This window comes from Alosa sapidissima, chromosome 3 (assembly GCF_018492685.1).
Source record: "Alosa sapidissima isolate fAloSap1 chromosome 3, fAloSap1.pri, whole genome shotgun sequence".
NCBI lineage: Eukaryota > Metazoa > Chordata > Actinopteri > Clupeiformes > Clupeidae > Alosa > Alosa sapidissima.
The window spans coordinates 29,959,179-30,015,942 of record NC_055959.1 but is presented as its reverse complement, the minus strand read 5'-3'; the positions used below and the strand labels follow the sequence as shown (position 1 = coordinate 30,015,942).

Here is a 56,764-nt window from a genome sequence, read left to right as displayed (position 1 = left end):
GGCAAGTACTTGCATGTGCAATGCTACAATTGTACAAAGCAACATGGTCTTGTATTCTCATGTTTACCCTTGACCCAGTCTGACAGCTGAGGAGGAGGCCTGCTGTGTGCCGAATCTACAGGCATGGAGAAGTGAGATCCTAACGTGGTCAGCTCCAACTGATCTGATTTAATTAGTCAGGAGGGCAGAGCTGTGAGATGCTGCTAGGAGTAAAGATGGTTCCTAGAGAGTTTTCTTGTTGCATCTTCATCACAACAAGTGTGCCAGTGGCGTGTTTGAGCTGCTAAAAAATATAAAAGTCAGATGTTTTCTCCTATGCCATTTGATAAGGCCCATAAAAAAAAAACTCATCCTCAAAACTCATACCTAAAACTCATCCTCATAATAAATCAATCACCTTGAAAACGGAAAAAAGGCTCCCAGCATTAAAATAAATAAAACATGCGTAGAAACACTAGCATGGGGGAGAATTGTGTTTTGAATGCCAGGCCAACACCAGGTGGAGCATTTTTTTGTAACCCATGTGTAACATTCATTTGAGTGAAAGTGTGGTTTGTTTCCATATTACATTTATTGATCCATTTGGTTGATCCTATAGCATTATCTGCTTCGTATAGGTTTTTTTGGACCAAAGCATGTTGTCATTGTTCATGCATCATCTGGGCCCGCTTCAAGACAATTCACCACAGTCCATCTACTTCATCTGCTAACCAAATCTGAGCCAATTAACCTCCTGCTTCAAAATCAACTTGAAAGCTTTTCCATTAACTTTTTTCCCCTTGCAAATATTGAGTCAATGATTGTTTTTAAAATCTCGCCCATATTCTCAGCAGTCACAAAGTGCTTGTACTCAAACTTTTAAACAGCATCTAATAATTTGTTTCCCTGAGCCTGGCAATGTAAAATGTTATGCTATTTATATGATAATAGATTTTGAAGGACATGTTTCACAGTGAAAGGGTCACTGAAATAAAATCAACACTCTTGTTTTGTCAACTATATTTTTGTACTGAAGCATGAGCCCATTGTCACGTAGACATTTATGTCATTTGAGAATTCTTTTGGTTACGTGAAATTTGTTCACTGTTACATATAGTATTTTTAGCAACAAAGACCAAGAGGATGACTACAGAGATAAGCAGTCATCGGGTCATGCGGTGAACTGAAAATCAATAATGTATTTGATTTCCATTCTGTCGTACGACGTCCAAGCTTAAGCAAGAGAGTCAGATGATGAGCTGTTGACATTTAAATGCATAATGGGACTACTGTGAGACTCCTGTTAGATAAACATTGGACTGCACATTATTTTCCCATCAGATGGCTTCCCATGCTGCTGTGAATTCTTCATTCATTTACCTCGTGGTAACCGGACAGGATTGTTGAAATTATGTTCAGACATGATTTTATGTTCAAAAATCAAATAACATTTGATAAAACAGTCAAAGATAAATGACCAATACAAAAAAAATGCAGTGCGAGACTGCCCCCTGCTGAAAGTATTAGAGAAATGACACAACCACAGCAGGCGTCTGGTCTGGAGGTATGTAGCCCTCGTAGAACCTATAGCTTGTTGCCTTGCCTTGTAGTGACAATTTTACAGATCTGCAATAAATAGTTTTACAATTTAAGTTTAAATACATGTAATGAGTGCCAGACGATATGCCAATGCCTATATCTCAGGGTACAGTACAGTAGGTCAGTACTGGACATCGGCCAAATATCTTCCTGGTAGGTCTTTTTATCACATAATTGTAGCCTATGACTTTTCAATCAACGAATGGTAGATTTCTTTGACTATTAGTCTACAAGAGTACCTACAGTGTAACGGTCCCTCTTCATGTTTTTTTAATTAGACCATTTAGTGGCCTACTATTGGCAATCCGGAACAATCATACAGCAAGTTTGTTTCATGAATGTAAGGTGGAACATACGTTTGTGGAAACTGATAATGAAGTTGTAGTTTTAGAATGATGTAGCCTAAATCTCATTGATAGCACAAGGAAACAAACACTATTTTTCTAAAATGATATGCCTAAGAGCTCTATAGTGTTTTACCAACATTAATGCCATTTTAAACATGATAAACGGGCCATTCATTATTGCAGAATTGAGCACAATAGATATGGTGATTTGAGCACTATCAGAACCCCCCCTCCCCCAACATCATTGGTAGCACAAGGGATTTAGGTAGTATCAAACTTAGAAACAGATGAATGAACTTCATGATGTGCAACAGGTTTACTCTAGCCTATATGCAGGGGTCTCCAACGGTGCCCGCGGGATGACTATGAAGTGCCTGCAGCACACTTTCTAAAAATAGCCAAGTCGCCTGCAGGTCACGCTCTAAAACCATTGTGACATTTTTAATAGATATTTAGTAGGGCTGTCAATCGATAAAAAAAAATAATCTAATTAATTACATACTCTGTGATTAATTAATCTAAATTAATCACATATATAATATTTGCTGTGAAAGTATTTTTAAATATTTAAATTCAAATGAATCATTGAATAATCAGCATTAGTGACATTAGTGACTCTTTTATTATTATTTTAATAATGGCCATAATAATCTATGATATGACCTAATATGCTGAGGAAATAAATTCAAAAGTGCTTCGGGAAGAAGTTTTTTTTTCATATACAAGCTATTTCAGGCCACAGATATAACCTAGGGGACACAATGAAAATAAATTAACACTTCCCTCAATGTCAACACTATTTCTTTGCATTGATGTGCGACACCATCAGGCCGTTTTTTAAAAGTAAATGTTCCAATCAATGATCCAGGCAGCACATTTTCTTCTCTCTCCTTCTTTTTACAGTCTAATGGTTAATGACTACAATGGCTCGGGGTCAAAGGTCATACGGAATCGATTAATCTGCGTTATTTTTTTTTTTATCAGTTATTTTTTCTCAAATTAATTAATTAAAATTAATCAGTTATTTTGACAGCCCTAATATTTAGTAAAAAGTAGACCATACATCTGTAACATTAACTTGATATCGGTAATACCTTACAAATTGTAGCTGGGTTCAATTTTAGCCTTTAAACAATAACGTAGGCGGTGCACATACACGCTGCTTGCACGCATAGACAGTAAAAGAAAAAAAGCTTTGCAATAGAAACATATCTTTGAGCAATAGAAATATATATTTTCAAAAGTTCTGGTTATGTTTGTCCCATACGGTTCGTGCATGATTGTTCAAGGACTGAAAAACAATTGCTTTAGCTCACAGGCCCTTGCCTTGATATATTTTTTTCTTAGTTTTTTTATATTACCTGGCCTACTCTCTGATATGTCCATATTTATTTTATGCTGGTGTCTAGACTTTATTCTGGCACTGTTGGACTTACTCATTTGCACCATCACCATGACACTCACTCACACAGAGCACCTTACCTTACCTTACTATGCACAGAGAATCACAGGCTCAGTCCCTGCCTCAGTCATTGCAAGCGCCTCTTGATTATTCACCCACTATGTGGATACTGGTTTTAAAATTGATTTAGATTAGAAGTAGAAGTGTTATTAGAAGTTATTTAGTATAATTTGTAGTATAGTATTTTGGGGGCCAAGCAGTGAAGCTGCAAAGCCGCCAAACAGGAAGTGAAGTAATATCTCAGCAAAGCTTTCACGTATCAAAACCAAACTCAATACATGGGGTCAGGACCCAATAAGAAGGATGCTCAATAAATATGATGAGTTTCACCTATAGGTGGCGCTATAATAAGCAAAATTATGTTTTGGCCTGTAACGGGTGATGTGTTTGGAATTAAAACCTACTAGTGGTGTCTGTTAATACTGTGGGAGGTCCTAAATCCGACAGATGTGAATTTGTGACGTCAACATAATTGATCCGGCTGCCATATTGGATTTAATCAAAAACCCTTAAAAGTTTTCACAGGTCACAAAGTTTATCCGATTGTCACGAAACTTGACGCAGATGATCGTCATACCATGATTCACAAATGTATTGCTTTTTGGACCTATATTCAAAACCCGTTTCCTGTGACGACCAATCAAGTTTGTCGGCAAAGCCGCCAAACAGGAAGTGAAGTGATATCTCAGCAAGGCTTTCACTTATCAAAACCAAACTCGGTACATGGACTCAGGAGCCAATTAGGAGGACGCCCAAGAAATTTGGTACATTTTGACCACTGTGTGGTGCTATAATCACAGGAAGTATAGTCATATTTCAGCAACGCTTTGACATAAAAAAAAAACAAAGTCAGTACATGGGGTCAGGACCCAGTAAGGAGGAGGCTCAATAAATTTAATGACCTCTGACCACTAGGGGGCGCTATAATCACAGGAAGTGGGCTCATATTTCAGCAATGCTTTCACGTATCGAAACCAAACTTAGTATATGGACTTGGGACCTTATTGGGGGCCAAGATGTGCTACCCTAGATGTGCGCCTTGTTGGTGCCCCCCCCCCCCCCCCAATTCCAATCCTCCCCCACCTTTCTTATGCAGCCCTTGCCACTTAATCTACTAAACCCCTCTTCTACTGCACTTTTTAACCCCCCCACTTTGCACAAATAGGCTGACACCAGACATAATTTCACTGCATTTCTTACTTCCAGTAACTATATGCATGTGACAATAAACTTCCTTGTATCCTTGTATCCTTATTCTGAGGACACAAAATAAATTTGGTGACTTTCAACCACTAGGGCGGCGCTAGAGTAACAGAAGTTTAGGTCATATCTCAGCAATGCTTTCATCAGCAATGCTTTCACGTATCAAAACCAAACTTGGTTCATGGACTCAAGACCACATCCTGAGGACACACAATAATGTTAGCAACCTTTCACCACTAGGGGTGCTATAATTTGCAAAACTTCGACACCAAATTTGGTACATAGACTCGGGACCACATCCTGAAGATGCTCAATATATTTAGTGACCTTTGAACACTAGGGGCGCTATAATTATCAACACTTTCTTGTATTGACACCAAACTTGGTATGTGGTCTCATGACTACAACCTGAGGACACACAATAAATTTGGTGATGTTTGAGGTATGCGCATGTATATACACGGAGGTTTGTCTGTGTATATGTGTGTGGTGGGTCGGATGGGAGGTTAATTGGGTGTGTGTATAATGTAGCAACATTGTGTTGCCATGACAACTCCTGCTCAACTGCTTGGCCCCATCATTGCTGCTTGCAGCTATATTTGGTATATTCTTTATCTCCTACTGTCCTTATTGCTTAGTTGTGTTTTTTTTTTTTAATATTATATACTTTGAATTACTTTTTCTGCTGTTAGTGAATGTGTGTGTGATGTCTGTATGCTACTGAGACCTTGAATTTCCCCTTGGGGATCAATAAAGTATCTATCTATCTATCTATCTATCTATCTATCTATCTATCTATCTATCTATCTATCTATAAATCTATCTATCTATCCTTTCTCCTCCGTAGCCTTCTGGTGTAGCAATAGTGCTGAAAATCTTGTGGCTTGCATGCCATGCAATAGGACTGTGCATTACCTGGCAAAAAACAAAACCTTTTTTGTCTTAATCATGGAGAGATTTCAGATGTGTAATAACTATAAAAGGCGTCTTCATAGGTTGGGGTGGTGTTGGTGATTGCTATTGAAATGTTACAACCGAATTGTCCACTGACATCAGAACTTAAACAGCCTCTGAATTCTTAATGGTGGGTAATGTAATTCCCATTCTTATGGATGAAATAAATGTGACTTGACTTGACTTAATGCAAAAAATTGTAACCTAAATTATTAATTGCACTAAACAATTACAAACTGATCAAAAATGTTGGTAGTTTTGCATATTGATATTGAAGTATTGAAGAATCAGATGAAAATACAGTTGCTTAATATAGAAAGGCTTATAGGCTTACATAATATTGACAATTAAAAAAATCGCATAGGCCTATTAATTAGGAGGATTACCCTTGCAAAAAAGGGGAGGGTCTGTTTTTTTTTCAAAAGCCCATATGATTTCGAGTCCTTCAGGTAGCCCTCATTCCCAAAAAGGTTGGAGACCCCTGCTCTAATGAGTCATTGTTTGAATCAAATTGCATGCATGATGCAAACATAAAATCTTACATACTTTTATGTTTGCATCATATAAATACTTATAATACACTGAGACACTCAGGCACTGACTTACATGTAAAGAGCAAACCATCCATTGCGATATAAGGTTCAGCCTCCATTTAAAATAACACACTTCAAGAGAAACAAACACTATTTTCTAAAATGATAGAGCTCATTACCCCCCCCCCCCCCCCCCCCCCCCAACACACACACACACACACACACACACACACACACATACCCCCAATAGCCCCGTTGGCTATAGCGCCTACATCTGGCAGTTCCGGAGTGCTTTACAGCTAATAGGAGGGAGGGGGCTAGTCAAAATAAACTTCCAGCTATCGGGAGAGAAAAGAAAGGATACGCGGCTGGCTCCCGAAAACTTTTCCTAGGACCAGTTAGGAGTTAAGCGCCAACATTTTGTATGTATTTACATGTTTAATGATTTATCAGATTACGCATTGATGGCACTACTTACGAATGGAACCTGACAGGAACGCATGCTGATATCGGTTCCACTGTCTGTGTCAACCGCCTTTGTTAGATAGACGAGCTTTTAACTGTCTTCATCACTTTAGTTGCATTGCTGGAATACAAATGTTGGCTTTATAAAGATGAGATGGTTCTTATTTAGCTATATAGCTATTCAGTTAGTTGTTTATTCAGCCAAACCAACTTGTCAGTTATAATTTTACTTTTTCGTGTTTTAGTTTACTTAAGAGGCATGCTTCTCGAAATGTATTGAAGGAACCTCCAACTCCAAACTCCAAACCTCTCGCATATTCCGAAAACGTCTTATGCAAAGTGATCTACGAGATTACATTGGTGGTTCACATAATTAGAAACGATGGCTGGCGTGGTGCGCACCCTTAGCCGGTGTTTGCTCCCAGCCGAAGCCAGCCGTGAGAGAAGTAACAGCAAAGAGAGAACTCGGGACACTAGAGATCCAAATCAAGAACGAGAGGCAAAGAGACGCAGTCGAGAAATTGATGCTATGCTCGCCCGTGAGAGACGGTCAATCCGCCGGCTGGTGAAGATTCTGCTCCTTGGAGCCGGGGAAAGTGGGAAATCCACGTTCTTGAAGCAGATGAGGATTATCCATGGGAAGGAGTTCGACCAGAAAGCACTGCTGGAGTTCAGGGATACTATCTTTGAAAACATCATTAAGGTATTTTTTTTTAATATATAAATGGCAACAGCTAAATGTTCTTTACTGTTAAAAAGAACATGTCATCACAAAGTAGGCTATATAGGCTACCATGCCATGGTGCTGATACACATCCATAATGCACTAACTTGTTTATTTGGCCCTAGAGGCAGACTTTTCATTTTATGTCATGCTGTATGATCACTGGCACAACACAGAACACCAAATATTCTACACATCAACTACTTCTTTACCTGTCTGCTCAAGATCAGAAAGACAAACAGAGTGGAGTTGGAGCTGGACGCAAACTTTGAAAGTTCAGAACTTGTTCAGTTCACCAGTAGCCTATTAGTTCTCTAGTATTAAGAGTCACAGGCTTATGACAGGTCAGGTCTTTATACAAGGATGGTTAATAACTTAATTTGAAAAAGCTACAGCAGCACCTCATTCACAATTAGCCTTATAATGTTGGACATTTACTTGGAGATTTAAATTACTGGATTAAAATGGATTGAGCACATTGTAGTGGCCTACATTTCTGCCAGACAAGTTAAATAATTAGCCTAATCGCTTGTCATCAATTACCAGAAGGTGTTAGTGGGGTGTTTTTGAGGTTGCCGGTTGCAACTTTAACACAGACCTGTTCAGCTATATGGTGAGGCTTAAATCTGTTGTTTCTATTCAGCCTATTATGACTGTGAAGTTATCCAGTTGGAATCCCATTGCTTTGGGAATTCCATCGCCATTCATTTTAAACAGCTCTGGAATTCCATTGAGATTTCCTGTGCTTGTCTTAAACAGGTCTGACCGATGCTGTCAGTGGTTATCCTCACCTATTCTTATGGTAATAACCATGTAGTTGTAAAGCTGAATACAGTAACAGAAACAAAGCAGTCAGAAAAAAGTACTGCAGCTCTTCCACAGGATAGTTGATGTAGGCTGAAAGTCTAGTAACATTAGGACCAATATAACAACCAATGTCCATTTAGACGTTGTCTCACACATTGGGCCCTACTTTAAATGTTGGGCAAAGTGTAAAGTCTATCAACATGCAAGGAGTATAGCTATCATGTGCAATGTTTGCAGTTAAGGTCTTGTCCATAGTGTCAAATCAGCATAGCAATTGAGTTTGCTCAGTTATTAAATTAGCTTTAGATAAACATAAGACCTTGCCCATCATTTAAATTGGGGCACTCTGTGTTTTAAGAATTTGATTACTGTCTAATGATGTTGTATCTTTAATGAGTACATGACAATTAGTTTGAAACATCCAAAACTCTCTCCGTACTCAGCACAGGAGCAGTGTGTCAACCCTTTTCACCAGAAAGTGGCCTCACACTAGTCCTCTGGTTTTGTCTGTGTGTTCGCTGAACACAAAGCATGTGAGTGAAGTCAGCCATGTGAGTGAGCAGCCGGTTTTTACCTAGTAAGCTGGCCAATTCCGCCAGGTCCGCTGCGTCAGTCAGTCAGTCGCTCAGTCACTCAGTCACGGCAGTGGTTGTTTTACTCAGTCTGAGCATTTTCCGTGGGATGGCTCACAATGAGCGGCTGAGCTATGGGATTATTGCTGGGTCATTTCCCTGTGAACAGGTCTATTTTAGATGCCTTTGTATTGAACACCACTGACTCACAGCCTGTAATTAACAGGAAGCTTGAGAGGGGTGGGGGGTGGGGGGGGGGGGGGTAGGGGGGGCGGAGGATTTGTGTGAGAAAGAAGTGCCCCTCTACGCACCAGTAATCCCTAACGATTGACAGCGGCCCTGTGCTTGCTGCGCTAGATTGAGGACAGGCTTCGGAAGAATTCATATCATCTCCCTTTTAATGATGAAGGAAACTCACAGAGAGATCAATCTTCACTTCAGCAGTGCCAGTGTTTGTCCCTGGCTGCCCAGCCCCCCCCCCCCCCCCGCCTGTCTTAGCCCTCTGCTCTGAATCTAGAATCCCAGGGTACCATAATACTCAAGAACTTGACCTGACCTCATGTGGTCAGTGTTTTCCAGTGCCTCCATTCTGTCTACTTTGGACGCTTCTCCATCGCAAGTCCCGTCTCGGAGGGCTGGTTTTCCACTCCATCTATTTTATCACTTTTTTGAGGAGGATGGCCCCTCTTTGTTCCGCTGGATGCTGCTTGGGCCCAGTCCTGGAGGGACGACTGGCTGTCTCGATTGACCAACAGCTCCATACACCAACTCAAGTCAGAAGGGCAGTTGACAGGAAATAACCATGCTTTGGTGTTATTCCCTTGGCATCATGGGAGGGGGGGGGTGTGTCATACTGTGTCTGTTGTGCATGCATGGGCTACATGCCTGCCCTCGGATAAGCAAGTGGATTTATTTTATGTTCACGTCCCTGGAAGGACAAAGCACATGTCTCAGCAGCATACACAATGCACACAGATAGGCAACACAGTCTGTGAGGTGAACCAATCGTACACTGTTATTACGTCAATCAGCACTTTGTTATCTTGTGTATGGTGGAAAAAATCGGAGAAAAGGTCTCCTTGGATAATTGTTATCTTCACCACAGCATGATGGTGTGACGAATGGGAGTAGCTTTATCAAAAGTTTTGATTTTCTTGCTGAAGGACATATCCCTACATTGGAGAGCAAGAGTCTAATACATTGAAAAGCAAGAGCCATTCCAGTAAGAAAGAAAACCTCTCACTAATGAGAGATTTATTTGATTCTCTTTTTCATCTTAAAAAAATGTAACAACACACTCAAAGACTCAGAGACCTGGATGCTGAATTCCCAACAATAGTATTATTAGATGATTGAATTGTTGAACAAGATTATTGAATGAAAGAATAGGATGGCACTCCAAATTGACTTTCAAACTTTTCAGTCGCCATAGTTTGGAGTGCTGTACCATTCCTTGTTTAAGTAAGCCTTCACGATTCCCACAACTTCAAACCACCAAACCTTCACCCCAACCCATGCCACCACAGCGCCCTGCACCATTCCCACGGCTCCAGGCTCCAGGCTCTCATCACCCTGTCTGGGCCTGGGCCCTGCGCTGTCCCGGCCTCTTCCTGAGCAGCAGGTCTGAGACAGCCGAGACCCCTGCGTGAGCATGACTCCTAGCATCCATGCAGATGCAGACACGCAAGCTAGACCACCACTCAAAGGTGCGCTTTGTTTAGGGTCGGGTCCCGATTGCGATCAGATATCCCGACTGTGAGCCTGCGAGTATAAAGATGGGATTGTGAGGCGGCTTCTTTCTGGATGCGATCCCGAGAGAGCCAGCCTTCTTGTCTACTACCGCTGCTCAGCCCCATCCCACAGAGCTAGACGAGGCGAGGGCTACGGGAGGGGTGGTGTGGAGCGCAGCTAACGACACATTCACTATTTCCTTTTCCCGTGTTTTACGTCTTATGAGCTTGATGACCAAACATGTTAATGCTCTGTGTGGAAATGTGGTGCATAAACAGCATCCATGTCTCTGTGAATACTGGGTATGTGGGGAGACTGTTCTTGTTTGGATGCTCTTTGGTTTTTGCACAAGTGTTGTTTTTTTTTATGCACTAGCTGCTAGCACTCATGTCTGACTCGTGTACACAGGAGGGCCCTGCTGCTGTATGCTGAGCCTAAACACGCCATGTGTATCCTGCAATGTGTGTATTGGCAGTGATTGCATGTTTCAGCAGTGCTGTGCCATTCGAAAGTAAACATAAAACAGCAGCGAAGGAAGTAGAAGGTGCCAAGTTTGACTACATTGGCGGTAGTTTGGAGGCAGTACAAACATGATTTAACAACTCGCTCGACCAACCAGAGTCTCATTCTTTACAAATCCAAAGAACTGTCGGAGGACAGGACTCGGGGAAATGAAATACCGTCTGTGTGTGAGAGGGAAGACACCGAACAAGCTTGGAGTAATCTGGCCTTGGGCTGCCAAAATGAGAAACACACACACACACACACACACACACACACACACTCACACACACACACACACACACACACACACACACACACACACACACACACACACACACACACACACACACACACACACACTCACTCACACTTTCTGTCATGAAAGTAAACATATGGCCTATAGCTGATGACCACCATCTTCAGGTGTGTGAGTGTGAGTGTGTGTGTGTGTGTGTGTGTAGGGTTGAGGGGGTTGTGTCTGCTGTGAGAGGGAGAATATTTTTCTATGACCTTTTATAGTCGAGCGTGCCAGTCAGTCAAGAGTTTAGAGTCTGGGCTGACTTGGCTCTGAAAGAGGAACTGCGTGGTATTTGGGATGTGTGGGACCACTTGCCCCAAAGGAAATCACTGCTCCTGATTCAACTTGAATAGTATGCATGCAATATTTCAACCCTATTCTGTCTTTGACTGTAGAAGTCGCGTAGTCCAAATCTCCATAATGGCTATCCTATATCTCAAAACTCCTTAAAGTTTATGCAAGAACTACTAGGCTTTCTGGTTTGTGCTGTCTAGCTCACCATAATCAATGTTATTGTCCCTAAGGAAGTCTGCAATCTGTCTTCAGATGGAGCATTAGATCTGACATGGCGTGACCTGTCTTTCAACTTGCACACGCAGCTCCAGTCACCTGTCATTAACCTCTTCAGGGAAACAGATAAAGGCCTGGCTACGGGAAGTTCAGGCACTTGTGCCATTTACGACCTTTGAAACCCCCTAGAGCAACAAACATGGACACATGCAGAGCATTGCCCCAGTCCTACTGAGCCAGTTCTCTGGCTGTTAGCAGGCGAGGTGGTATTTGTCACCTGACTGGGTGGGACTGCTGAGGGGAGCTGATGTGATGTGCGTGAGGTGAGGGAATGGGCAGCTTGCTCCGCCACAGTGACCCCTCCTTGACTTGGCCTATCTCAGAGCTTATTAGGTCTGCACTCAGAGTGCCTCCCTCCCAGACACTCACTCCTCTCAAAACAGACAGACAGACACACACACACACACACACACACACACACACACACACACACACACACACACACACACACACATTCCTCACAACCTCACATTGTGGTCGTTAGGTTCTGTTATCTCTCTGATTGCTGACTGCCTTATCAGTTCGGCTTGCCCAACTTACAGTTTGCTAAGATACATCTTGTCTGAGCAAACTGCTTAGACACATTTCCTGCAACAATTTATTATTTTCGCAAAACTACACGTACAGAACTCAAAACGACACTCATCTGAGAACCATAGGTCAAAACACACTGTCATAACAACATTATAATAAAAATAGATCTTTGCAATGTCACACTGATAATGAGTATTACACACATTCATAAATGTTTTGTCTCCAGCAAGCAAACACATGCTCTTTGAGAGATCTATACAAAGAGGTAAAGAAAAGAGATGAATACAGCATAGCATACACAAGTGAAACTACTCAGCATCATCCTTAATACTATAACTACTCTCTGGTCTGACTCTATCAGGATCACAAGTTATAACTCTAGTCCTCTCTGAACTTATTCAGAAAAACAGGATGTTTGCCTTTGCCAGATACCACTGGAAGTTTGCCCTGGTGTGCACTATCTATCCTGAGAACAGATCATCAAATGCACTGACAAATGGGGTATATGATTGAAGAAATTGATTTGTGAATATTGGATGGTGAACTGAACCAGATGCAAACCAAAGCAGTGAATACAGAAACATCCACAAATATGATGTATCGAGTGCTCTTAATTTCTGTTTTCAGTTTGGCATTATTGATAATGACCAAATTGAATACTGAAAAGCAGTTACTTGCTTATCAACAGAAGTAGTTCCTCCCAAAGATTCTAGAACAGAGCTCTGTTCTAGAATCTTTGGTTCCTCCTTACCCCCCAGAGGCAGTGGCAAGGGTTTAGGTTCTCCAGCATGGAAAATATGTACTCAATGAGTTCAGATGCTGATGACCTGGGATTATTGCACAGATTGCATGTGTTTACTGAATGAGCAATGCATTTTAGGCTACTCATGGCAAAAAGTGTGTACAGTGTGTGCAAAAGTGCATATGATTTAAGAACTGAGGCAAAGCTAGTTTTTGCGTGGTATCAGTAATCTTGTAATCTTTGAACTGCTTTTACTGTAATGTCATTGTATCATTCATTGCATCCCTATGGTGGAATGGATTTAGTATTTTGTGCAAATATTTTAGAGCGGAGTGCCAAAAAGTGTAGGGACAGAATTGTGTGTATGGTGTATAGAATTGTGTGTATAGTGTATAGTGTATAGACTTGTGTGTATAGAGTAGAATACTCTACATGTGTATATTTACAGTTGGGGTTTATACCATATGGGCATGTATGTCTACTTTGCCCTACAAAGGCAAAAGACCAAACTCACCAGAGTGTGAAACTGAGAAAAATGATTTTAAAGTTGTTGTCTAGCCAAATGTGTTATAGGTAGGACACTGGAAATCTGGGTATTACTTGTTTAAATGAAGATAAGTCTGTACATAAACAATCTTGGGCTCAAACTTGACCTTTAAACTTATTTGGAAGTGACTGTACTTTGCCTTTGTATTATCTGCCAACAATCTTGCGTTCTGCTACTTCTCAAACATTGCCGGTACCCACATAATTAATCGACAAGGCGTAGGCATATAGGAGAGGATATCTCGCAGGGTTCAGAAGTAGCTCACCAGTCACCAGACAATTTAAAAAATAAATAGCCACCCGACATCCAATCAAAAAATAGCATTTGTTGTATCCAGGTAAATTTGTTTATTTAGATTTGATATTTTCTGAACGAAATTACTTGCCTGATCAAAATGATCAAAATTTCTGGGGCAGCCGTGGCCCACTGGTTAGCACTCTGGACCGGAGGGTTGCCGGTTCGAGCCCCGACCAGTAGGCACGGCTGAAGTTCTCTTGAGCAAGGCACCTAACCCCTCACTGCTCCCCGAGCGCCGCCGTTGAAGCAGGCAGCTCACTGCGCCGGGATTAGTGTGTGCTTCACCTCACTGTGTGCTGTTTGTGCTTCACTAATTCACCGATTGGGTTAAATGCAGAGACCAAATTTCCCTCACAGGATCAAAAAAGTATATATACTTATACTTATGATAACGAGAAGAGACTGATGAGGGAATATAGGCCTAACCAAATTTGTGCTAAATTCGTGCATATTGCATTATGCATACAGTTCTGCGCCCATCTCCACACACATTTTTCTCGCTGGAATATCTCACAAACTCTTGACTGAACATATGACAAACCATATATCAAAATAAACAGCCGACCTTACGAAGATGTAAAGCATTCCGCTATACAATAAATGGTTCCAGAGTGATCAGGTTTAGAAATTACAGCACATTTCTACATGGTCTTTGGTCTGCAATTCGAATGTAATAGCAACCCAAAATAATGAACTTGTTGTCCTTATCAAAGAATCAAAAGTTGGTCTCGGCATGCACAGATAAATTGTGGTACATGGCATCTGCACATATATGCAAGAGTAGGTTACTTAAAGCTTAAAGTCACAAATGCAGAGGAGTATTAGGCACATTCTTCATCCAATGGTTCAGTGACAAGACTTAAGTGAAAAAAGCAATTCATAGCCTAATTAATAAGGTTACTTTACTTTACTTTTCATGTCTAATGGGGTTCAATTTATGTTTTACACAGCAGTATATGCAAGCAATTCAATTCCCTCCCCCCCCCCAGCATTTTGAAATTCAGAAAGTGGTTATGCACACATGCATATAATAAGCACTTTTTAGTTGTTGTTGCGTGCATGGCAGGGCATGGGGATTATATGAGTGGGCTGCTGAACTCTGCCACTAATTACGAAAGTCAAACCACAGCACTTCTGCTCTGCAAGATGTTGATGAGAGAAAGTGGGGTGTGGGGTGGGCAAGGGGTGCCGAGTCACATGTCTACAGGCTGCAGGAAGTGGTTGTGTAGGGGGGACAGAGCAGTCATTTTCAAGCCCGTCTTTCCCATGTGATGCATTAGAGCGATCCTCAGCGACTGGGGCCCATGTTGGGGTAGTGGTGGTGGCGGGGTTAAGATGGAGGCTCCAGAGCCGGCTGCTGGCTGAAGGACGAGGGGTTGTTTAGCTGATTTAGCTGTGGTTGAGTGGTGGTGAGAGACACCCAGACCCAGGCCCCGGCTGCTTACTCATCATAACCACACCGCGAGTATGAGCCTCTTAAGCTCTCTCATACTGACTCCTCACTTATGTGTCCAGCCTCTCTCTCTCTTTCTTTCACTCTTTCTCTCTCTCCCCCTCTCTCTCTCTCTCTCAATTCAATTCACTTCAAGTAAGCTTTATTAGCATGACAAATATTTTTGCATGGCCAAAACCGAACATTTAAACAACATAGAGAATGCTTGGAGTACAAATATAAGGCAAATACATATGCATTCAAGATAATCAGCAAGACATACAGTATGCATCTCAAGACATCAAGACATATGCATCTCTCTCTCTCTCTCTCTCTCTCTCTCTCTCTCTCTCTGTCTTTCTATCTTACTCTGTTTCTTTGTCTTTCTAACTGTCTCAACTCTGCCCGTGTTTGTCTGTTGGGGAAAATCCCTAACTGGCCATAATACCAGCACAAAGCCTCATTGATATGTCACTCATTGTCAAAGAGTTGAAGGCTAAAGGAAAAAGAAACGTATTGAACTAGAAGTGGGAGATACAGTTGTAAAAATAAGCAGTCGGGGTTGTTTTTTCCCCCCATCAGTGTTTCTGAGAAGTGCATTGCGCTCTCCACTCACACTGAGGTGAGGTTTTGGTGGTTTTCGGAGCTATTTTTGGGCCTGTGCCATTGCCTGGGGAGAGATTGGAAGGCCCATATCTGACCTCTAAGCTGTGATAGCGTGGCTAGCTCTCTCACTCTTTCTCTTTCTGTCTCTCTCTCTCTCTCTCTCTTTCTCTCTCTCTTTCTCTCTCTCTCTCTCTTTTTCTGCCTTCTGTTGAAGTTGCCCGGGAGAGCCTGTCCTTCCCCAGATACTGACTGGCAGAAGTAGGTGAGAGGTCAAAGATTCATGCGTGGGGTCTAGGGCAGACGGGCCCAAACATAGAAATGGAGGCGAGCAAGGGAGACAGAAAGAAAAGAAAGCGAGAGATAGAAAGAAAGAGAGAGAGAGGTAAATAAAGACAGTAAACAATAAAGGAAACAAAATGTAAACACTTACACAGAGTAAACAAGACAAAAGAGACAATGGCAAAGTATAAATGATGTTTTACTAAAAAAAACATTACAAAGACAACCAGAAAGAGAGAGAGAGAGAGAGTAACAAAGAGAGAGAGAGAACAAGGGAAACCAGAGAACAAGGTTGAAAGAGACAACAGAGTAACAGGGTGGGTGTAAAATAAGAGCTCACAGGGGTGGCGGTGTCCCACAGGAAGGTGGCCTGTCTTGCGCCTGACAGTGTTGGAAGTGCGCTGGCGATAAAGAGCATTTTTGCGGCGTCAGTGGGGGAGGCTTGCGGCTGTTTATTTTAGTGCTGAGCTGTTGGCTGACCAGGAAGAGCCACGGCGGGTGAGCCAGCGTGTGGACGGAGACAACGCTCGGACCCGTCGGGACCCTACCGCACTCATTTCCTGTTGCAAAACCTCCCTGGCTTTTACACGTTTCACAGCATCCCTGTTCCTCAAGTTATTAGAGTGATCTCTCCCATATGCTTCAGCCGCACGTGAGTTTCCCATAACCCCTCGGGTTCTGGCCTGCTACTGCCATCCCAGCTCGCACGTGACATGGCGCAGACAGGTACTCAGTGGCACGCTGGCTGGCCAGTGGCCACTGAGATGGACAGCTTTAATAAACAGTGTGGGGGCAGAATCCCACCAGAATCCCATGTTGCTCGTAATCACTATACCAGGCCAGCCAGCTAGTGGCACAGACTCACCGTGTGAGTAACACCAGTGTTGATTCACATGCCGTTTAGAAGAAGGAACAGAAGCCTCCTTCTGGGATGCCTTCTGAGCGCAGGATGTTATTTTAGTGCGCCAAATTGAATAGTGGGTGTCCTGTTTGTTCCAAGGGGTAAGAAGAAGCATCGTCTGTGGTCAGTCCTGCAATTACAATTAAGCCGGCTTAGCTGCTTATATTTGTGCTGCTTTGAAGAGGGAAATAAATAGGAACAAAGTCATCCAACCCCTTATGATATTTCCATTGTGTGTCTGGCACGTGGTGCCTAAGAAGTGGGAGATCTAGTGTATATACTCAGTCCCACCCACACCGGAGCTTGGCTAGTACACTCTCTGTTATAGTTGGAAATGAAAAGGTCCAATAAGAACTTGTGGTCGGCCTGAATTTACAGTCCTCCCGGGAGTTCCGAGCAGCTCTTCTTTTTGGCTTCCCCTGGAAGGCTTTTTGTCATGGCTCTGTTTATAGACCAGACAGTGCTGCCTACATCAGCTTGCCAGAGATGTTATTATTTGTGACAGGGATATGGCGGAGCCCTCTGTGAGGCAGCAGAGAGATGTACATTAAGGAGAGCGACTCTGCATGATTTAGTTCTTTCAGCTCGGCTACATTTTAGGTCACCGACTCTTCTGCCAAATGGAGTGACACTTAATCACAACCGATGAGTAGGAAGAACCAAGTAGCACTTCTAGTGATACGTTTGCTTGGTGTAATTTTTTCTCCATCTCTCTGTTTTTGCTACTCAAAATGAAATGTATCCCTAGGAAACTGGTCTCCAAACTGAATCCGTAAGCCAGATTCAGAGCGGATGACCTGAGCATTGGGTCACACACACCTTGGACAGAGAACCTTCACTGCTAATGGAGTCTGTAAATGATAGTGGAGGGGGGGGGGGGGGGGTGTTGCAGGGAGCTAAAAAGCCTCTGTGTGTGTGTGTTTGCACATCTGACCTGCTGGAGGTGTGACTGAGGGTGCAGACAGGAGTAATGGATGATGACTCTATATCTCTTTCCACTGTCTGTTCTAGCTTTTCTAGTTTCTTTTGTCTGGTAAATCTCTCTCTCTTTGTTGCATTTGTTCTAGTTTGTCTTTCTGTCTCTCTTTAATCTAATCCATTAATTTTTGTTCCCTAAATCTTCTCTATTTGCCTCTGTCCCCTCTCTCTCTCTCTCTCTCTCTCACTCTGTCCATCCTCTCTCTCTTTCTCTCTCTGGTCCAGGGGATGAGGGTGCTGGTGGACGCCCGTGACAAGCTGGGTGTGACCTGGCAGAACTCGGAGAATGAGAAGCACGGCATGTTCGTCATGGCTTTTGAGAACAAGGCCGGGCTGCCCGTGGAGCCCTGCACCTTCCAGCTGTACGTGCCCGCTCTGCAGGCCTTGTGGGGGGACACGGGGATACAGGAGGCCTACGGCCGCCGCAGCGAGTTCCAACTGGTGAGTCCACCAAAACAGCAACAGCAACCCACTGACCTGAACAGTACAATGGGATACTTCATGCTACTAAATCTACTGAAAGAATTGGAGCACATGAGTTTTTTCTCGATCCACTGTCTCTTCAGTCAGAGTGGAGAGAAATAGACGGGCAGCCCACTGACTCAGTCATGCCTAGTCTGCTCACAGAGAGTGTACTGTGGGCCCTGTTTTAGTATGTATGTAGGTAGTATGAAGCACCTGAGAGAAACATTGCAACATTCACAGTCCTTCACCACTTTACAGAAGCAAAGGGAAGTACAGAATTTTTTTCTCTTAGTCAGTGCCTAAAAGTACAATGCATGAAGGGGGGACATAACTGGGATTCCCACAGTCACAATGTAATGTCAAACATGAAAAAAATGAAAAACATAAATAAAAGTAACTCTTGTAACATCAAGTCACCCAACAAAAATAAGATTGCATGTGCCCCTAAGTATCCATGAAATTTGGTTTTAAAAGTGACTTTGTCTAAACATTCTTTTGCTTACATATAAATGTACACAGACATAAGGATACACAAACATATGATCTTGTTTAAGCAGAACAACCACATCCATATTCTGTTGGAAATGACAACACAGATGTGCTTACAGGAAGATACATCTGCTTGGAAATTAGTGAAGCTGCTAAAGTTCCGGCTCTAGCACTACCATAGTCTGACAGAAACCCAGAAGGCACAGAAGCAGAACACATTGTGATGAATTAGCAATACAGCGGAAAGAAGCTGAAAGTTGTCAGACAAACTATTAAAGACATGTGCATGTCCTTAATTAGACCTTCTGAGAGCTGGGAACCTGGTCGCCACGGTGATTTATTTATGTGTGCCATGCTTGGATGCGCGCATACCTACAGGGTTTTGATGAGTTGGGCGTCTCTGTGCAGGAATCTTCTCAATCTTTAATCAGACTGTCTGTGCAGCACATGAGTAGTCATGAATATGCACGGCTCTGTCACAATGCATCCGTGTCTTTATGAATATTTCACCTTTTTTATGGAGGGTCTTATCGCTAAAAAGTAGGGCAGTAGCACAAAACTTGAACAGGCGGTTCAGGAGCAACTTTCATCTCCCGAGAGGAGATCACCCAGCTTGCTCCAGTAGGCAGCAATATGTGCAGGTTGAGTGTGTCTCTCTACAGTCCCTCTCTCTATTGGTTCATCCTTTTCTCATGTTGCTCTCTAAAATGTAATGGTGTGGTGAATCAAGTAGGTGTCTAGTCGAACACAAGGGTTTCCTAAGCGTAAAGGGGGGGAAAAAGCAAGCAAGTTCACTGGCATATCGTGCCTTTGCCACCAGTTCTTTTGAAAGATGAGGCCTCCCGTCACATGACAGTCACCCAATGCGCCCTCATCCTTGACCCTTCCCCTGCCTCCCCTCTCTGTGATATGCATTTCAAAGACTCAGCATAGGCTCTTATAATCACCAGCATAATCAGATTTGGGGGGCCAGCTTTGATGAAGGGACGCAGTGCACTGAGGTGGAGTAAGGCTCTGTGGAGACTCCCCGTCCTGCCCTCGCGTGCCGCCTGGCACTACTGCCCATGTTTACATCTCGGGATGTCCCCGCGGTCACATTGTGCGCAAAATCAAATGAGACAGACCCTCTGTTGTCTGTGGACATCTCCATCAGATAAGAGAATTTGGTTTTAATTTGCCCCCTAAGTGAATTGAATTACGGCTGCCCAACATTAGTCGGTGGGTCTCTTCCCTTGTTTCAATCTCTTACTTTTTCTTAAAAGTGGTCTTTGCAGTCAGGGCTGGGCAGCAGTACAAATGAACTCAATTTATTTCTTGGATCAGTGAACTGAGCTATTCTACCGTTCTGTACAAAACGAGAGATGGGGGATGCCTGATTTTTGAGCATTTAATTGAGTTGCAAACAATTCAATCAATCTTAGAACCTAACAAAGAGCGCTGGATTGCCAGATGCCTTTATTGAGCATGTCTGCCCTCATTTTTTGTGTTCGACAACAAAGAGTGTTTCATTATTTCGACCTCTTTACCATTTAAATGTGTTCTACCCTCTCAATTGGAAGGCTGTTTTGAATGTTAATGCTCTGTAATAGCGCTTGTGACGTCTGTGGATATCATCTAAATGCAGCCTTCCACTCTCTCAATTCTGAGGCCTGTTAACCCCTGACAGATTCTTCGTGTTGCACAGGGAGTTCGGGTCATAGGTTCCGTGCCCTTGCCCCCCCCTCTACAATTCTTTTGTCCACCGCGAGTGTGAGGGTCTTTTTGTTACTGAAGCCATTTTGAGCTGAGTGAGTGGGAGGATTATACAGTGGTCTGGCTATCACAGTGAGCCCAGTATTTAAGCCATCTCTTCACCTCTCTCTCTCCTTCTCTTTGTTTCTGAACAAGGGAGTGCTTGTGCGAATATTGGCCACATCCAGAAGTGTCCCAACACTGGCTGGATATGACATAATATTTCGGTCTCGCTGGCTGTCTAGTATCCACATTTCCTGACGCTTTTGGCAAGTGGAGATCATTGAAGCCAGTCTAGGACATTGCTGTTTGTATGTGAGTAATGTGTGTGTGTGTGTGTGTGTGTGTGTGTGTGTGTGTGTGTGTGGGTGTGCAGAGCTTCTCTGCCTTTTGTTTGCCCTAGGCCCACTGTAAACCAGACATAAATTCCTCTTCATTAACTGAGAGTATGTTACTTGTAGTTCCCATTCAGGCCTGGCACAGCTAATGATACATCTGTAGGAAACAGCACCAGTGGGCCTGACGTGCCAAGAACACTTAGCAGTAGAGCAATTAGCCCACATGGCAAAGCCATTTTGCCATATAACCTGAGCCCCCAGGAGGATCTGGGCTGCATAGCATTAGTGTTGCCTGTCAGGGGCTGTGTGGACATGCGAGAGGAGAAGCAGCATGGAGGGATTTGGCCTCGACTCCAGCGTGTCCGCTGAGACCAAGCCCTGGGAAGAGCGGGGAGAAAGAGAGAGAGAGAGAGAGAGAGAGAGAGAGAGAGAGAGAGAGAGAGAGAGAGAGAGGGAGGCTCTTAGGAGAAGTGCTGGCACAAGCCATGAGAACAGACCTACTGTATGAGTTCTCTCCACCATGCCCTGTGCCTTCACTATTGTGGCTCTCTGGTCTGTGTGCAGAGCAGGCAGGAGGGAGAAGAGTGGAGGCTGCTCGTGAGCCATGTTATTCATCTTGCAAATTGACCACGCGATTTTCATCAATCATTCATTATCTTGACTTAAATATCACATAAAATACCGTATAAAATCTGTCACCTGAAATTGTAACCCGTTTATTTGTGACATGACCCAAACTGGGAAGCAGACCTCCAGACGGGGACAGATGACAGCCAGGCAGGGCTGCAGTACTGCAGAGTGGGGCTCTGTTTAGTCTCAGGGGCCGACTCAGACCCAGACCCATCAGAGTGGATGGGAGCGCCGGAACGACCAGTCCAGCCTTATTGTGTTTGGACGCAAACACTGCTTTTGCTCTCTCTCTTCCTCTTTCTCTCTCCCTCTTTCTCTCTCTCTCTGTCTCTCTCTATCACTCTCTCTCTCGCTGAGCTCTTTTGAGAGTCAGCCGACAGGAAGTCTGCGGCACTGCTTTGTTGAAGGCTGACATGGCTGCCCACAAAAGCCACAGCGGCCTTCCAGTGAGCAGGGGGGAAAAGCGCTGTTTGTGTTTTTGTGGATATGTCACAGTCCAGCCCAGTCCAGTCCAGTCCGTAGAATCGTTTTTGAGTTTCAGTGCCTGATTGAAATAGAATGCGGTCACCAATTGAGTTTACTTTTCGCGCTTTTGAAGAAATGGAACTGACTAGAAAACATAACATCTGGAACAATATTTAAGGAGCATATTCATGAGTGTAACAAATAGCAGGCATGTATAATGCACAGGGGTATAAGTTGCTCTGGTAATGCTAAGCTAGTTTTATAATGCTATAGAAAAGGAAGGGGAATACCATGAATATTAAAGGTTGTATCAGTGATATCAGGGATACGTCACTTCTGTTGATGTTCAAACACAAACAGAGAGCTAGCTCGCAACTCCCTCCCCCTCCCTTCCTCCATTAAAATGTGCATCTCGTTGGTTATTGGTTGAAACACTTTATTTTGCCTTTGAGCCTTTGGCCTTTGGGTTGCCAACCCTTGTTGGTAGCAATTGTTTTTGTGTACAGATCTTGGAGCCTAGGCCGCCTACAGAGATGCATTTTTTTGGCGGCCTGCTTATGGGGCAAACAGCTAGCGGATCGGAGCTATGATCATTTATGTTTGGGACTTTTTTGGGCCTGAAATCGCTGATACAAACTTTAAGCCCTAAACTATGTCAAACACAACCTCAGAGTCACTCTAATCCCAAGTGACTCGCAGTAGAGGCACACAGTATGGAAACATGCATGTTAATAGCACTAGTGCTTCCGATATTTACACATTTGTGCATAATTTGTATCTGGTCTCACCATCACAACCTGTTTTATAAGAAATCTCCAGGTCACTGATGTCAACAGCAGACTGCATATGTGTCCATGCTGGCACACACCGCTGACGCCTAGGTGTCAGCTATGTCTGTGTGCGATGAAAAATGACAGTAGTGTCCTCTTCGCTCTGTGGCCCGTGACGAGCGTGCGATGATTGCGTTCCTGGCAGCGAGCTGGCCACTGTTTGCAGGGGGAAAAACAAAATGCTTTCACTTTGGAGTGGCGTGTCTGTGTGTGCCATGTGCTGTGTGCTGTGTGCTTGGCCAGGCTCCTGGATTGGGGCTTGCCAGGGGCCGCTGCTGCTGAACACCTCTCCCCATTTGGCAGGTTGGTTTTTATGGGCCAAGTCATGCGTGGCCCCCTGGACCCCTCCATCTTTACTGCTCATTTTTGGGAATTGCGTCACGAGCACAGAGCACTGCGTGTTCAGTAGATGCTTTCGCAAACACGGGCCCTAATGCAGCCCAGATGTCTTTTTTTTTTTTTTTGCACGCATGTGTAAATATGTCGCACACTCATGTGGTCCATCACTCCAGTCTTGCTCATCAGTTTTTCCACCGCACAGGAAAAAAGGGATTCATTCAAAACTCTTACTGCGAGTGGTGGTTTCGTAACAAGAGAGAGAGAGAGAAAGAGAGGGAGAGACAGAGAAAGAGAGAGAGAGAGAGAGAGAGAGAGGGAGAGACAGAGAAAGAGAGAGAGAGAGAAAGAAAGGCTTTTCAGAGGACAAGAGGTGGTAGGTGTCATCTCTTTCCTGGTGAAGGGGGTTACTCTTCAGGGGTCGTCTGCGCCAAGGCAGGAATACACTCTGGGGTTTAGCCAACGTAAGCATCCGAACAGCGCTAGGCTTTTGGCTACCCTTGTTTGAGTGTGTGTGAGAGGGGGGGAACAGGAGGAGGATGGTTGGTTCTGGCCCAGTGCTTTTGTCCTGTGACAACCCGTAGAGCGGCAGCCCCATTTGACCGATCTCACAACCCAGCCAGTGAGTGAAGCGGCGCATTCTTCTGCCTCCTTCCTCAAACATTCCATCGTATTTGGCGCTCGCTCTCCAAGCACAGGTACAGTACACACACACACGTTTACAGCAGCCAAAGTGGAGGCATTCCTCCAAGCGCTCGCACCCACTCTCCCACTCTCCCACCCAGCCAACCCTCCTCTTCTTCCTCCTCCTCTTGGCCCGGGCCAAATTCCTCAATGTATTATTTCCCAACGTTGATGTTTGTGACCCCTCTGTAAGCGACTGCAGGCTGCACCACCAGCGCCGCAGAACAGAAACAGAAAAGTGGGTCATCTGCCAGATTAGCCAGAAGTGGACATCAGACACTGGGTAATCGCTCGCCTCCCGCGAGGACGAAAAAAACGGAATGTCCGTAAGTTTTCCATTGTTAGATAAACACAGGCTTGTTTGGATTCTCGTAGGTCACCATGTTCCGAACTGAATTCCCGTCCTAAGCAAGTCATTGCACCGCCGAGGGGGTGGGTGGGCTTTTGTGGAGCTGCCTGCCACTAATCTATAATAAGTCACTTTGTTTGTCATCAGGATCGCCCAGCGACCTGCTATCTTTAAAAGCTTTAGAAGTTCACAAAGCATTCAGGATGTCACAACTGAGCTTTGACGTAGCACCTAAAACTCACTCGAGTCCTACTGGGTAGATGTGGGCTGATTTGAAGAACAAAAAATATAGAGAATAGTGGCCCTGATAATCTTCAGAGGGACAGTCCAAAGTAAATAGCGGAGGGTGAACTGAGGTGGGGCTGGGGTCCACACACAGAGGAGGGGCGTGTTTGTGTGCATAGGGCAGAAGCCCAGGAGGAGTGGTGGCCCTGTCCAGAACTCGAGCTGCCCTCAGAGGGACACGGCGATAAGCAGCACAGCATAGCTCAGCTCGCATTCCAGAGGAGCGGCAGCACAGCACAGCACAGCACAGCACAGCACAGCACGCCTCTGCAGACATCGCAACCTCCCAACCTCCGGAGAGAGAAAGAGAGAGAGAGAGATGGAGACAAAGGGAAAGAAAGAGAGAGAGAGAGAGAGAGAGGGGGAGGGAGATGGAGACAGAGAGAAAGAGAGAGAGAGAGAGAGAGAGAGAGAGAGAGAGAGAGAGAGAGAGAGAGAGAGAGAGAGAGAGAGAGAGAGAGAGAGAGGGAGATGGAGACAGAGAGAGAGAGAGAAGGGAGGGAGATGGAGACAGAGAGAAAGAGAGAGAGAGAGAGAGAGAGAGAGAGAGAGAGAGAGAGGGAGGGAGATGGAGACAGAGAGAAAGAGAGCGAGAAAGAGAGAGGGAGATGGAGACAGAGAAAGAGAGAGAGAGAGAGGGAGATGGAGACAGAGAGAAAGAGAGCGAGAAAGAGAGAGGGAGATGGAGACAGAGAAAGAGAGAGAGAGAGAGGGAGATGGAGACAGAGAGAGAGAGGCAGGCAGGCAGAGGAAGAGAGGAAGAGGGTGAGGCAGAAAAAGAGAGACAGACTGGTAGAGAGAAAGAGAGTGGGTGAGGAAGGACAGAGATGTAAAAAGAGGAAGAGAGATCAGAGGAAGATGGGGAGATATTTAGATATAGAATACCAACACACACACACACACACACACACACACACACACAGTGAGGGAGGAGAGTACTATGACACCAGACTTGATTTGCTGTGCTAATCACTGTTATTTATATATTACTTAGCTGCCTGTCGGGGCCCTATGTACTTTAGCTGGCTCCTTTAATTGAATGGAGACCTCTACATAGAGCCAGTATGTCTCGGGAGCTGCAGTGGTACCATGTGGTACACACCCCTCACATAGAAACGTGACGCATGGGCTTTGCCTGTTGGCTCAGAGCTCCTTTTCCATTAAGCTGCTGTATTGAACTTATTTAGATGATGCTCTCACAGGATGTGGCAGTAGTTAGTGCGGAGCATAACTGGCTCCCAAGACAGAGCGGTGCAGAGTCAATACAGCCGCTGGGTTTCAGCACTCCCTGTAATTAAACTAAATCCATTACACAGTGTACATAATAAACTGGAGTGGAGGGAGCTTGCTAGTGGAGCCATGCAGGTCTGCATTTGTGTGTTTGTGTGTTTGTGTGTGCGTGCGTGCGTGCGAGCGTGCGTGTCTGTATGCATGTGTGTGTGCATGTGTGTGTGCAAGAGAAAGTTTTATGTGTGTAGATTTTTAGTACCAGCTTGCTCTTTTGTGTCTTCCCATCCACATGAGTTTGTATACAGACGTGTGTGTGTTTGTGTGTTTGTGTGTTTGTGTATGTTTTTGTGTATATGTGTGTGGGTGGGTGATTGATGTCAGCATGAAAAGAACACAACAAAAGAGAGAGAGAGAGAGAGAGAGAGAGAGAGAGAGAGAGAGAGAGAGAGCTGTCTTCTTCTTTTCTTGTGTTGCTGGCCCTCTCCCCTCATGCTGTATTGCGAATAGAGTGCTATTGTAATGGAAAAGCCTCTCCTCTCCGCTGGCTGCAGCAGGGCACAGAGGGACCGGGCTCCACCCTGGAAGCCATCCAGAGCAGGCTGGCCCATGCCAAGCCTCCCTCCAGCCCAGGACCAGGGGGATTTACAGGCCATTATACATTCAAAATGGATCCGGGGGCTGTGTGAGAAATTGTGTGAGATGGGGGGGGGGGGGGAGCGGTTTAGACAAGGAGCAGCGGGCTCAAAGTCTTTCTACCGCTGCGTGTAGTACTGTGATTTATGCAGTTCATGAAATGTCACACTTAATGACTTATCTGGTTTCTGTTGGTTCGAGCAAATCCGAACCCTGGTTTGTTTATGTAGTCTTGGCCGTGGTGAGATTGTGTTTCTCTAAGCGTAGGAGATGGGCCATTTTGTGAAGTTGGCTGATGGTTTTTTGGCGTCTTCATCTGTGAATCAGTCTTGTAGGAGGCTTGATGAATAAAGCCGAGGTCATAGTGGTGAACCTATTTGTACCTAAGTGTATTTGTGTTGTGGTATGCTGATATTTAAATAATACTTTGAGGGTGATTTAAGGACCTAAACAGTGTGATATCCTGGCTTTTCAATCAGTATTTGTTATTGCAGTCCCCTCTTGTAACTCAAGACTTTGAAGTCGTTTCTTCCTCCAGCAGGGAAGTTGAGTGAAAAATAGCTGTGTTTTCTGTTGGTTGTAGTTGTTATTTTTGGAGGGTACAAGTTATGACTGTTGTGTAGCTGATTGTTGTGTATTTTCAAATAAATTGTAACCATAAATAAGTGGATTTTTATTATTATTATTATTATTATTATTATTATTATTATTATCACTCTGTTAAACTGTTACTGTTAAATATAAAAAAACTGCTACAGGGTCTGCCCGTAATTACACACTACTCTCCAACCATATAACGATGGTTAGTTTAAAATTGTTGCTCACGAGGCTCCTGTTTTTCACCATCTCCTAACAGCACGGCATTTTGGTAACGTTTGCATTTTTTGTTTTTGGTTACCGGGTGCAGACAAACTTTTTTTTGTATACGATTTGTGTATACCAACAAAGAGCAATGTAATGATATGCATGTTGCACTTTCCTTTTAGTGGTGTTTTTGTGGACTTTTTTTTATTCTCGTTGGGCTGAGAGGGCGAGAAAGCACTAGCTGTCCAGCGTGTTTGCCTGCGATTGGTGGAGAGGTGCTCACCAAAAGAATGGACTTGTAGGGGTTTGACAGATTGTTGAAGGGGGAGGCTTGGAGGAACGGAGGGATGGAGGGGTTGTATGGGGGTGTCTTGTCAAAAATGTATTCGGCTCTTGCTGTTGTACTGGTAGTGAACTGGAGTGTGTGGGTTTAGCAACTGGGGGATTATAGCCTTGGGAAAATGGCTACATGGCTACAAAGCAGCACAGGATTGTTTGGGTGCTGAATGTAAAACTGTAGGATGTCAGGGTCGTATCGCCCAAGGAAATATGACGGAGGGTGCACGTGTGTGTGTGTGTGTGTGTGTGTGTGTCCAACTGCTCCAGGGCTGTTTCCCCATCTCTTCTCCATTCTCCGTCAATTGGGGCCCGGGAAGCTCAGCACATCTGACCAGCCTTTGCCTAAATACACACCAGACATATACTTTGACGATACTTATTGTTTTGGTAAACATTGTTTGCGAAATGATTGTGATTTAATAATGCTTGGTTTTATCGTAAATGCATATTACTCCCATGGGTTGTAATTTAAGGAAAAAATCATCAAAAACCTTAACAGCAAAACCGTGCCACCCCAGCTAAGTAGGGAAAACATTTATGTCTGTGTTTGTTTGGAAAGAACATTTAGCACCCTACCCCCAAACACACACACAAATAGACTGCCCCCCTCATTGCAAGTACGTCTTGCTCCCCTCCGACACGATGAGATGGTTCCAGGACTACCCTGTCTGTCCAGATGCCCGCTTCCTCCTCTGGGTAATTGAGGTAATGGGTGTGCAACTCTGCAGATATGTCACTGGAGGATTCCGCCATATTTCTCCCCACTGCTCTGTCGTCCATCATGCGCTATCTGCAGACAGATTCTGTCAGGAGCGATAAAATCTGCTCCCATCGAGGATAACAGCGACCGGCCTCCTCCTCTCTGCCCCGTCCCTCTCTCTCTCTCTCTCTCTCCTCCTCTCTCTCTCCTCTCCTCTCCTCTCTCTCTCTCTCCTCTCACTCTCTTTCCTTCCCTCTCTCTCTCTCGCCTCTCTTTCCTTCCCTCTCTCTGTCTGTCTATCTGTCTTGTTCAGCCTTCTCTATGCCAGGCAATGACAGTCTATCACCTTTAACGACTCCCACTCTATCAGTGCAATGATACACTTGTGCTCTGGTCATTGTAATTGAACATAATGTCCAGGCCAAATTGGGGAAGTTATGGTGCAGTTCAGATTGCGCATGTTTTTAAAGGGGTATTCGAAGGCCTGTAGCTTTGCCACTAATTCCAAATACCGGTACCCTCTTTAAATCTGTTTTAGTATTTCCCATTGCATACCCACTAATCAGTTAGGACTGTTATTGGTGTTTCCCTGCCTTAAATGTGTTGGCATGTACATTATAACAATTATGTTTAGTGACTGATAATGGAATGAGAGAGGGAGCAAGACACAAAGAAATTCTAAGGAAGAAACAGAGAGAAAGATTAAGTGTATGTTGTGTGTATGCTTGTGTATTTCAGAGTTTACTGTCATCTTTACATGTGTTCAGTTTTCACGTTCATGGAAATTTGGAATGGAAATGTATTTATTTGAAACAGGGACAATGCATAAATAGTAAACATTGCTCTTGTAATACAACAATTGCTAATTTCCACCTGTAGTTCATGTGTGGCGTTGCCCTGGTAAAGGCAGATGGCTTGGCTACTAATATTGAACTGAAACTACTTGTAAAACAGATGGCAAGTCTGTTCTGCTCTTGGCTGTTCTGGTTGTGCTGCGTTCTGTTCGGCACAGAAAAAAAAAAAATCTTACAACCCAAGGGAGCAGGCGAAAGAGGGAAAAACTGACTTTCTGGGAAGCCATGTCCTTCAGTGTCTCCATGCTGTCGTAGCGTGTCATACGCCCTTGCTGTTTCTCTTCATCTCTCTAGTTGCACTCTCTTTCACTCTCTCCTTCTTCCTCTCTCTGTTTCTCTTCATCTCTCTATGTTGCACTCTCTTTCACTCTCTCCTTCTTCCTCTCTCTCTTTCACTCTCTCCTTCTTCCTCTCTCTGTTTCTCTCACTCCTTCTTTTTTTTCCACCCGTCACTGATTTGTTTCCAGCCATCTAGGGTACATTTCCCACCGGGAGCCTCCATTAGGACGGGAAAGATAAGATAGAGAGAGAGAGAGAAAGAGAGAGAGAGAGAGAGAGAGAGAGAGAGAGAGAGAGAAGGGGGCAGATAGACAGAGAGAGAGAGAGAGAAAGAAAGGCAGACAGGGGTAGGGAGAAAAAGAGAGAGACAGAGGCAGAGAGACAGAAGAGAAAGAGAGAAAGTGTGAGAGAGAGAAGGGCCTGCCTTCAGTTGTGACTTGTGTGCTAATAACACAGACAAGTTCCAGAGCTCTTAAGAGGACCGTGAAGAGGGATGTTGAGGACATGTTCTTTTCTTGGCCTGATGACACACACATACGCACAGATACACACACCCACACACACACACACACACACACACACACACACACACACACACACACTCTCTCACAGGCCTTAACACAATCCCAGATCAGCACGCGGGGGCTGTGTCCTGTGGGATAAGCACTTAACACCAGGCTGCAGGGTGACAGACAGACAGACAATAGTCTGTCATGCTATGCTGTTCATGGTCAGTACTGGTCATTCCTACCTGCCTCCAGCGTCTGGCCGTCCTGCAGGCTGATGTGGGCCCTCTTTGTGGGATGAATAGCCAGCCAGAAGGATCGCTGGTGATGGGAAGCAATCGGGCTGAGATGTCACGCCACCCCCAAGTGTCCCCACCAGGGCACATCTTTATTTTAGCTGCTGTCCTGTCCTGTCATGAGTGAGAGCGTTGGCCCTGTCCCTGCGTAGCTGAACAGACCGGATGTCTGTCAAATTAGTGGAAGAAGACTCTCACATATGTGTGTGTGTGTGTGTGTGTGTGTGTGTGTGTGTGGCAGACCATCAGAGTGTGTGGTTGTGTGTGTGTAGATCTGTGTGAGGCATGCTCTTAGATTGTGTGTGTGTGTGTGTTTGTGTGTGTGTGTGTGTCAGACCTTGGCCACTTTTCGACCTCTGCCACTCAAGGTAGTGGTGACATGGCTCCGGTGAGAGGTGTGACAGATGAGCTCTCCATTACACGACAGCTGTCTCACTCTCTCTCTCTCTCTCTCTTTCTCTCTCTCTCTCACTCTCTCTCTCTCTCACTCTCTCATTCTGACAGTGACACACACACACCACCACACACACACACACACACACACCACACACACCACACACACACACCACACACACACACACACACAGTTCTCATAGTATTGATCATTCCACACACCTGCGGTGGGCAACTCAGATGCTCAGGGCTGCTGTGCAGTTTAAAGATATTCTCTTCAGGGCGTAAATGGAAAATTTTATGTTTATGCCCAGAGCAATTATTGAAAGACTGTCATTTTGTAGTAGGAGGGGCACAAAAACAATAGAGTCTCTACTGTAATAACAACCGCCGAGACTCACATATATCTAACTCATTTCAGATCTGAAAACAAGTGAGAGTATGTCATTATTATAACAATAGAGATATTATAATTCAGTGGGTGTTTCTTAATTTCTGTCAAAAACAGTATCACCACCTTTTTCAAAGCTCTGTTGTGAGTGATATAGGGGCCAGAAAGAGATGCATCTGAGTTATTATCTCAGGCTCTCTGCGGCTTCCCCAAGCGATGATGGCTGACATCATTGTTTTCCCCCATAGCTTCAGCTCCGGCATGTGCTCTTTCTTGGAGTCTCCCCAGTTGGTTCCCCCGTCTTCCCTCCTATCCTCCTGCCCCCCCCCCCCCCCCCCCCCCCCCTAGCCCAGCCCCTCCCTTTGGTAAAAATCATAATAATAAAACTCTATCTGCCCAGATGAAAGGAAGCCTTTATGGTTGTGCGGAGGTCAGCTCTGTTGGGGGAGAGACCCCGCGTTTCTGTGAACTCCAGCAGAAGGTGCTGGAAGCCCCGCGTGGGGCTTTAATACCACAGTTCCATGCGCGTTCCAAGGCAAACAGTCAATGAGAACTGGAAAATCAAGCTCTGTATGTTGTTTTTTATTCGCCATGAGGCAGATTATTTACATAGGGTGTTATTTACTAGGGGGAGGCAGACTCAGAGAGCGGGTTTCCGGCCTGGTCGTCTTTTAGCAGAAGCCTTCGTCCAACACAGATGCTGGGATTCAGAAAACTGGTGGTTCATGTCTTCGTCCAACACAGATGCTGGGATTCAGAAAACTGTGGTTCATGTCTTCGTCCCAACACAGATGCTGGGATTCAGAGAACTGTGGTTCATGTCTTCGTCCAACACAGATGCTGGGATTGCAAGAGAACTGTGGTTCATGTCTTCGTCCAACACAGATGCTGGGGATTCAGAGAACTGTGGTTCATGTCTTCGTCCAACACAGATGCTGGGATTCAGAAAACTGTGGTTCACGAGAGAGGATATGGAGGGACGACATGGCCAACTATAATGAGAAAACGGTTTGTCTGTGTTTACTTAAGATTTGCTTGACAATACACAGTTTGCAACAGAAAGAAGTATAAGTATAAGTATATATACTCTTTTGATCCCGTAAGGGAAATTTTGGTCTCTGCATTTATCCCAATCCGTGAATTAGTGAAACACACACAGCACATAGTGTACACACAGTGAGGTGAAGCACACACTAATCCCCGGCGCAGTGAGCTGCCTGCATCAACAGCGGCGCTCGGGGAGCAGCGAGGGGGGTTAGGTGCCTTGCTCAAGGGCACTTCAGCCGTGCCTACTGGTCGGGGTTTGAACCGGCAACCCTCCGGTATACAGGTACGAAGTGCTAACCAGTAGGCCATGGCTGCCCATGGCTGAGTCTGATGAGAGAAACAGGGTTACATTCACACGAATATCAAGTGGATTCTCAGCCACTGTTGCATCAGTAATGTGCTGACATGAGCCCGCAAACAAGATAATGATCGTGTAATAACACTGTACGCTGGAATGCTTCTTAATCAGGAGTAGTCAGAGTAGAGGGGGGTGGGGGGCTGCGGTTTCAGATGATCTGGTCTTTGGTGGCTTCTAGCTCTGGACGCAAGCGGTCCATATCCGCTGGGGCGGGGGGGGGGGGGGGGCATCAGCTAGTTGGGTGTTTGCTCTGAGCAGAAAAAAAGGCCTCAGAAAGAGGGAGGGAGGGAGGGGAGGGGTGCTTGAAAGCAACAGGAAGCTCAGAGTCCCTATGGTATAGTGTAAGTAGATGTACCGGTACACATCTTTCTTAAAAGGAGGAACTAATGCATGCCAGAGCTGTGTCAGAATGACACTGGCAATGCGGGTCTTGGGGCTTGCAGCACGTGTTTATATTTGGATGAAGGACTAAATTTGGTTACCAACAAAACATTTTTTTTTGTCGTCCTTCCATCATTGCAGGCTATATTTTCACCATTTCGAGCCCAAGAAGGCTTTAGAGCAAGACGTGCCTTTAATTAGATATCATTTGTGTGTGTCTGCGAGTGCTGTGTTTATTTAGAGGGGAGAATGACCGCAGAGATAGCCATCGCAGTTCTGGACGGGGGTTGGGGGTGGAGGGTGCGGGTGGAGGATGGTGGGGTTCTGACCCGAGAGCTCCATCCCACAGCGGCCCCTTCAGCTCGGGCTTAATCTGGCCTCCCTCCCACCCACCGTCCCTCGAAGAGTCGGGCCTGGCCAATCACGAATACCCATGGGCACGCGTGCATGTTTATGTGGCCGTGAAGCAGAGCTGTGCTTTTATTCGGAGGGTCCTGCAGGCCTCGTGGTGCTGCTCTTTCCCACACTGGCAAGCAGGGTGCAGCGTGGTGGTGGTGGGTGTGAGGGCTGCGCCCGGCCAGGCTGGTGAAAAGTCTGCCCTTGGTCTTGTTCTTGCGCTGAGACGGAGATGGAGACGGAGAGAGACAGTGGAGGGGAACAGAGGCATGCAGAGCACCAAACCGATCCAATCAAAATCCTCAACTGCATCTGTTGACTGGAACCCTCAGCCATGGATCTGTTGCTGTTACAGGGAAGGAAATGATTATTGTGGTGCTCATCAGTTAACACTCGCATGCTTTTACAATAACTTACTGATTAACGGCTGTGTAATACACATACCATATGTGGACGGAATCCTCTTAACTGACCCTGTGATGCCATGCATGACTAGCATCTTGATCTCCGAAACTGTAATAGCAGGCTTCCATCGCTCGGTCAGTGTTTGCCCAGCGTCGGCCAGCTGGATGGCTTAGCTTGCCTTGGACATGGCTTCGCTTTCCAACTTTTCACTGCCCAAGTGTCTGACAATGGCCCCAGAGCTTTATTATTGCAAGAGGGAAAGAATGTTTGTCTTCCACGTGCATGTTTCAAGAAGGGGATTGATAAAACCCACAGGCAGTGTTATCAGATATCGCCTTGATTTCCTGGCCCTGTTGTACTGGACAGTTATGGTGTATGCATGTGGGCTTTTCTGTGTGTGTCTGCATGTGCATGTGTGAATGTGTGTGTGTGTGTGTGTGTGTGTGTGTGTGTGTGTGTGTGTGTGTGTGTGTGTGTGAGATACATAACGACATAGAGAAGTATCTGTGTTATTCTTGTGTTTTTATGTGAGTTTATGTGAGATTGTACATGTAGGGGTGTGTGGGTTGAGATGGAGAGAGAGAGAAGTAGCTGTGGCAGAGAGGCATATGAGTGTCTGAGTAGGTGTGTAAGTTTGTGTGTGTAAGTGTGTGTGTGTAAGTGTGTGTGTAAGTGTGTGAGTGTAAGTGTGTGTGTGTAAGTGTGTGTGTGTGTAGGGGGTGTGTGAGAGTGTGTGTGTGTGTGTGTGTGTGTGTGTTGGGGGTGTGTGAGAGAGAGTGTGTGTGTGTGTGTGTATGTTGTGTGTGTGTGTGTGTGTGTATGTGTATGTGTGTGTGGATGTGTGTGTGTGTGAGAGAGAGAGAGTGTGTGTGTGTGTGTGTGTGTGTGTGTGTGTGTATGTTGGGGGTGGGGGGGCTGAAAGGGTGGTATGGTCTGGGGTGTGACAGAGTGCTGTCTGTGGGCTGTTAATCCCCTGTTTTCACACACAGCTGTTTCCTGTTGGGAGCATGGGCCAGGCCAGAGCTCTGTCAGACACACACATCACAGCTGAGGCACACAGGCCCAGTCCCCAATGTCACACACACACACACACACACACACACACACACACACACACACACACACACACACACACACACAGCAAAATTCAAGGCCACTGTCCTGATATGAAACAATAGCTCTTTCCGGGACCCAATTCACCAGCTTTATTCATTTCTATGTGGGACCATGGAGAACCACTACAGAATGAGGGAAACTATGGACAGGTGATAGATGGATTGTTTCAAAATGTCCCAGAACAAATCAATTATCCAGGCTATCTATATGATAAATAGTGAAGTGAAGGTTATGTTTGCTGGACTAGCATTCTGGTCACACCAAAGAAGAAGAAGTCATATTAGTCATGTGTGCACCTTTGGTCTGCTTGAACAGTTGAGTGAATAAGCTCTAGAGACTTAACTCTTTTAGCCGAGCCCCAGATTTTTCATATTCTATCCCCTGCAGCCAGAGATGGCAGCCAGCTAAAGATGCTTAAGCTATATAGTACGTTGCAAACGGTCAGTTCAGGTCAGATGGTTAACATTGGCAGTTGAATGAGTCATGGTGAATTTATGGTGTGGGTATAGTCTCATCATCCCTCTTCCCGAATATGTTTGAGAATGTGTCAAATCAAAAACTGCTTTTAACGTGTTCTGTTTATTGAAGTATCTGTTTTATCTTGTTTTTTTTTTCAAATAGTTATGAAATGATGGAGGTTGTGTAACACATGTAAAGGATAATTATTCTTTATCTTTTTTTAGAGTGAATCAGTTAAGTACTTCCTGGACAACTTAGATCGCATTGGGGAACTGGTGAGTCAGCTTTGTGCAATATTCCTTAATAAATGGGACACTCATAATCTCATAGTTACTGTTGTACCGTCAAGAACAGATTAAAAACAGCAGAACACATGTATCATCATTGCACATGTGAGAACTGCCAAGAACATTCTGACACAGAGATGCATGCCATGAATATGCGTCAGTGCCACTTGATTATAATGATGTTTTTGTTTTATTAATCTTTGAACTGTAGTTTTATAATGTATTCACAAGTGACCTCTTTTTGTAGTGAATCTTTTACTCCCAACGTACCAAGAGGCAGTTTGAGAGTGATAGCAAAGTGCTCTGTGTTTTGCTCACTGAGAGCATGGAGTACAAGACTGCCCACCGTGAGGCAGATGTAGCCCTAGATTGCTAAGAACAGCAACTAGAACATGAGCCTAAGTCTCAGAGGGATAGTGAAAAACAGTGAGACTTTAATATGGGTTGTTTAGGCTGTCTTGGAAACAGCATCCAAGTGCCAAAAATAGTCACGTGAACTGGGAGGCAGGGCACAGGCTTTCAAATGGAAATTTACATGGAATATCATCCATTCTCCTTTCCCAATTTGGGTGCCATGCTCATGAAACAATAGACATCAAAATTGACTTGATATTTTTTACCCTTACATTTCGCAGACTCCAAAAACATTCAACACTGCAAATATTCACATTTCTGTGTATGACCTTCTTTTCCTGTCTCTCGCCTGGTCTTTGTAGAGCTACGTCCCAAGCAGGCAGGATATCCTCCTGGCCAGGAAAGCGACTAAAGGTATTGTGGAACATGACTTTGTCATCAAGAAGATCCCCTTCAAGATGGTGGACGTCGGGGGCCAGCGCTCACAGCGGCAGAAGTGGTTCCAGTGCTTCGACGGCATCACCTCCATCCTCTTCATGGTCTCGTCCAGCGAATATGACCAGGTCCTGATGGAGGACCGGCGCACCAACCGCCTGGTGGAGTCCATGAATATCTTCGAGACCATCGTAAACAACAAGCTCTTCTCCAACGTCTCCATTATCCTCTTCCTCAACAAGATGGACCTGCTGGTGGAGAAGGTGGGTCAGGTGAGCATCCGGAAGCACTTCCCGGACTTCCGAGGCGACCCACATCGTGTGGAGGACGTGCAGGCCTACCTGGTGCAGTGCTTCAACCGCAAGCGGCGCAACCGCAGCAAGCCACTGTTCCATCACTTCACCACCGCCATCGACACGGAGAACATCCGCTTCGTGTTCCATGCCGTCAAGGACACCATCCTGCAGGAGAATCTCAAGGACATCATGCTGCAGTGAGAGCAAGCTTCCTTTAGCTGTTGGGCTCCGGCAGATGGGCCTGTCTGACTGCACTGTATGTCCTCAACAAACCCCCCACCACACACACACACACACACACACACACACACACACACACACACACACACACACACACACACACACACACACCTCTCCTCACAAACCAGAAGATTGCTATTTTGTCCTCCACTGATATTCTAGACGGAGACTAGAGCAAGTGTCCTACCAGACCTGTGGACACTCTAGTGTGATCTCCATTTACAGTGTTTGACTTCGAGTGATTTTTATTTTAGATGAGTTGAGGAAATGTTTAAAACACCAGATTACCAATGTCACTCCCTTACAGTATGAGCGATATGTCACAACTTTCACATTTAGGATGGGTCATTTTATTATCTTGCTGGAAATTATGTTGTCAAATGTTTTTTGGACCAGGGTAACATCTTCTCTTGCAGTTCAATATTCAGAGCAAAACACTGAGCTATTAATTGTATATATGCATGTGAATGGAGGTTTATGTATGTAATCTACGGTTGGCAACTGTGTGTGTGTGTGTGTGTGTGTGTGTATGTGTGTGTGTGTGTGTGTGTGTGTGTAAAAGGAGGAACGTTGTCCTTTCCATTGTACTGACTGATTCAATGTTGTTTTGAGGATGAGACAATGAAATTACAAGGACATTCACCAGGGACGTCCTGTGTTACCAACCAATCAGATTTGAGCAACAGTCTCCCTCTAAAATTAAGGATACTGCCATGGTAATTGTTGGAAAATATCCAGAGATTTGCCTCATAATTGTGTTTTAGTTACTCAGAGAAAGGGAAGGTCATTTTATGTAAAAAAAAAAAAAAAGATCAGATTATTTGCTGTTTGGTGCAAATCATATTCAGATTTGGGGAGTTACTGTACGGTATGTATAAATTCACAGCTCCGGTATGTTTTGCTAACGGATGAAACTCGAGCAATGCCCAAGGAATTTGCACTGGCTCCCTTCCAGCAGTGTCAGTATTACGGAAGGCAACAAAAAGCTGTTCCGATATCCTGTTGCACTGAACATTCCAACTGAGCTGTTTTTGAATCTTGAGACATCGTTGATATTTTTCATGTCAGCTGTACATTTTTTTTTTTCTGATTACAAAAGTGAGTGATGAGTGAATCACTTCAGTTGTTGCCTTTAACAGTGGTTTCCCGAAACATCCTACAAATTGGTGGATTCCAGCAGCATTAATTATGCCCTCACTTATATGTAAATAAGCAAAAAAGGGGGTTTAATGAATGAGTTTCAAGTGTTTTCATCTTTGAATGACTGATTGTTTTTGTGTGGAGGGATAGCCATGCAGTGACAACTCTTTGTTGATACTGGCACATCTGTTCTACAGAACAGACTGACGCAGCTGGTCAATATTGATGGAAGATGTTTGTAAAAAGTGTATTATCACTGAAATGCCCCCATCACCACTTCCAACAGAACCACTGTTGTGTCTCCCAACAGCTCCACTGCACTGTGTTCTTGTGCTGATGTGTTTGAGGGGTCCCAGGGAGACGCTGGGCCTGTACCGCTCTCTGAAAATTGAATTGAAACTCCTCAAATGCTTCTCTCCATTTATAGTGTAATTGAACTTTCTCTAGGGGATTCTTGGGGAAAATGTCCTGGAATTAGCCAAACAGTATAAATAGTCCAAAATATGCTCTCTCTCTCTCTCTCTCTGTCTGAACTGCACCGATTTCTCAGGGTGAGTGTGATTCTGAGGAAAGCAGGAAGCAGGAGACAACGCAGACAGGCAGAGCGTGCACCGCGAACGGCAACTCCCAGAGATGCGCACAGATGTGGGGGTCACCCCATGTGGGCTCCAGGGCTCTGCCATGCCTCTGTTTTAGTCATTAGAAACAGTCTTGACTGATTCATACACTCCTTGGTCAGCAAGCGTCTACCTTAAAGTCATCAGTTTGGTTTGGTTTCTGCTAGCTGTTTATGTTTTAAGAGGAAAGTGCACAGTGGATTCTACAAGTTAGACATGGCACCAGTGTTGCAAGATTTAAGGATGTTATGTTAGATTATTCTGGGTGGTCTCCTCTTGTGTCAGAGAAATATTCCAAAGCAGTGTGTATTGGATATCAGCTCAGATAAAATGCTGTGCTCTGTCTCTCTCACTATCAGTTAGCTAGCATCAGGCCAACGTCTCTACACCCCTCCCTCAAATGCACCAAAGTTCTGGTGTGTCCGCAGGAAGTAGTCCGTTCTGTGTGTGTGTGTGTGTGTGTGTGTGTGTGTGTGTGTGAGAGAGAGAGAGAAAGATGTTTGATCTCAGCCTTCATGGCCCCGCTGTGTCCTAGGAGAGCGATACCCGAAAATCTAAATCCACATGTTACATCCTGCTGCCTCCTGAACATATTCTGTACAGTTTCAGCAATTACACAGATTTACTCCTTAAATATTCACAACGATTCTATAATGCTGCGTCACACACAATGCCGTGAAGTGCATTTCTTTTCTGCTGTTGATTAAGCTTGATTGTTGATTATTTTTGTATTATCTGTAAACAATGTGTGGTTTCATCAGTTACAAATATTTGACATCTTAAAAATGTTTTGCTTAAAGCTTTGTTGGCATGCTAGCAAAATTGCCCTACTATCTACATAGCAGCTGGACCAGGAGGGGATGAGGACAATATCTGTTCCTGGATCAGTGGTTAGCTGGATGCAATTTAACTATGTGCCACTGAGGAAAAGGAAAATCCCTCTCTGAGTCTGTGTCTTCCCCCTCCCCCACAGTCGGGTTAGAGAACTGGTGGTTTGCGCAATATGAAAGTTTCGTGCCTAACGCAATAGCTTTGAAAAGAACCGGTGTGTCAAATCAAGTGTGTGATGGGGATGGGGTCACGCTGTCCCAGGCACAAGGTAAACCGGGTTGTGGGGATGTTCCTGACACAGTAGAGGACTGCATGGAGGTCTGTCGTCCTTGGGGCAGATTTGACAGCCCCTGTCTGCTTGTTTTCTGTGATGGAGTTGCTGAGTAAGTTGCAGGAATGCATTATGACAGCTGGTGCACTCCACTCTGTAATGATTGCTCAGACTGTTTCATGTGGATATGTTTTGATGCTCCAATAATCAACTTTAATTCCTCCCGTAAGGGAATTAGTCAGAATACTGTGGTTACTAACCGTCGTCAAATGTTTTATTTTTAATCTGTTTGTTTTTACCTTTAGTTTGCTGTGTGCTCCATGACCATACTTTCAAACCTAACATAATGATGATAATTGTAAAAAGTGTGCAGACATTTACGATTGACTGTATTACAGTTGTTTTGTATATAAGAATTGTATAAAAAAGCAATAAACGTCTTTTATGTTATGTGGAGTGTTGATCTGAACATCTGTTACTTGAGTTATGAAGCCCTCTAAATGAGACCCAGATCCAGTGTGCTCTGCACTTATCAGCATGTCTGAACTATATCAAAACAACTACAACAACTACTCAGCCAGATTCTCACAGACATAGGATGCTCTTCTGCCTCTAGACACTGACAGCTTCTGGTGGCAATTAAATGTTTTCTTAGTCAGCAGAACGGAGAATCTTGTTTAGCTCAGTAGATGGTTGCTTTTGTTTTGTTTTAGAGAAAGGCAAAGAAAAAGTGAAGGAAACTCTGCATGCATTTCCTGGGGACGACTTTGAAAACAAGTTCAAACAGGAAAAACAGATGGTTATGCAAGAGTTAACAGGCACAGGAAGTGCTATTCTCAAGTGGGCATTATCCCCAGCCAGTTCCACATCACTTGGTCGTTCAGATGTTAAATGTTGCCTTACATCACCACCTCCATGTGCTTGCAACCCTTCAATCACTCATCTATTTCCAGAGCCATTGTCCATCACATCGCCATGTTCTCTTTTTATTGTTTCCTCTCATCTCCAGGAAACAATGAGTTTTTTCTCCCCTTTTGCTTTTGACCAAAGAAAAAAAAATTAATAATTCATCATGTAACCTCAAACAATCTCCAGTTGGAGTAAAATACCGTTTGAGGACACAAAGGCCCTTTCTCTAAATCGCTTGTCTTATTTACATGAGTAAGACTCATGACTCTTGTTATCCTAACATTTCCTCTGGGCTTCATTTGATTGGACTTAAAACTGAGCTGTGATATTTAATGCACTATCATTGCAAGCAGCTGCTGTAGTCTGTTCCCGGTCAGGCGACATTAAAGAAGGCTACTGTTTCCCTTCTGAAAATTAGCCAAGTTTAACCAGCAAACTTGTAGTGTCTCACTAACTATAACATGAAATGAAATAAAACATAACAGAATAATGTTTCTCTCCGGCTCTAAGCAAAGGGACATTTCAGAGCATGCAGTGTCTTTCACTGTACGTGTACAATGTGGACTGGGATTCAATCACAGAGAAAAGTCATGGTGTAGAGAGACAAAAGTGTAGAGAGGTGAAATGAAAACCATGTGAAGTCAATTACTGTTCTGAAAAGGATAAGATGATCATTCCTTTTGGGACTGTTCAGAAACCCTTGTTTCAAAGTGGGAGATCACAATGCATCTCACACCCTTCCCACATATTAGACAACAGCCCCCTCTACTGGAGCACAGAGAAACTGCATCCTCCTGTGAGCACTTCCTTACCTGTGAATGTTAGGGGGTTAAGCGTGTGTGTGGAAAGCCTACTACCCGTGGGAGGCACTGGGGCTAACACCTGACCTCCTAGAGTTAGCATTCCATTGACCCCCATTCATTTTTTAGCGTCATTTGACATCAAATATCTTTACTTATGAAGCGTTAGAAACACAACAATGTTGGCTCACCATGTATCTCATGTTATCGCCCTGTAACAACTGTTTTTGTGAAACTATGCTAAAATGGCCTACAGGTTAGGGCTTCCGGCTTGGAACCAAAGGGTTGCCAGTTCAATCCCCGACCAGTAGGAAAAATGTGGGCTGGGGAAGTGGTTGAGCACTGCTCTCCCATTAGGCCAGTCAATCTAGCCCAACAGAAATGTCTCGTTTGTATTGGTCCTATACCCTCCTGAATCATATACTAAAAGTCTACCGCCGTAGATGGAGTGAAACATATTTTTTTCGAGATTAAAGGCCAAAGTTGTGTCCAACACTAAGTAAATTGAATAGAATAGGGGGAATTTTTCAATTCTATCACTATAAAACATTTTCAGTTGATTAGTGACATCATACCAAAGAAAAAATGTATTACACGTTTTTGAGTTTTTATGTTTATATGCATATTAGGCATTTATTCATAAAAAGTACCATAATTTGCATATATTACAAAACACACAATCTGAAAATTGGATGAAGCCAGATTAAAAATCTGTTAAAGCTCAGAGACCTGGATGGAGGTCATCGGTTTCCTGGGCATACAGATCACTGAGTGCCTTTAATGGTCCCTGCACTCCACCTAGATAGATAGATAGATAGATAGATAGATGGATAGATACTTTATTGATCCCCAAGGGGAAATTCAAGGTCTCAGTAGCATACAGACATCACACACAACATGCACTTACAGCAGAAGAAGTAATATACAAATAAAAAAAAAACTGTATCCTCAAGAAGGCACAGCAGTTCTTTCCGAGGAGGCTAAAGAGCTTCGGGGTGGGATCAAAAACTCTGGTGAACTTTTTTCGCTGCACTATTGAGAGCGTCTTGACTAGATGCATCACAGTGGCTGGGGAACCTGTCTGCCCACGATCTCAAACTGCTGTCAACGACTGTCAGGACTGCATCCAAAATCATTGTGGCTGACCTCCCTCAGGTTCAAATGAGCTACTCCACACACTGTCAGAGCAGGGCTGAGTCCATCATCAACGATGCCAGCCATCCAGCTCACTCACTCTTCTCTCTACGCTACTGGAGCATTACCACCCACACCACACGATTCAGAGACAGTTTTTTCCCCACAAACGGTCAGAATCTTAAATGTACATGTCCCCTGTCCATGGGCCCAGGCTCGGACTGGTAATCTGTACAACCGGGCAATTTTTTTTTTTTTTTAATTATTTAGCCTATTTGCGGCCCGTCATGTAGACCTAGGCTTAGCCTATAAATGCAGTTGCATCCATTTGGATTGGGGGGTGACAGGTCAATCATTTTGGCCTCTTCATGACAGGTTCAGTGTGTGTTACGATCGCCCCCCCCCCCTGCCCCACCCCTCAAGTGGATTTGTCCAAGCAGCCGCTTGGTTTGTGGGGAAATATAGCCTACCGCTGAGAGAGAGAGAGCCCTCCGCTGGCTGTTCACATCATCGCAGTTTAACGGTAAACAGCAATCAGAGGTGTCTAATTTTATTCCATAAATATATTGTTTTCATAGACGTAAGTTGCACGCGCTACGAAGAGCTTCCATTTACTGCACCATGCTACTGTAGTGCGGTTTGTCTGTCAACATAAAAAAAACTCCGGGTACCTACAATTTTCGCACAACTTGGTGGAAAAGTGTAGCACAGGTTGAAGAAAACCTAATCATGTTTGGACTCAAAAGGAACTTCAAAGTATTTCCCATATAGTAGCCTTTTAGCTCACAACGACAGTGAAAGTGGAACTTGGAAAGTGGAAGTCTCCACCGAGTGTTGCATTAGATGCACAATCAATCGCGAGTCGATGCACGTAAAAAGTATCAACTGGTAGGTAACAAAGGTAGCCTAATTTTGCAAAATGTGATGACTGCACACAAACTTGGGCAAAAACGTTTAGTATACACTTGTGGTGATAGTCAGCGATTCACATTAACTGTAGGCTATGACCATCTCCATGCATGTTCCTGTCTATATTTTTCATTTAGTCAAGCAGTGACATGTGGTTTAATCAGTGTTGGGCAAGTTACTTCAAAATCGTAATATATTATGTATTACTTATTACTGTCATTTCAAAGTAATTCATTACATTATAATATTACTGTCTCTGAATTGTAAGGCATTACACTACTATTGTATTACTTTTAAGTTACTTTTACCAAAATATCTAGAAATATGGATTTGGAATTCTAAATGCAGTTTATTATGCTCAATGCAGCTCATTGCACTTCCAATGGAGGGTGATGTGGTACAACATAATGACTGAGCTAGGCTTAAGGCTACACATGGTGCCAACTCTCACGCATTGGCCGTGAGACACACGCATTTGATTGGTTTCACACACTCACACGCCACACCCCCGATTTCTCACGCTGAAGTGTCAACCCGGTCGGTCAGATGCCTGAAAAATGAGTTTAGCCTATCTATAGATCTACCTGTTGAGCCACGGTTATGCTTTCAGAGACGGTGAGAGGGTTCAAGAGCACCCCCTGTCTGTGGAATTTTATAAATTTTCTCTCATTTGCGATGCTACTTCAGAAGCCGTCCCAGGCGCATTCCCCCCACATTTCCCCGGCTTCAGGTAGGCTATGCTTTGAGTATTATTGAGTATTCTTCACGCTGAAGTGTCAACCTGGTAGGTCAAATACCTGGCAGATGAGGTTCAACTAAACTAAACCTATACATATGATATCACACATCAGGTGAACGTGCGGAATCTAAGCTATTATTAGCGCCAAGTTGCTGTGATATATGGTTCGCGAGAAAATTAACATTGAACCGATGTGCAATTTAGGCTAATCATATTTGCATTTTGCACACAGTGCACACCCATTACTCTCGGTTTAATATTTCACTAACCCTTCACACAACACGTGGCAAACCCAATATCACAATAAACAGCAAACCTTACCGAATACGAGGATATAAAGCATGCCTTTGTGCAATAAGTGGTTCCTGAGTAATCCGGTTTTGAAACACATTTCTACATAGCCTCATTGGGGCGAAATTATAGGCCTAATGTGTTCTAATGTAAACTATTTGTCAGTAGGCCTACATACATTTTTGTAAATTGCTCAGCCATAGATTATCCCACTATCATGGTTCTTATATTGTCAGGTTCCAGCCAATCCCATTACAGATAAATGAATATATTTATATTGCCATGCTTCCTAGTGGCATTAATGCAAAAATATGAAGAAAATCAAATAACGAGACACAAAGCCTGACATAAGCCATATGCAAACATTCACATCATGCAGATATGGGTACATCCTGAAAAAGGAATAGCATGTAGGCTATAGGCTATGGCCATTACAATGACCAATATATTATCTTAAATAAACTAGCTGAATAACACAGGTGACCACTTCTGCATAATTTCATGGAGTGCTGAAATGTCAACACATTTTTTAACATTTCTGAACTGTGAAATGTAGCATATGTTTTTGTGGTTGTGAACTTATTGCAATATCACCATAACTATTCCACCTGTGTGTGCATGGTTATAATTCTGAAGTGCAAAATAGCTTAGGCTACAGCACAAATATTTCCATAAAAATAAGCAAGTTTGACCTCTGAATTTAATTTGAAAGTGCACCTGATTGATGCATTTAAAAGTTAAAATATACAAACATTTCTTAAATTCTTACAAAACACCCACCCACTTTTTAAAGTTGTTAGTTTGGACCCCCTCACTTTTGCCGTGCGAAATACCAGTGCTGTTTTCAGCATCTGTTTAGTGCTTCATTGTCATTTTCATTGGATTCACGGTTTAGTTTGATATTTAATTTACTTTTGGACTGTTTGATTATATTGTTAAATGTTGGGACTGATGGGCACTGAAATCTGGGGAGGTATTTGATGATCACTATTACGTTCCATGTAGTTGAAAGAGTGTCAGGATTTCAAACAAACCATCCGCTTTCATGCGTTCATTGAACGTCTGCGGTGCTGTAATGGAAACCTTATTGCGTAGCCAAGTAGCCTATTGAGTTATTTTTAAATTATGCATGATTTACTTTTTATTAATTTCGTAGGCTGGCTTTATTTTGTTATATAGAAGTATCTAAATAACCTGTTAAAATGTACCAGAATTCAGGAAATTGCATCTAGTCCAAAAAACATTTTCTGGGGGAGGACCCCCATACCCCCCCTCTGAAATGTCCCACCCACTTTCACAATGCCTCCGACGCCCATGGTCCTAGTAGTAGGCTAGATCCCTTTGATACCAATGTTCATTTAACTCTGGGACCCTGGCCCTGCACGGGCCTTCCGGGCCCAGACCCAGGGGCCCAAGGTGTCAGGGGGCCCTGAAGCCCAAGCCTTTGGAATCATTGCCTCAATATCAACACATCAGGAAGAAGGCTATGAATCTGATTGAATTTAGTATTGGCCATCCCCAAAATGCTAGCCTGACGAGCCAGACCCACATTAAAATGTAGGGTCTGGGCAAACACCGTTCGCAGTGCTCAGTACGAGGGGCGGGATAATCGGTTGTCTTTCAAATTCCCTCTGCACGCAATAGGACAGCACTGAGTCCCATGCGTTTTCCCACCAGCGGAGCTAGTTGGCTAGTTCAAACTTTTGCCATCTCAAAACAAGCTTAACTCGTGTCACACTGTTGGCCAACAGCAATGTCCATCTTCTTTGTTTTCAAGTAGCAGGGAATTCAAGCCAAACCGTTGCAACTCTGCCATCAATCATTATGTTATGCCCCCCTAACGACTCTTTACTGTACGGTATAATGCTGAATGAGCCAAACAAACATTTCCGCAGCAAAATTTTGGTTGGCCCCACCAAATCTCACTCCAAGGTTTTTTGAAAAGTTGGCAGCCCTGCTACAGCCAATTTTCAAACCTGTACCAAAACACATTTTTATTCAAACATCAAGTCTGCCTCAAAATATAACAGAGAAATCATGAACTCAAAATGTCATTGTGGGAAAAAAAAACAATAAAAGCAATGACTGCGTAACAGTGCAAATCAGACCTTTCAGAATAAGGATAATAGCCTAACGCTAATAACAAGCCTTGCCAAAATTATGGGTCATTAAGTAAGAATACAAAATAATTGTTAGATTAAGTAGATTATGTTAAAACGACATGGACATTAGGTCGAACTTCCGACGTATTTTTTTTTGCACACACGCTGGCTCTGCCTGCTGCGCTGCCTGCACATTCAATGTCCAGTGCATATTCGCGCCTAATTATAGAACGTCAAAAAGAAACAAAGTAGCCGGGCTGCATCCAGACATCCATACAGACGCCGTCGGGGGCTGTATGCAGTCGACTCAACCTCTCTACGGACAGTTTTTAATGTTTATCAGAAAATAACTACTCAGTATTCTGATTGAGTATAATTTTCGGGACAATTAGGGCAGGATTCGGGATTCGGGACAACTGCTTGGATATCGGGACTGTCCCGAATTTTTCGGGACGTCTGGTCACCCTAGTTTAAAATGATGCCAGTGATAAAAGAAAACAGTACATCAAATTTTAGGTATTGTAATTTTGGTTAGAGCAAATGATCCAGGTCCTTGTTGTATGTGTTCGGGAAGAACTCAATGACCCCATCTTTGATCTTGCAATAGAGAGATATGTTCCTGGCAGTTAAGAATATAAACATCACTGGTGAATTATAAACAGTACTCTTCCAAAATCCCCTGGAGGGTAAGAAAAGAACATTTTGCCTTTGTACATTTGTAAGTATATTCTTTATTCATCTTCGTGCACATTTTAATATAAGGTAATCTGAAAGGGGGAGGGTATAGCCCACTGTAGTGCCATGTCGGCACACTAGACCACATTTTATCTTCGCGGAAAACTGTCTGAGACCAATACTTTTCTTTCCACTCTGTGGTGTAAAAAAAGTTCATGGCACGTCGTGACATGGCCACAGCCTTTGATATTATGAAAGAAGAGACAGAGGTGAAAAAAAAAAAAAATCAACTCAATCACTGAAAAAAGGATTAAACAATTGAGATTTTAAAACCCTCAACAGAGCAGACTGTGTCCAGATGGGGTCCAAAGTGTTGGAGACAGAGTGAGGTCCTGTTGGAACTGGAGTAGGTGCCAGAGGAGCAAATCCACAGAGGCTTCACGACTCTCCCACAGCAGCCACCAATATTAAAAGGCACTAGTGATCGATGGCAATTCTACAAGACAAGGATTATTATAGGCTTGAAGAGATTCCCCGAGGCCCAGAGAGAGACAACTGATGCTTTTGAAATCCACACCAATTCCTCTCCAAATCACCAAGCTGTAAAGAGGAAAGAGAAGCACATGAGCCTAGTGATACAGGTCAAGTGCAGAGCTGCAGCCGCAACTTTATTTGCATCCACACAATACTTATTTGCCAGATAGAATCATTTGAATACATTTGCATTATTGGCAGAGAGGAGAGCAGCTGTTACCAACAGCGGGAGAACATTTTCCTTTCATTTATACAGTTCAGATTTGTACTGAAAGAGACAACCACCTGGTCCTAGGACTACAGCTCGCCGAAGGGAATAACTTCTTCATTGATGAAAAACTCAATGGTCTCCTCCTCCCAGTCATCCACATTGCTGTCCAGTTCATCGGTGTCCACTCCTTTAATAATTTACAAACGCGAACACATCAGCTCTTTTTTCAGACTTAAATTGTGCCTCGGTGTGAGTTGAGACTTGAGATTATGGTATCAATCGCAATTTGACATCTCCAAACTATTGTTGTTATTCAAATTAAAACTGATTTATCACATACAATTATAAAAAGTACAATACGTAGTGAAATGCCAAAGACTGTTCATGCCAAGACAAAGACAATACAAAAGACAATATATATCTATTAGATATTAAATATAACAATGTGATATTACATGTGTACACAATGCCAATAAATAGGCCTATTCTGTGGTTTTCTAGTCTGTGCCGTAATCTCACCTCCTCTGAGCTCCAGACGGAGAAGTTTCTGCTCCTGGTACACCTTTTGGGCAGCGTCACGATACTGGCGGTACTCGTCCATCATGTTACGTCTCTTGTCAATCAGTTCCTTTACAAGAGATTACAATCAAACTTGAGAACAATCCACAGGTATTAAACAAACCTCTATGAGGAGATGACAACGTGTTGGTGCAGACACTTGGAAATGCAGAAATTGTACCTTGGAGGCCTTGGATTGACTGAGACGATCTTTCTGCTCGAATATCTTGGAGTATTTCCTCAGGTCCTTCTTGATGGTCTAGAAAAACAGGAGGTCTGATTAGGCAAAGTGCACCAGACTAAAAGGAATGGAATCAGAGCAGGCTCCTTGACTCATCTTGAGCTCATCCCTTTCAGTCCTCTACTTAGACTAAGGTAAACATTCAACAGACCAAACTCAACTATTGAAATCAACCTCTGTGGCTGTTTCCATTTCACCAAGTTTATTCAAATTACAAAAATGGAGAGAGAGAGAGAGAGAGAGAGAGAGAGAGAGAGAGAGAGCGCTCATCATTGCCACAGAACGAGAAGCGGAGAGTACAAGAAAAGCCTCGATTGGGGCCCTGCTCACTTTGATCTGCTCCTGGGACAGGAGGACGGGGGGCCGTGGCCTCCACAGCAGCTGGCAGAAGCGATCCCTGTTGTTCTTCTGCAGCAGGCGGCCCTGGAAGGTCCACAGCCAGTAGGCATTGTCCACCTGCAGAGGGCCAAGAGGGGATTAAACTGATAAGGCAATTAAGCAGTCATGACGCCCTTAATTAGGGCGACGGGAGGACACACGCAATCACATGGCTCCACTGAGGAGAAGGAGGAGCTGATATGAGGGCTGATTAGTCACCTTGTGGCTCCACCAGGAGACAGAGGTCACCAAGAAGCGACCGGTGGGGTCCCACTCCACGTCTGAGGCCATGTAGTGTTCGGCGATGTTCATCATGGTGCAGTCTGAGGTGTCCACAAAAGCTAAAGCACCGTTCATGCTGGAGTGGTAAAGAAACAAAAAACCAAGGGTGCAGTTTGTTTAACATCAACAAATTGAGGGGAAGGGGAATAATGTGATCAGTATTCATATAATAACAACAACAAACATCTAACCTCCTCAATCCAGCCAACACCAAGAACTGACCCTGGGGACTCCAGAAAATGCTGTTTGCTTGCTGTTTGTCGAACATTTCTGCAAAACAAACCATTTTCAGTGGTGCACGTCAAGAAAGGACCAATTCATGTTTTAGTGAGGGGAACACGACTTACTGATCAGATCAATCTTCCCATTGCTCTTGACATGGTAAAAAGAAACGTTGATTCTGGGAGACTCGCCATGAAGCACAGCAAACTTGCTGCCATTGGGCTCCCAGGCAAACGCAATGATGCTGTCTGCAAGCAAGACAAAAACCATCAAGACTTTACATAAACACAGGCACGTGTTGGGGAGGCCCATGTGCTTAAAGTGTAGGTGTGTTGGTATATAGGTAATTAAGTGTGTAGGTTTGTTAATGATGACAGATAGCATCTCTAAAGATTAGCCCCTAGATTAACAAACAAAACTGCAAGCAAACATTAATTTCCCCCAATGTCTTCCAACATTCTCTCTATGATTCAGAGTAGTTAAACACTGCAAAACTATGTTAGTTTTAAGTAATAACGTTACAGTCAGAAGAAAGATGAGCCCGGTTTCCTTACTCACCCTTCATCTCAACCACATCCACAGGGACCTGCTTCTCCCTCATCCGGAAAATCTCAAAGTTGGTGACAACCCCCTGGGGGAAAAAAAAACCCACAAGGGATGAGATCAGCACTTTCACATCCAACTAACAGATATATGGATAATGGGATACATAGCTTGAAGCAGGAAAATATCTCTGCGTGACGTTATGACACATTTTCAAAGCCTGTATTTACTACGATCTATTCACTGATACTAAGCAGTCCATGCCTAAACTGAAAACGTATGGGACCCCGGGGAATTTTCTCTTGTTACCTGTGTGCCTTTGGGGGTCCTGTCGACTTTAACACACAGGTAGTCGCCATTTTTCTGCCAGTGGAGCTTGCAGTCCACAACGTTGAACAGATTGCGCACCCTGATCTCATTCCTGGTTGGAAGCTGCATGAGAGTCACCCTTGCCGGGATGTCTTTGTCTTCTGGGACCCAGAAGGCAATGATGTTGTCACCAGGTGACCAAGAGAAGTCCCTGAAAGAGAACAAAAAGCACATTGAAACATAAAAAGGTCCATTTAAAAGGCTAGTTATATCGGCAAAACCAAAGTCAATGGAAACATATATGGTTCAACTTACTTAATACCATTGATCTTCAGACTCTTCTTATCCAAGAGACCCATGGACTAAACAGGAAGAAAGTATCCTCAATTAAAATCACGCAATTGTAAAGCAGGGAGGGCAGTTCGATCACTCACTAACTTCCTGACTTCTGACAATTGTACAAATTCCACCATTTACCCTGAATTTAAATACGATTGTTACTTAACCTAGCCTAGAAATCTAGACGCACCCTAGCGTCAGCAAATGTAATTTGCAGCCAGGGTAGTCTAGCAACTCTCCTTTGGCTTGCGAACTGGAAAAATGAAACTTCTATCAGGCCAATCACATCGTGTATAGAGTCGGCGACGGTGAATTTCCACGTGAATTTCCTGCTACTTGAAAACAAAGACGATGGATGCTGCTGCTGGCGAACAGTGGCCTTTGAATCGTGACTCGAGTTAGCTTTTTTTTAAATTGGCAAAAGTTTGATCAACTAGCTCCGTTTGTGGAAAAATGCATGGGACTCATTGTAGCCGGTTGTAGCGCCATCCTATTTTGTGCAGAGGAAATTTAGACAACCGTTTATCCCGCACCTCGGATTGAGCAGTGCCTATGGTAAGTTCCCAGACCCTACATCTTGATGTGGGTCTGGCTCGTCAGGCTAACTTTAACCTACTATGTGTATAAGCCAAGCCAGCCTTTCTTATGATATTAGAGGTGCTGATTCTGTCGGAGTTCAAGTCAGGTTAAAAAAAGCAAGGTATAGGTGCAGATAGCTCTACAATGAAAGAGCTATGAAATTATAAAATATATTATTTATTAGGACAACATAGTTAACGCAGGAGGCATGTGTTGTTTAGGCGGACGCCTAAGCTGTAAAGCACTGCAGGAAACACTGAATGAAATAGAGTTACTATATGTAGGGCCTTACATTACTACCTGTTACACAATACATAAATGAGATAATACAGTATCTACTTCTAATTATTAAATGTTGAAAATCTTACAGGTGTCTCATAGATGCTGAGCGTATCCTGAGACATTCTGGCAAAGAACTTCCCATCATTGCTCCATCTGCGAGATAAGCGGGAAATGAAATGTCACTGAAAGTACACATAACATTAACAATAGAGTGGGGCTGGTTCATCCAAGGCAGATTGTGACCAAAAACCATTACAGCATCTGCAAAGCATCAGAACTCACTTAAAAATGGGCCAGTGGGCAGAGCTCTCACAGTGGAAGCCTCGCTTCTTCTGTCCAGTCAGGACATCCCATATGATGATTGCTTGGGGGTCGTCTTTCGTGTCCATGAGGGGACTAAAGGTGACAACATACCTAAAAATACCGATACACAAATCAAACAAAGTCATTTTGTCCATTTAAAAAGCAGAACGGGGGGGGGGCATGGTGGCGTTCCCACAGCTTCTTTCACATCAAATTCAAGGACATTCCAGATCCACTTCCTTCAAATGAAATAACCCAACACAGTAGTTGTTTGAGACACAGTTTAAAGTCAAATGTTATTACTGCTGTGTTAAGTCCTGGAAGACAACGTAGGCTCTTGCCTTCTCTCACACAAAATACATCACCTCAAGCACTTTCAAAAAGCATAGCAATTTATGTCTTTTCAAAAAAAGTTTTGCATCCACCCCCCCCCCCCCCCCCCCCTTCTTTAATTCACAAACGTCAGGGATTTCAAGGCCCCCTGGGAACCCTGGTGGATTTGCAGCTGTCAAATCTAGAGCAGTGACGTTACCTTTCGCAGGGAGAGAAGTCAATGAGCTGCACACCCTGGTGGCTGAACCTCTGGATCTGCTTGAACTTCTCCCCACCCCACAATGCAATGCCCCTCTGATGGAATGTAGCGAGATAGGTACCCTTGGGAGACCAGCGCACGTAAGTTTCGGTCCAGCGCTACAGAGAGGAACGCAGCAGGAAGAGAGGCAGGGGAAAAACAGTCAGTAATAAAGTCAACAATTAAATACACACTCCAAATGAAACCAAGATCCACACACAGCCTGATTAGGTGCAGGTAGATTGCAGGAACATACCTAAATACCAAAAATAAGATTGCTCTACCGCGCACACTGTTGACTTTTTACCCGATTTTATTCAGAGCGAACAACACGTTTCGCATCCAGCGACCTGAGCGAACCTGAGGACGCTGTATGCGAAACGCGTTGTTCGCTCTGAATAAAATCGAGTAAAAAGTCAATAGTGTGCGGTAGAGCAATCTTATTTTTGCTAATTAAATACACACTTTGGGATGAAGGCTATGCTAGTGGTGTGAAATGCCAAGGACACCAACTCACCGCTCGCTCTTCCACTGTGATTGCATCTTTGGCATCATTGGAAAATATGCCTGTCCTTTCACCAGCTTCATAAATCACACTGTACTGATCACGACAATCAGGATCCTCCATCCAGTGGCGCAGATTACCCTGTATGACACACAGTAGGGCAATGTTAATGATGATTAAGGAATTTTGCCGTCCAGATGTCACAGTTTCTGTGCTTGATAAGTGTTACAAGAAGCACTCACAAAATCTTTAAATGGCTGCTTCTCTGGTGCTTCCCATTCATCACTGATATTCATGTACCTGAATAAACAAAGTTGGTTGAACATTATACACATCGTACAGTTACCTTGTTTTGCAAATGTCTTTTTCAAAAGAACACCACAACAAAAGGATACTCAAAAGGTAACATACTTATCAAAATCTGTGAAAAGGTTGACACGGAAAGTGTGCTGTTTATCCAATTTGTAGCCATCTGCATTCTTCACCGCTTCCTGTGCATGAGAAGGTGCAGAATACTCCAAAAATATATACCTGAAAGAGAATGATGGTGAAGGGGAATGTTAGTCGCCTTCCATGGTTTCAAGACCATGCACAAACAAAATGCAGTCTAGAGGGTTGTGGACTTACCCCTTGGTTTTGCCCTCAGCGTCAGGGTAAAACTCATTGGTGATTTTGCCAAATTTAGAGAAGATCTTGTGGATTACATTTTTTAGTTTCTCCAAACGTTCTGGTCCAACCTGGGGCACATTGTCCACCACTATAACGGAGTCAATGCCATCTGCCTCCTGAGGTTTTTCCCCGAGGAGATCTTCCAAAAGCTCTGGATCACCAAACCAAGTCAGCAAAGTTAACACAAGATCCAAATAAATTCATATTAACATTTCCCAGCGCTGGTATTTATAGAGAATTAATGAGCAAAATTACATTCTGAGTCGCACGCTCAAGTATCTCGCAAATTTCACTTCTCAGTGTTAGTTCTCAGCTCTCATGCCAAAGTATATCAACTATGTATGAGTGTGTCTTTCAAGAGGGTAGGTTAGTTTAATTTTAAGAGGGTAGGTTAGTTTAATTTTAAGAGGGTAGGTTAGTTTAATTTTAAGAGGGTAGGTTAGTTTAATTTTAAGAGGGTAGGTTAGTTTAAATTTAAGTTTAATTTATAGTTTAGATATATTACGTTTCCTAAGATGTTTCACTAAAATGTCACACTAACAAAATATGCACTTGTTGCGGAAACAATGCCTTGACAGCTGGGGGACTAGCTACCTAGCATAACTTGACAAATTAGCCACCTCAACTGTACGTTTTAAGTAGGCCAACCATGTCTGCCAACAACTGTTCATAGTCATCTACATCAAAAACACTCTGAGCTCATAGTTTAGGACGTTAAATTAATCATCCATGTGTATACAATACTGCATATTTATCACATTCCAATTCATTTCAGTCAACGCTGGTAACGTTATCATGGGTCTGGCTAACACTTGCTAACGTTGCTTCGCAACTAGCTAGCTACAACAACTCTGATAAAGTCGCGTAGCACTAGGTAGTTAGTGGATTTGCAGCAAGAGACGTTTAGTTCCAAGTTTCTTAGAAAGGTCAATCAAACATTGGATCTCAAATGGCGTTCAGAGTTCAATACATTGACTAATATGGCTATCATTACCAAAGCCATGTACACTAGCTATCGATATTAGCTTTACGACGGCAGTGTTCTGGTTCACGGTAGTAGCAGCTAGGCCTAAAAGCCGGCTACTTTCCTCTTTTTACTTACCCTGGTCACTTAAGTCATCCTCGAAATCCTCTGGATCACTGAATGAAGGCTCTTCGCCATCATCAAAGTCCATCTCGGCCTCCATATCCTCTGTTTCACGCATTGATGTAATTTTTTTGTTCGGTCAATGAAAAGAATCGTAATATTTAGTAAGAAAGGAGGATTTTACTCAGAAAGCCATGTGGACACCACCCGGCGCCAACCATTGAGCGTCGAGAAAAGGACTGTACCACACCTAGAACAAAGGTAAGGCTATTAAGACAGTCAGCCGTTTTACGATTTATCTTTGTTAAATCCACGCATCATTGAATGTTGCTTAGCTATGAATTAATAAAATACACGACACTGTTAGATTTAAAATTCAAGTGGTCCAAAGTAAACGTTTGTATGTGGGGAGAATTGTTGTCCACCTTAAAAAATAATTTGGTCTATTCCTACACGGAACTGTTTCCGTTTCTACACTGGTATTCAAAGCTGATCTCCGATCAGTCAGAGAATTTCTAATATGAGTAGGCCTATCTGTAAACGGGCTCTGGATCAGTCATGACCAACTCATCACAATGTAGAAAACGTGCTCGATTTTCCTTGTCAGGAGGACGCAGCTGCGTCAACTTCTTTCGGAAGTTCAAGTTTCAAGTTGTATTGTCTTTGTCTGTTGGATCTACTTTGCAATACAGCAATTTTAGAGGAGAACGGGGTAAAATGAGCCACACATAAACAATTTTGTTATAATGTGACAGCAGGAAGAGGGAATCATTCCTTACAATCTGTGGAACAGCACATGGTAACAAATGTGGTAAAAAATAATAATAATTATATTATATAATTATATATATATAACAATCATTTTATATAGGCTACATTAAAATTATTGTTTGCTCTCCAAGTGGATTCCATTCATAGTTAGGCTGATGTAAAATAATAATAATAATAATAATAATAATAATAATACATTTTATTTGTTACATAGCGCCTTTCAAAGCACCCAAGGTCGCTTTAAGTATAAGTATATATACTTTTTTGATCCCGTGAGGGAAATTTGGTCTCTGCATTTAACCCAATCGGTGAATTAGTGAAACACAAACAGCACACAGTGAACACACAGTGAGGTGAAGCACACACTAATCCCGGCGCAGTGAGCTTCCTGCTACAACGGCGGCGCTCGGGGAGCAGTGAGGGGTTAGGTGCCTTGCTCAAGGGCACTTCAGCCGCGGCCCACTGGTCGGGGCTCGAACCGGCAATCCTCCGGTTACAAGTCCAGAGTGCTAACCAGTGGGCCACGGCTGCCCAAATTAAACTGCTTGCATGATAACCTGACACCAACCTGCTTGCGCCACTAACCAGCTTTACAGAGTAAACATGGTAAAAAATCATTATAATCAGCATACACTAGACAAACACATAAGGTAAAAAATGCCAGACGGAGCTGCGCAGGTCAGCAACAGTTCGGTGGCTGCAGCAGATTTCGCAGAGTAGCCTAGCCTAGCCTTGGCCCAGCCAAAGATCCTTAATATACATACAACCGTCTCTGGTCCAGCTATGGTTGCCAACTTCCTCAACCTCAAATGAGGGACACCCCCCCCCCCCACAAAAAAAAAAAATAAATAAATAAATAAATAAATAAATAACAAATGGTGTACTGTCACTTTAAGAGCATTGTCTATACAGTATTTATAATATTTTGCCAGCTCCATTCAAATATAGCCTATGGTTATTCCACAAACTCTAACATTCTTTGTGCCACATTTAGGCCTATAGCACAATGATAAGTATATTAAGTTGGTGTAAACAACCTTTATTCCTGTGGAAATAGAAGCATGTAATGATGCTAGGTAGATATTTTCTGTTTGCAA

At 43.7% G+C, this 56,764-nt stretch overlaps 2 protein-coding genes across 4 annotated transcripts; one reads left to right on the top strand and one right to left on the bottom strand.

The window, feature by feature from the left end:
* The first annotated feature begins 6,399 nt into the window (after positions 1-6,399).
* gna12a (guanine nucleotide binding protein (G protein) alpha 12a) lies at positions 6,400-40,174 on the top strand. 3 transcript variants are annotated; one of them, XM_042085383.1, is made up of 5 exons: positions 6,416-6,481; positions 6,788-7,245; positions 18,290-18,505; positions 35,478-35,528; positions 36,257-40,174. In XM_042085383.1, the coding sequence occupies exons 2-5, from the start codon at positions 6,925-6,927 to the stop codon at positions 36,824-36,826; spliced, it is 1,158 nt and encodes a 385-aa protein (XP_041941317.1). In that variant the 5' UTR covers positions 6,416-6,481; positions 6,788-6,924; the 3' UTR covers positions 36,827-40,174. The 3 variants fall into 3 exon arrangements, with proteins under 3 accessions (XP_041941315.1, XP_041941317.1, XP_041941316.1); XM_042085382.1 differs by having other exon boundaries at positions 6,419-6,499; XM_042085381.1 differs by having other exon boundaries at positions 6,400-7,245.
* A 7,146-nt stretch (positions 40,175-47,320) lies between these two features.
* Positions 47,321-55,147, bottom strand: eif3ba (eukaryotic translation initiation factor 3, subunit Ba). Its single transcript, XM_042085368.1, has 19 exons — positions 54,912-55,147; positions 53,768-53,960; positions 53,552-53,671; positions 53,383-53,440; positions 53,153-53,281; positions 52,597-52,754; positions 52,044-52,175; positions 51,848-51,914; positions 50,877-50,923; positions 50,562-50,772; positions 50,268-50,340; positions 49,835-49,957; positions 49,679-49,757; positions 49,425-49,563; positions 49,158-49,283; positions 48,768-48,845; positions 48,548-48,656; positions 48,103-48,215; positions 47,321-47,883 (listed from the first exon to the last, which is right to left on the bottom strand). Exons 1-18 carry the CDS (start codon positions 55,012-55,014, stop codon positions 48,115-48,117), a joined length of 2,046 nt encoding a protein of 681 aa, XP_041941302.1. The 5' UTR covers positions 55,015-55,147; the 3' UTR covers positions 47,321-47,883; positions 48,103-48,114.
* Between the last annotated feature and the right edge of the window lie 1,617 nt (positions 55,148-56,764).

Bases quoted from the DNA above. Each gene is read 5' to 3' on its own strand.
- gna12a (XM_042085381.1), top strand. From the start codon at position 6,925: ATGGCTGGCGTGGTGCGCACCCTTAGCCGGTGTTTGCTCCCAGCCGAA. The intron at 7,246-18,289 runs GTATTTTTTTTT...TCTCTGGTCCAG, and splicing joins TCTTTGAAAACATCATTAAG to GGGATGAGGGTGCTGGTGGA. The intron at 18,506-35,477 runs GTGAGTCCACCA...ATCTTTTTTTAG, and splicing joins GCCGCAGCGAGTTCCAACTG to AGTGAATCAGTTAAGTACTT.
- eif3ba (XM_042085368.1), bottom strand. From the start codon at position 55,014: ATGCGTGAAACAGAGGATATGGAGGCCGAGATGGACTTTGATGATGGC. The intron at 52,176-52,596 runs GTAACGTCACTG...CGGTATTTTTAG, and splicing joins GACTTCTCTCCCTGCGAAAG to GTATGTTGTCACCTTTAGTC. The intron at 49,564-49,678 runs GTTAGATGTTTG...TTACCACTCCAG, and splicing joins GTGTTGGCTGGATTGAGGAG to CATGAACGGTGCTTTAGCTT.